The following is a 51,389-nucleotide window of genomic DNA, read 5'->3' on the forward strand; positions in this document are numbered from 1 at the left end:
TATTCAAAAGCAAAGACATTACTTTGCCAACAAAGGAGGCTATGGTTTTTCCAGTGGTCATGTATGGATGTGAGAGTTGGACTGTGAAGAAGGCTGAGCACTGAAGAATTGATGCTTTTGAACTGTGGTGTTGGAGAAGGCTCTTGAGAGTCCCTTGGACTGCAAGGAGATCCAACCAGTCCATTCTGAAGGAGATCAACCCTGGGATTTCTTTGGAAGGAATGATGCTGAAGCTGAAACTCCAGTACTTTAGCCACCTCATGTGAAGAGTTGACTCATTGGAAAAGACTCTGATGCTGGGAGGGATTGGGGGCAGGAGGAGAAGGGGACGACAGAGGATGAGATGGCTGGATGGCATCACTGACTCAATGGACGTGAGTCTGAGTGAACTCTGGGAGTTGGTTATGTACAGGGAGGCCTGGCATGCTGCGATTCATGGGGTCGCAAAGAGTCAGACACGACTGAGTGACTGATCTGATCTGATCTGAACAGGAGGGAAAGGGGCAGGGCACAACTTCTGAAAGAATGACACACCCCAAGGACACAACATAAACTGATTAAAATCAAATGGGACCAAGATGGCAAACAGGACTAGACCTTGATCCTGAATCAGCAAGTGAAATGACTGTTAAAAGACCAAGGAGTGGGTGATGGTCCAAATCCAGGAAATCTCCACCGCCCTTCCCCAAAATAGTTGGAATAGTCCTCCAACTCATTAGCATATGAAATTACCCAGCCTATCAAAACTAACCATGCCACATTTCATGGCCACCTTTGCCTTCTGTGATGGCCCACACTCTGTGGAGTCTGCTTCTCTCTGTATCTGAATAAATCCAATTCTTACCTATCACTTTGTCTCTCATTGAATTCATCCCATGATGAGACATCAAGAACCAGAGCTTCATGAGGTCCTGAAACCATGTACTGTGGGTTTTGGCTGGGTTTGAGTCTCAGCCATGTGGGTTCAAGTCCCAGTCTGAGGTAAACAATTTCAGTCACCAGATTCTACAGACTGTGAAGGTGATGTTCGCCTACACTGGCAGTAGCTGCCCTTTTCTGCTCCTCTTTGGACACAGCGTTTCCCTCATGGCTCAGACAGTAAGAGTCTGCCTGCAACACAGGAGATCAGTTTGACCTCTGGGCAAAGATCCTCTGCAGAAGGGAATGGCTACCCACTCCAGTATTCTTGCCTGGAGAATTCCAAGACAGAGGAGCCTAGAGGGCCACAGTACATTTGGTTGCAGTCAGATGCTACTGAGCGACTAACACTCTCACTTGGGGACAGGCGGGTGACAGCTGACCACCTGTTCTAATAAACACCACAGGGCAGCACTCAGATGCAGAAATGCATCGGCCACAACTTTCTCACACAAGAAAGCAAGGCCAGAGTGAAATACAGACGCAGGAGCTCTCATAAGAGGACTAATCCTGAACATTCACAAACATGGGCTCCTTGACATTGATCAGGAACCAATATGGACACAACCAGATTCCAGACACAGGAATAATTTTAATGATTCCATAAATACACCACAGCCAGAATTCTCCAAAAGTCAACTCGGGTCACGTTACTGTCGGCACCAACACCGTTGAATGTGCCCCCCGTTCAGTCACTTGGGGTACACACACTCAGTTCACACACTCAGTTGTGTCCTACTCTTTGAGACCCCATGGACTGCAGCACACCAGGCCTCCCTGTCCATCACTGACTCCCAGAGTTTACTCAAACTCATGTGCATTTGTCAATGACGCCATCCAACCATTTCATCCTCTGTAGTCCCCTTCTCCTCCCGCCTTCAATCTTTCCCAGCATCAAGTCTTTTCAAATGAGTCAGTTCTCTGCATCAGGTGGCCGAAGTATTAAAGCTCCAGCTTCAGCATCAGTCCTTCCAATGAATATTCAGGACTGATTTCCTTTAGGATGGACTGGTTGGATCTCCTTGCAGTCCAAGGGACTCTCCAGAGTCTTCTCCAACACCACAGTTCAAAAGCATCAATTCTTGGCCGCTCAGCTTTTTTTATGGTCCGACTCTCACATCCCTACATGGTTACGGAGAAAACCACAGCTTTGACTAGGAGGACCTTTGAGCAAACGTTATATTCCTCAGCTCAGAACTCTCCACCAGAACCACGCGCCAAGAAACTCAAAACAAGAGAAGCGATGGGTCCGCCATTTTCCCTCTCCCTTCCGGTCCCCAGCGCCCCGCCCCGTGACGCAAAAGGGCCGCACCAGGCCATTGCGTCATCGCCGCGCGCCGCTTGAGCCCGGGAGCCTAGGGTTGGTCATGGCTGAGGTTGGTAGGGTTGCGGTGAGCGACCCGGGTTCGCGGCTGCTCCCGGGCGGCTTTTGGGCGGCGGTGGCCGTGTGGGTGGAGAGGCCGCAGGTGGCCAACAAGCGGCTGTGTGGCGTCCGCCTGGAGGCCCGGCGGAGCGTCTCCTTGCCCCAGATCGGGCACACCCACCCAGGGCCCAGTGCAGGCCCCGAGCCCGAGAGGCTTGCGGAGGCGGGGGGATGTGGGCCCGACGCGGGGCCGGGACCCGTCTGGCGTTCCCTCGACGCGGGCCCGGGGCCTGGACCGACAGCGAGCCCCGATCAGGGCCGCCAGGAGGCCCAGGGCCGGCGCCAGCCAGAGGAGGAGCCCGGGGAAGCCGCCGCCGCCGCCGCGACTCAGCTCTCAGGGACCCCCGGGCAACCCGGCAAGGCTGCAGCCCGGGAGGGCGACCTCCCCGCCGCCGACCTGGGTGCTCTCTGGGACGTCTTCGCTCAGAGCCTCGCCGGCGACAATCGAGAGGTGCTAGCCTTCCTCACCCGCTCCGGGGCAGAATCGCCGCCAGAGGGTCGGCGCGAGCTCGACTTGGTGCTCAGAACCGTCATCCCCAAAACGAACCTGCATTGCCCGCTTCGTGGTCCGAGAAGAGAAATGGTCCTGCAAGGTACAAAGAGTGTGTTTCCGATAGTGGCAATTTGTCAAGAGATTCCCCACAGAGGCAGGCACAAGTTACGGTGGCAGGGATGGGTTTTAATTGGTGATAGGATGTCAGGCGCTGGAGTGGGAAATGGCAACGTCCTCTCCAGGATCCTTGCCTGGGAATCCCCGTGGACAGAGGAGACTGGCGGGCTATACAGTCCATGGGGGTCTCAAAGAGTCAGACACCGATTGAGCAACTGAGAAGGCGCAGGCTTGTCATGGTAGGGAGGAGAGTCCAGCGTGAACCTAACTCCACTCTGCTTAGTGCAAGAAGTGATGGGGCGTTTTACAGGGAGAGTGAAAGAAGAGAATGGGGCAGTGTTGTGAGGGAGGTTAAAGATTAACCAAAAGCAGGAAAGGTGGGGGATAGGTCATGCAGAGCCAACCGGGGGTTTGCTAACTGGTGCCTTCTGAAGTTAGGTCCTCCCCTCCCACAGAAGCTGGGGTCATAGCAACCCCATCTTCAGGTATGGGCTGGAACAGTCTGTTCTTCTGTCAGCCTTGCGTTTTCCCAAGTGGGCACTTCAGGGGGCCCAGCATCACGCTCGGGATGTGGCCTTGAGTTCTTGGGAGCAGTGACCGTGTTTGTTCCCGCCTTCATGGGCCATGGCTGAACCCTAGAGACAGAGGAGCATGCCTAGAGTTTGGTCCAGGAGAGCATCTTTGGCAGGGGATGTGACTGGGTTAAAAAGCAGTCAGTAAGTGAAAAGGACTAAAGGCACCTATTCTGCTTGTTTCCTCATGACGGCCTTGTTGTCCTTCAGTTACTAAGCCTTGTCCGACTCTTTGCCACCCCATGGACTGCGGCATGCCAGTCTCCTCTGACCTCCACTGTCTCCCGGAGTTTGCTCAAATTCATATGCCCTAGGGAGGCTGTAGATTGTTTATGGAGGGGGCACGTAGAAATGTGGATCCTTAACACAGAGGATGGGGTTGTTGACTGGAGTGTTGTCTGGAAGGCTTGGGGGAGAAGGTGAAGGAGGGCGGGACGATGAGCGGTCAGGAGGCATCCAGTAGTGAAAGGGATGAGGAAAACGGCCTCCCTGCGCGCCAGAGCCGGCGGCCGCGCTGGATTCTTCTCGGGCTTCGAGCCTCGGTGGCCTCTCTTGCTGCTGCATCGCCTCTGCCTCTAGTTGGACACACTTCTCAGCTTTCTGGCACCCCGCGCAATCCAGGGTGCCCTCTTTCTCTCCGCAGGCCCACACTGTAACCCTGGCCCGTGTGTGGGTCCCTTCCGCTGCGTAACACTGTGTGGCCACAGGCTCTGGGGTTAGGGTGTGGGCTGCTCTGGACGCGGCTGTGTCCAGAAGCCGTGATGCTGAGCCGCTGGTGGGTGCATACCTCTACCCCCGCCCCCCAGTACTGCTGGCCTCTTCCCAGGTGTCCCCTCATCCTGGAGACCCTCTCTAATCCTGATGATCACACTTTGTTTAGGAGCCCTCGGCTTTCAGCACCTTTTACAGTTCTGCTTTTGAACTGTGGTATTGGAGAAGACTCTTGAGAGTCCCTTGGACTGCAAGGAGATCCAACCAGTCCATCCTAAAGGAAATCAGTCCTGAGTATTCATTGGAAGGACTGATGCTGAAGCTGAAACTCCAAGACTTTGGCCACCTGATGCGAAGAACTGACTCATTGGAAAAGAACCTGATGCTGGGAGAGATTGAAGGCAGGAGGAGAAGGGGACAACAGAGGATGAGATGGTTGGATGGCATCACCAATTCAATGAACATGAGTTTGAACAAGCTCCGGGAGTTGGTGATGAACAGGGAGGCCTGGTGTGCTACAGTCCATGGGGTCACAAAGAGTCGGACCCGACTGACAGACTGAGCTGAACTCTCCCGGCCTGTGGTATGAGCACATCCATGCTCACAAGGCCTTCAGACGTGGATGTCTGCATGCTCACGTGGGTCTCAGTGAAGAGCGGGGCAGGCTAGGTGTGGAGATACAGCCATGACCAGGATAGTCACTGTGGTCGTCAAGTGGGGAAAAGCCCTGGGGGTTGAAGGCACAGTGATGGGGTGGATTCAGCGCTGTGCTTTTAAGGCCACTTCCAGTGAGCCCCTGAGCTGAGCAGTTGGAACTGATCGTGCCTATCTTCTTTCTCCCCAGATGTCCTCAGTGGAGCTGTAACGTTTTTACCTTTGGAAGAGGACGATGAAGGGAATTTAAAGGTTAAGATGAGCAACGTGTATCAAATTCAGCTCAGTCATAGCGAAGGAGAATGGTAAATACTGGATAACTGATTCCTCTTTCTCAATGATCTCTGGTTTCAGACAGTGATTTCTTTGGGCAGCTGAAAGATTCTAGGTCCCCAAGAAGCTACAGGGACTCGCCCTCAGGCAGATCGGGTTTGTGGGCTCTGCTTTCTGGTCGATGTTTCACCCTGATACATCCTGGTGGGCCCAGCCTGGCTGGAGTCTTTGGCCCCTACTTTCCGGGTAGCCTTGATGCTTCACAGCACCTGGTTCTAGTACCGAATTCAAATAAACACAATCCTTCTGTTATTTTGTTATGTCTCACACCTTGGTAACGGGGGTAGGCGGAAGCATCCTTTTGTGTTTCCTGCTGAGGCTCACGTGGTCTTAGACGTAGTGAGCATTCAGTGATGTTTTATTCTAAACACAGCCGTTTAATCTGTTCCCTTAAATCCACATGGTGTTTGGCCCTGTCCGGAAAGTATGAAATTTGGTTTACTTCCACTTGGTACTTTTTAAATGGAAAAGTCAGAAGAGAGGGAGATCACGTGTTGCTCTTCTGCTCTTTTCCTGGAGATCTGCATGGGTCCCTTTTTCCCCGACAGCCCTTGGAGCGTGGTTTCACGAAGAGCCCAGAGCACAGTGGGAGAGCTGGGGTTGGGCGTCTTATAGACGTGGGCCCTCCCAGCAGTGCGACCTTGGGAGTGTCGTGGCTGACCCTGACCCTTCTCACCTCTGAAACAGGTCTAATACTTTGTGAGTCCCTGGGGAGGGGGCTGGGCTGGGCCTCCCAGGGACCTGGTGGAGGTCAGACACTGGGTGGGATGCCCAGGTTCTGCCCCGGCGGGGAGCCTCCTGACGGGTGTTAAATGTTCCCTGAGGGCCCCTTCCTCTCCGCTGGAGAGTGTGGGCAGACCCGCGGGGAGAGCCGTGTGTGTCCCTGGGGGTTGCCTGGAGAGTGCTCATGCAGGCGCCGGGGGGTGAGCCCTGGAGCCCACTGTCCACCGGCCCCGGTGGGGAAGCCGGCCTGGGGCCTGGCTGCGGCAGGCGCCCAGTGCGGCTGACGTGGTGAAATCCGTCCCCGTCCCCCATGAGCTCTGAGTGCTCGGCTGGCCACCCCACGCCGTTACCGGCTGGTGCTTCCCGTTGCTGCCCCGCTGGGAACGGGTCACGGTGGGGCTGGATGTGCCCTTCTCAGTGGAGCGTGGATGGACTTTGGTGGCCGCCTTCATGGGGCCGGCACTCCTGGTCAGTGCCTCGTTTCAGCAGAATTTGTGGTCTCCCCACCATGTGGTCGCACTGGGCCCCAGGGGTCAGCAAGGCCCAGAGACAGGTGGATGCACTAAGGCCAGTGCTGCCAATCGCAGAGGTAGAGAAGTCCCCTCGTTGACCAGGGCAGGGCTGTGCCCATTGTACCGGCGTGGGCAGGGGATGACCCCGAGGCCTGAGCAGGTGAGGGGTAGTGTGGCCCCGGGGTCACATGGGAGAGAGCACGAGGCCCAGGAAGAGCAGGGGAAGGGCCCGAGTGAGTCCAGAAGGATCGCTTCCGAAGGGCAGGGAGGAGAAGCGAGCAGCCAGGCCTGCTCCGCCCCTCCCCGCCTGGTGACGCGCACCTGCTTGCGACTCTCAGTGGAGACGCGGCTCCTGGTTCTTATGAGAGTGAGCTGTGTCCTCTGACGTGCCTGGTGGCAAAAGCCTGACAGGACAGACCACCAGGCGGGCTGCATGACAGCGCAGCTCTCTCCAGCCGGGGACCCCTTGCCGGGCCTCCCCTCCCACCGGCCTACCCTGCGCCCGCCCACCCAGCTGCCTGTGCGTCTGCTCCTTCTTGGGGGCCCCCACTGAACACCACCTCCTTTACCGTAGCCCGACAATCCTGACACTTGTCCCCTGCATGGCGCTGCCCGGATCACAGCCCCAGAGGGTATGTTGTCCTGACGCGCGTCCTCGGGAGTGAGCACCTGCCCTGGCCAGGTGCTACTGGGGCCGGGTCACGCGGCGAGCTGGACAGACCGGGCCGAGCCGCCCTGCACGCTGCTGGCGGAGGATGCACAGGGGTCCGCATGCACTGGGGAGCCCCAGCGACTGCCTGCATGTCCTCAGTTTGGTGACTGAGCATCACCTTTCTGGCCAGGAAATACTTGGTGAACCAGATCTGTGTATCTGGGTTGCCCGTGTGAAATGTATAAAACCTAGAAAAATTAAACCGCGGGCACGCGAAAATCTGGCTGGTTAGCATGTGAGTGGGATGTGAGAGGAGCCTTGTCGTTCAGCCCTCCTTCCAGCAGGCTTTGTTAAGATATGTAAACGCACATTTAACAACATTTGCAAAAGAGGAGGAATTCTTTTTGCTTTTTAAATGTGTTTTTCTGTAGAGGATGAAAATTCTGTAGCTAGTTGGAGATTGTTTTGTGTTTTGGGTACAATATTTGGTAATGATAGATAGCTACCTTAACTTCTGTCTTCTTTTGGTAAATAAATGTAGAGTTTAAAAACAAGACCTGAAACCAGCTCTGCTTATTCATATTTCTCTTATTTTCAAAGGTTCATATCTGTTTTAATTTTCTGTCCAGAACGATGGCATTCAGACGGCACTGTGTATCCCAAACCCACCTGGCTTGGAGAAGAGCTGCTGGCCAGGTTGGCCAGGTGGTGTGTGGAGAGCAGGCAGAGTGGGTTCAAAAGCACCCTGTCCCTCATCTCCGTCATGAAGTACAGCGCGGCTTACCAGGCGCTTAAAGAGAAGTACAAGGACATGGTCAAGGTGATTCTGGGGAAAGGCGTCTGGGCCCCACCCCCATTTAAAAGAGGGGACGCACCAGACGACTCCAGCTAACGTCGCTTTTCCTGTGTGCCTTCCAGTTTCACAGAGACACAGATGTTAAGTCAAAATATACCCACCTGTGGCTCCCCGTTACAGCCTGTACTTTGACATACTAAACCATAAACACATTGGCAATTATGTTATGGAAAAGAATTTTTTTTTTTGGCATGTTATTTTTTTTTTCAAGAGAACAAAAGGGAAGTCTTTTTAGTTAAAAATAATTGAATATTAAATTAATTACTGTTGCTGCTGCTGCTGCTAAGTCGCTTCAGTCGTGTCCGACTCTGTGCGACCCCATAGATGGCAGCCCACCAGGCTCTGCCGTCCCTGGGATTCTCCAGGCAAGGACACTGGAGTGGGTTGCCATTTCCTTCTCCAATGCAGGAAAGTGAAAAGTGAAAGTGAAGTTGCTCAGTCATGTCCGACTTTTAGCGACCCCATGGACTGCAGCCTACCAGGCTCCTCCGTCCATGGGATTTTCCAGGCAGAAGTACTGGAGTGGGGTGCCATTGAGTATAAAGAAAAAGACATTTGGAGAAAATATGTGAAAAAGTACAAAAGCACATACTTCCAAAAAGGAGATCAATTTTATAAAATGTTAAAACTTTATATCTAAAATGTGTGTGGGGGGAGATAACAACAAACCTCCGTGTATTCACACCCCGCTTCAGAAAGAGAGCACTGCAAGCGTGTCTCGGGCACGCGCTCTGCAGGCACTGCGTTTTGCAGACTGAAGCTCCGTGGCGGCCCTGTGTGCAGTCGGTCTGCAGGCACTGCTTTCCAGCTGTACTTGCTCAGTTCGTATGTCTGGGTCTGTTTTTGGTAATTTGCCCAATATTTCTAACTCGTTCACTATTAATATATTTGTTATGATGACCTGTGATCATGGTGACCTTTGAAGTTAGTACTACAGCTCATTGAAGACTTAGATGAGGGTTGGCATTTTTTAGGAGTAAAATTTTTTTTTGGCTGCACCATGCCGCTTGTGGGGTCTTAGTTCCCTGACCAGGGATTGAACCTGTACCCTCGGCAGTGAAAGCATGGAGTCCCAACCACTGGACTGCCAACAAGTCCCAACAGTAAAGTATTTTTTAATTAAAGAACCTACTTTTTTTTTTTTTTTTTTTTTTTTGCGTAATGATATTACACGCTTAATACACGACAGTATAGTTTAAAGGTAACTTTCATATGCACTTGGAAACCAAAGAATCTGTTTGGTTCACCTTACTTCCCCTGGAGTAGGAAATGGCACCCGACTCCAGTCTTCTTGCCTGGAGAATCCCATGGACAGAGGAGCCTGGCGGGCTGCAGTCCGTGGGGTCGCAAAGAGTCAGACACGACTGAGCGCGCACGAGCATGGCGCCTTGCTGCAGTACTCTGCTGTGGGGTCTGGAACCGGGGCGCCTGTGCCGACAGTTGAACCTCCTTTGTCCTCTTCCTGGTGTGTCTCCCTCCCTTCTAGAAGTAACCACGATGTATCACTGCAGCGTTTTGTTTGTTTGTTTTTAATATGCTGTTGCTGCTGCTGCTAAGTCACTTCAGTCGTGTCCGACTCTGTGCGACCCCATAGACAGCAGCCCACCAGGCTCCCCCGTCCCTGGGATTCTCCAGGCAAGAACACTGGAGTGGGTTGCCATTTCTTTCTCCAGTGCATGAAAGTGAAAAGTGAAAGTGAAGTCGATCAGTGACTTCGCGACCCCATGGACTGCAGCCTACCAGGCTCCTCTGTCCATGGCATTTTCCAGGCAAGAGCACTGGAGTGGGTGCCATCGCCTTCTCCTTAGTATGCTGTTGCTGCATAACAAAGCATCTCCAAGTCTCAGGCTTGAGCAGTACCCGCTCATTCCTGGGGGATCACCCTCTGGTCCCGGGCTGGCTGATCTCACTGTGCCCCCCTCTTCCCTCCCAGGTCCTGGCCTAGTAGTCCTTCATTATCCTGCTATTTAGAACCTTCATGGAGGCACTCCTTTCTTCTTCCAACTTTTTAAATTGTCCTTGGTGAGATGGTGCATGTGAGCTGTCTAATTCTCTAGACTGGAAACAGAAATCTGGACTTTTAACATTGGCCATTGGTTTCTTTCTCATCTGCAAGACACCTGTTCTGCACATTACTGGTATTACAGTGAGACCTCACACTTGCACAGCCAGCATTTTCCAGGTTCAAGGAACCTGACGGGCATCCTGCGTGGTCATTAGGTCATAATCTTTATCCCTGCTTTACAAATAGGGAGATGGGGACACTCCTGGCGAATGACAGCAAGACACCAACAGACCACAGGGTGGAGCTCTGACCCCTGTCCCCATGACTCCTGCCCCTTGGCTTCCTTGACACCCCCACCCCTCGATTCCTTGTTTATCAGACTCAGTCTTTGAGGGTGGGGGGTGCAGGTAGCGTAGCTGAGCCTTTTCTTTTGATGTCCAGTGGCCTCGTCTAAGTGTCTTTATTCTGAAATCTTGCTTTGGACTCCATTGCTCTCCATGTGTCCTGGTACACACAGATACGGTGAAAATTTACAGATGCTCTTGATAATTTTGTAGGTGTGGCCTGAAGTCACTGACCCTGAGAAGTTTGTATATGAAGATGTGGCTATTGCTGCCTACCTGCTGGTAAGACTGTGTGTGACCTGAGTGGGTGGAAGGGTGGAGGGTTGCCTGCGGCAGCTCAGGGTTTTTATAGTTCTGTTTGTCAAGGTTGGGCTTCCCTGATAGCTCGGTTGGTAAAGAATCTGCCTGCAATGCAGGAGACCCTGGTTCAATCCCTGGGTTGGGAAGATTTCCCTGGAGAAGAGAAAGGCCACCCACTCCAGTATTCTTGGGCTTCCCTTGTGGCTCAGCTGGTAAAAAATCCACTTGCAATGCGGGAGACCTGGGTTCAATCCCTGGGTTGGGAAGATCCCCTGGAGAAGGGAAAGGCTGACCACTCCAGTATTCATGGAGAATTTCATGGACTGTATAGTCCATGGGGTCACAAAGAGTTGGACACAACTGAGTGATTTTCACTTGTCAAGGTTGGATACACGTGTAATTTTTTTTTAAGTTTTACATGGCGCTTTTGTGTGAATGTAGAACAAGTTTGGATTGTGAACCAACAGGAATTCGACTTTTTCCAAATTACTAGTCAACACGGAGACGCCAGCTGGCGTTGGGGAGCCCTTGGGGGCCCATCTGATGAGCTCCTGCCTTCCACCCTCACAGCAGGTGACTCAGGTTTGCGGCCTTCCTGGCCAGCTCACTGACCACCTGGACTTGGGCACACCCTTTAGCTTGACAGTCTGGGTTTCCTTATCTATGAAATATCTAGAAATGTCTAGACTATCTCTGAATTCCTTTCAACTGTAATCTCTCAGTCTTAGAAGTAATAAGGCCTCTCAAAACGTACAAAACCAGAAGAACTTAAAGAAGTCTGGAAGGAACTAACAGTGATGTGTAAAACTTGCCCAGAGCTGACCGCGCACGCGTGGGCTCGGGGTGGGAGACGAGGAGGTCCGGTGCGCGCGCCACCTCGGGTGAGCGGTGGGCCATCCCCACCTCCTTCTGCTCACCTGGGCGACGCCTGTGTGGGGCCCCGGCCCCGGAGGCCTCTCCGCCTCTCCTGGGAGGGCACTGCAGTCTCACGTGGCCTTGTGTGTGAATTACTCCGGGGCAGAGCGCACCACAGACTGACCTTGTTTTTCCTGTTGACTTTAGATCCTCTGGGAGGAAGAGAGAGCCGAACGGGGAGAGACCGCCCGGCAGTCCTTCGTGGACCTCGGCTGCGGGAACGGCCTCCTGGTCCACATCTTGAGCAGCGAGGGGGTAAAGCACGCTGGGGGCTGTCTTTAGACCTTTCTAGGTGTCTTCACATCCAGCACGAGGCCTTGCTCTACCAGCGCAACCTGGGTTTGGAGGCGGCTGGGCTGTCAGAGATGCAGTGGCTGTTGGTGACGCCGTCGAGGAGGTAGCCTGTCCGCGGGAGTGTGAGGCAGCCGCCTCGCTGGATGAGAAGAGGGTCCTCGGGGACAGGCGGCCTGCGGATGACAGCCTTTCAGCAGCAGGGCTGTTCTTTTTGGTGCTTTCTTTGTAAAACCCAGCATTTCAAGGTGTGGGGAGGGGTAAGGGGCGAGGGCAGCTCTGCTCTCGAGGAGCCTGGGGTCTAGCTCAGAGGACGGGCCAGCGCCCGTGGACTGAACACACGTGTGAAACTGTGATGCTCAGTTCTGCAGCCATTCTCTTGGTTGTGAAGCAGAGGCCGTGAGAACCGGGAGCTGCCCTGGCCCCAGGAGAGGTTCCGGGCACACAGGGGGCAGTGCCCACTGCCCCCTGCCCCCAGGGCCATACCGTCTTCCCTTGTGGATGAACACGCGTGTCCTCGCCTGCGGGACTTTGGGGTGAGGTTGTTAGGGCCACCTTCTGAGATACTTGATAGAAAGAGTCTGGGGGCCCTGGGACAGCCTGTCTGTGGTGTTAGCACATCGCACGGTGACTGGGAGCCGGGGGTGGGGCCTGGGGAGAGCTGGGGGTGGTTGGGGTGCGCTGGGTGCTCGGGACCCCGGAGCAGGGCTTGTCTGGGCTGGACGAGCAGGTGGGCCCGGAGCTGAGGTTGGCTGAGCGCAGAGGCGGCGGCTCCCTTTAAGGGAGGCGTGTCCCCCGGGGCTGCGAGTGAGCCTGGTGGTGTCTCCAGGCCTTGCCTCACGAAGGCGCCGTAGCCGGGGTTGTGTCTGGGCCCCGGGCCGAAAGCGTCTGTTTCTCAGCAGCTCAGGGTCCTGCGCCTCTCAGGGAGTGGTCCCTGCAGCGTTTGATTTGTTCTCGCTCGTTTCTAATGACGTTCCCTCCTTAACCTTTGGTTCCTGAAATTCATCGTTTCAGCATCCGGGCCGAGGGATAGACGTCCGAAGAAGAAAAATCTGGGACATGTACGGACCCCAGACCCGCCTAGAGGTACTGGCTCTGTCCCTTCGCTTGACTTCAGCAGCCGCTCCCCGGTGCGGTTGTTTCCAGGAGAGAGTCTGTGTGGGAGGCCAGTCAGAGGTGCCAGTAACACAGCAGTCCACACTCGGCTTGCTGCTCGGAGGCTTGAACGGAGGACACGCCCTTAGACTTCCCTGCCTCCGGTTATACTGAAGGGAGGACGCCCCCTTAGACTTCCCTGCCTCCGATTATAATGAAGAGAGGACGTCCCCTGAGACTTCCCTGCCTCCGGTTATATTGAAAGAGGGACACTGACTTTAGACCTTCCCTGCCTCCGGTTATACTGAAGAGAGGACGTCCCCTTAGACTCCCCCGCCTCCGGTTATACTGAAGGGAGGGTGCTGGCCTCCGGAGTGAAGGTGCTGTCTTGGCCCCAGGTCTTCTGTGGCTGCTTTGGGGGCATCCATTCTGGAGCCTGCCGCAGGCTGCAGCTGAAACATTCCTTTGGCAGTGGGTGCCCTCCCTGCGGGGACTGGGTCAGGGCTGGGGGCAGCATGGGTACCCCTGTTCTGAGCAGGGTGGCCAAGAGAGGCCTCTAGGTAGGGACAAGTTGTCAGGGAGTCAGGGGAAGGGAGCACAGAGGTGCAGGCAGGGCTGGGCTGCGGATGTGCGAATGTCTCGTGGAGACAGCATGATGGCTTCCAGCTGTCTGGCGGCCAGGTCTCAGCTGTGGCCGCAGAGCTGCAGTCAGCCACACTGAGGTCCGGAGCAGGTCCAAGCTGTCAGACAGGGAGGTCACTCGGGGGCAGGCAGGTGGGAATCTCCCCCACAGCACCCGCCCGGCAGGTCTGGGCTCCAGCGTTTCCCAGCCTTGGCCTCTCATCCAGACCTCCAGGTCAGCAAGGGAGTGCCTGGCCCTGGGGCTCCGTCCTTGGCTCTGGAGTGCCGTGGAGGCTTCTGCTGCCCAGATGCCCACATCGCCTCCAGGCCCTCGTCCCCGAGCTGATAAGATGCGTGGCATGAGGACAGGATGCTGACTGACAAGTGGGAGAAGCGTTTACTTTTCAGTGTGGAGGATGTCAGGAACCTGTAAAAGTGGAGAGAAGCCTGTAGTAAATCCCGGAAACTCAGGGGCCAGCTCAGCAGTGGTTCTTCTGCCTCATCCCCTCCCCCATAACCCCAGCATTAGCCTCACTGTGTTTGAAACAAATCTCCCAATATATTATTTCACCTGTGAATAGAAAACAAAGTTTTCAAGGCTATATTTTCTCTTCGCCTTTCTTTTAAAGTTGAGAGTAGTGTTGCCAAAAATCAAAAAGGTTGGAGGAAGTGACATAGATTGCAGCTGCCCGACATCTCTTTACTTGCTCAGGTTTCATTATATATTTACACTCTGCTTTATGATACGAGGGTTTGCACTTGCTCATACAGTCAAACAGGGCTTCCCTGATGGCTCAGTGGGCAAAGAATCTCCCTGCTCTGCAAGAGACGAAGGTTTGACCCCAAGGTCAAGATCCCCTGGAGGAGGGCATGGCAACCCACTCCAGGATTCTTGCCTGAAGAATCCCATGGGCAGAGGAGCCTGGGAGGCTACAGTCCATGGGGTCGCAAAGAATCAGACGTGACTTAGCAACAGGGATATGTTCATGCATTACAACATGAGAACATCTAGAAAGCCTCAGGTTTGAAGAACTCCGGTAAAGCGGGGACGGACTCCTGCTGGGGTGGCTCTGCAGATACATCACGGACCACGTATTCTTACACAGGCCATGAAGTTGGGCTCTGAATTCAATACGAGGCTGATGATCAAAGCTAAGGGAGTAACATGGTTGATTTCACAATCCCATGTGTCTCAGGTGAGGAAGCAAGATAACTTCTTCACGTGGGAAGTTCAGATAGCAGTTGAATAGGCTCTCTGTTCAAGTCCTGTCTCTATGGGAGCTGGCTGGCATGCTGTGCCCCTTGCAGGACAGGTAGAGGATTCTACTTCTTTTTTTACTTTGGGGGCCTCTTTTTTCAAGTTGAAGTATGAAAGTGTTAGTTGCTCAGTCATGTCCGACTCTTTGCAACCCGTGGGCTGTAGCCCACCAGGCTCCTCTGTCCATGGGATTCTCCAGGCAAGAATACTGGAGTGGGTAGCTACTGCCTTCTCCAGGGGATCTTCCCAAGCCAGGGATCGAACCCGAGTCTCCTGCATTTCAGGCAGATTCTTTACTGTCTGAGTCTCCAGGGAAGTGGTAATGTTGGGTTAGTTTCTTTTGTACAGCAAAGGGATTTGGTTATTCCTGGTATGTTTTCCACGTCCTGTTCCGTTATGGCTTACTGCAGGGTGCTGCGTGTTGGTGCCGCAGGGCCGTGTTGCTTCTCTGCTGTGTGCACAGTGGTCTGTACATGCTAATCCCAAACCATAACTTACTGCTCCCCCCACCCCGTTCCCCTTTGGTAACCATAAGTTTGCTTGCTGTGTCCGTGAGTCTCTCAGTTTTGGAAATAAGTTCATTTATGTTGTATTTTAGGTACTACATGTAAGTGGTCCCACCTGATGTTTGTTTTTATCTGACTTGCTGCACTGACTATGATAATTTCAAGTTCCATTCATGTTGCCGTAAATGGCATTATTTCAGTCTTTTTATTATTATTAGCTATTAGCTAATGCCCCATTGTGTGTGTGTGTGTGTGCGTGCGTGTGCGTGTGCGTCCATACACAAGTGCTCAGCGCTTGTCTGTTTCCTAGTGAACAAGTGATCTCCATGAACAGGTGCAGTCTGGACATTCAGAGGCCAAGTCTGCGATACAGCTCTTTTTTTTCTGATGCCTCATTTGATTGTAAGCTAGAGATGGTTAAGGAAAAAACATGTGCTTTTGATAACAGCAGTGTGATGATCACAAAATGTCTTAATTTTGTTTGTAAAACTCTGTTTCAAAAGAATTATTGCAGTTTTCTATATTCAAATTTTCAGTTAAAGCTTTTTGCTGAAACAGGTGGGGCTTTGCTTGCTTGCCTTGGGGGCTGCGTTCTTCAGTTTTAAAATTAGGAGGATTTTGAGTGGCTGTATAGACTCTTTTGTCTCTCCAGTTCTTACTGACAGATTAATTGTTGAGACTGTTGACTTTAGTAATTAATGAAGTAATTAATGAAGGCCTGCTAATTAACTAGCAGAAGGGATAGATGTTCACTGAAAGTTCTTCAGTCATAAAAACAAGCTGTTCCCAGCTTAAGCACAGAAATCGTCCCAGTGGTGACCATGCTTGTTGCATGGGTGAAAAAGCTTGCTGTCCGAGTGTTCACACAAGATCGTATTTTAGTAGCAAAGGCTGGTGTACACTGTGTCTATAAATTTTTCCTGTGCTTTCTCTTTTCATTGATGCGCTTCAGACTGTGGGTTGACTGACTGTCGAGGTTGTGTAAATGCATCAGGCTATGCGTCACGTCAGCCTCAGACCTCCCTGCTTTCCGCTCACTCTGCAGGCCATTTCTTGCTCCCGTGTGTGCACTCCTGCTAAGTCGCTTCAGTCGTGTCCGACTCTTGCAACCCTGTGGACTGCAGCCCTCCAGACTGCTCTGTCCTGGGGATCGTCCAAGCAAGAATGCTGGAGCGGGGTGGCGTTTCCTCCTCTGGAGCTCTTCCCGACCCAGGGGTCAAGCCCACGTGTTGTCCATCTCTTGCATTGGCAGGCAGGTTCTTTACAGTTAGCGCCACCTGGGAAGCCTTCCCTGCTCCCATCTTCTGCCAAAAGTAAAGCAGTTCTCATGTCCCCCATCTCCTTCATGTAAAAAGGGTGTTTTTAATTATGAGCAGCTGATGCGCACTCAGAAGGGTGGTGTTCGCTCCTCGGGTAATGATGCTCAAAGTTGCCATTTCCCATGCCCTCAGGCGGGTCTGGGCTGGGCACACGCCTTCCTCACTCCTGGCCCAGCTTTTTACCTTCTGCAGGTGAAGACCCACAGCCCCAAGGGGCTGAGACCTGCTCCGGGCAGCTGTGGTTCTGCAGGGGGCTGCAGCCTTTGTCTTCTCCCATGCTCTGCTTTCATGGACTAGACGTTCAGTCTTGTTCTGCGTCTTTCTTTTAGGAAAGTGCAATCACACCAAACGATAAGAGCCTTTTCCCTGACGTCGACTGGCTCATCGGTAACCATTCTGATGAGCTGACGCCATGGATACCAGTCATCGCAGCCAGGTGAGCTGGTGGGCCTGTTGGCACCATGGTGGCTGGGGATGTCCCGTTGCCTCAGTCTCGCTGTCTAGACCCATAGCTTCTGGCTGCTCGTGGCTGTTGAGCACTTAAATGTGGCTAGTTCACCTTGTCGAGATGATGGCATACTGCTGCTGCTGCTGCTAAGTCGCTTCAGTCATGTCCGACTCTGTGCGACCCCACAGACGGCAGCCCACCAGGCTCCCCCGTCCCTGGGATTCTCCAGGCAAGAACACTGGAGCGGGTTGCCATGTTGGCTGTATTTAAATTTAAAAACATAAAGTAACGTGAGTGGCTCACACGTTCACGTTGTATTTTTGTTGTGATTCGTTCTATCGTGTTTGTACCCAGTGTTGCGATGTTTTTTCCTGGGACGTTTTCTCATGCAGGAGGGGTGCCTGTCGGTATGAAGACGCTCTTCGGGGTCAGCTGACGTACAGTGTTGGTTTCAGGTGTACAGTGTGGCGATTGAAAACTCACTGGTTGAACTCTGTAGTTATCATAAAATATATGATAGAAAATATATAAATATAGAATGCTGCTGCTAAGTCGCTGCAGTCGTGTCCGACTCTGTGCGACCCCATAGACGGCAGCCCACCAGGCTCCCCCGTCCCTGGGATTCTCCAGGCAAGAACACCGGAGCGGGTTGCCATTTCCTTCTCCATAAATATAGATGATTTTATATCATAAACTATCATGAAATGCTGTGCTGCCCAGCGTATCCTGTGTCTCGTTTAGCTTACAGAGTCGTCTGGATCTCTTTTCTCCCCCACCCCTGCCTTGCTCCCCCCGCCAACCCCCGCTTTCCCCATGGTGAACACTGCTTCATTCTGTACATCTGTCGGTCTGCTTCTTTGTTATTTTCTGCTTCTTTGTTACCGGTTTTTTTTGATTCAGCATACAAGTGATAGCACACAGTATTTGTCTGTCCGACTTTATTTCACGAAGCGTAATACGGACTTTTTAAGAATAGCATAGGCCCAGCAGCAAATCGTGACCTTGTGGTGCCTGCCTCTGAGATCCGTGTCCACAGCCGCAGTCTCCAAGTGCATCAGGAAGTGTCAGGTTCCAGCTGATGATCACAACTGCAATAGAGAAAATATTTTTTATAAAAGTAATTACACTCATATTTTATTGAAAAGGTACTGTGCTACGTTGTTTCTAGCATTTAACCTGAGGAAAGCTGGGATTCCTTTTTTCATATAAAAAGCACCGTTAGCCAGGAGCACACCATCCGCATTTTGCCCCACACACCACCGCCGTGCGGCTCTCCACGGCATTTTCCTCACCGAGCCTGTTCGGGACTTTGAGCGTCCGTGTCGCCGGTTGTCTCTGAAGGTCTTCCTACGACTGCCGCTTCTTCGTCCTGCCCTGCTGCTTCTTTGACTTCATCGGGAAGTTCCAGCGGACGCAGAGCAGCAAGACGCAGTACCGAGGGTACCTGGACTTCATCACCGAGGTGGGCTCGGCCTGCGGCTTCCACGTGGAGGAAGACTGTCTTCGGATCCCTTCCACCAAGCGGGTGTGTGCCGGCCACCAGGGCTGTCCTCTGCGGGCATGTGTGGCATTTAGATGGAAAGCGTGGGGCCATCCTTGTCACAGACCTGTAGACGAGTCGGTGATGCCCAGAGGTGTGGGTTCTGACCGGCGGCCCCCAGCATGGCGCTGGCGGCTTCCGGGGCTCACTGCCTGCCTGTGGTCCCTCCCGCACAGGCATTCTGGACCGCCGTCTCCAGGCCAGTGGCCCCCGCAGGAGCCCTCGCCTGGTCCCCATCTCCTCCCCAGAGGCGGCGACTGGCCCTTGGGCACCTCCCAGAGTCAAGTCAGCTTAGCTTTGGTTTGTGGGCTTGGTGCTGCCGGAGGTTGAACGCTTTAAGTTCTGACTTCAGTTCAGTTCAGTTGCTCAGTTGTGTCCGACTCTTTGCAACACCATGGACTTAGCCTCCCAAATAATGGGCTGAAATTGCTTCCAAACTTCAGAATGATTTCAACTTTTCTCTTTAAAAGCCTCATTAATTCAGATTTACTTGAAATGAATTTGTCCAGGGAGATATTGACCCTTGCACTGCCTGTCACCCTGCCAGATGGTCGGGGCTGACCTGCTCACCACTCAGGGGGCTTGAACCTCTGGGAGTCAGGGCAAGTGTTGACATCGGATTTATGTTAACCTCTGATCACTTTCTTCCATGAGACTCTAGGTTGTCAGTGCTTTTAAAAAAATACGCACACACAAAAGCCCGTCACCCAGATCTCAGCTTCACAGCCTGACAGCGGTGAAAGGTGGAGATGGAGCTTAACTCGGGCCCTGCCACTTGCTGTAAGCGCACTCAGGGCCGGCACAGGCACTGCCAGCCCGGGAGGAGCGGCAGCCCCCAGGCGGTGCTGGGCTCCTCAGTCGGCTTCAGGCACACCACTGCTGTCGCTGCTCAGAATCATTTTGGAAACGTCCTTTAGCACTCACCTTAGAGCCTTCGTGTCATCCTGTCAAATGCCCTCTATCTTGGCAAGTCACAGCCTTCTGAGGTTGGAACTGAATTTGGCTAGCGTTTGGGCTTCCCAGTTGGCGCCAGAGGTAAAAGAACCCTCCTGGCAATGCAGAAGACATGAGAGACCCAGGTTCGATCCCTGGGTCGGAAAGATCCCCTGGAGAAGGAAACGGCCACCCACTGCAGTGTTCTTGCCTGGAGAATTCCACGGATAGAACCTGGCGGGCTACAGTCCGTGGGGTCGCAAAAGAGTCGGGCACAACTGAAGCGACTTAGCACGCAAGCACACGGAGCTTGGGTCATGTGTGCAGGGATCCTACAGTTTGCATTTGCCGTTACTGGGAGCTGGAGACTACAGGCCCTTGGCTCAGCCTCTCCGAGCCTCAGTTTTCATATAGATTGTCTGGTTCGGGGGTTGGATGCAAGCATCGGTGTCCACAGGCAGCAGCCGTTAATCAAGGACTGAACACGGGTCCGGTGCTCTCACTCCATGCACACGGAGGTCGTCCCCTGCCCGGGGTGGCACAGTCAGCGGGTGGCGCGGCTGCAGAGCTGTGATGGGCTCCGATGTGACCGGAGGCACTTCCGTCAGGTTCAGGCCCTCGGAGGACTTCCAGAGACACCGTCCCCGCGGCGGCATCTGCAGACCGGGCCTCTCGCTCCAGGGCAGCCCACGTCTGGCCGCACAGGGGGGACGTGCCGTGTGAACAGGGCATCCATGCAGTGCCCGGCACTCTGCTGGGGGCACACATGGTCCCCCCACCAGCGAGGCTGCCCCTCGAGGCTCTGGGGGTTCCCGTCAGGGTCTGTGTGTGGGGCGGGGGGTGCGCAGCGAGGGCTGACACAAGCAACGTGTTCAAGATGGGGCGAGACCGGTTGGCTCAGTAAAGGCGACCTTGGCCTGTATGTTTGTTAGGAGCCGTGGGAGTCTGAGTAGTGAGGTTTTCTGTGGGCTTTTGCTGTTAGTTGCTTATTTTGAGGTCACTGATGCTGGTATTCGTTTGTAAAATAAGGATTCCTGTCAACATAGGTCCCTAAGCCTTGAGGAGTTTGTTCTCCAGGATGAGAGAATTACGTGGGGAAATAGCGCTGGGACCTCTTAAAGCCCTTCTCTGCTCTCCCTGTGCAGGTCTGTCTCATCGGGAAGTCCAGGACATATCCGCCCACCAGGGAGGCTTCCGTGGACGAGGAGAGGACCCGCTACATTAACAGCAGGCGGGGCTGCCCCGGGAGCCCCTGCAGCGGGGGTCCTGCCCTTCCGCCCCCTGGGGCGGCTCCCAGCAGCGCCCCTGGCCCCAAGGGGCATGGAGCCCTGGACGCCCGGCCCGCGCACACAGCGGAGGCTGGAGCCGGCCAGCAAGGGGCCAGAGCCCCGGCAGAAGGACTCTGGATGTCCGGATTTCAGCCCCGGGAGAAAGCTGAGCGCCTGAGGAACTGCGCCGCCCTTCCTCGAGAGTTTGTGGACCGAGTGGTTTTGCAAGTGGCGCACTTGTTACTGGGAAGAAGTCCTGCAGGCGGGAGTGCGCAGGCCTGGAATCGAGGAGGTAACCGCCAGCCTGGGCTTCCCCCGGGTGCTGGGCAGGAGCTCCTTCCCTTGTTCTCTTCTTCAGACCGAGCTTGAAACTATATGTACATGTGTACATCTACTTAGTCGCTCAGTCATGTCTGACTCTTTGCGACTCCGTGGACTGGCCCGCCAGGCTCCTCTGTCCATGGGACTCTCCAGGCAAGGATACCGGAGGGGGTTGCCATTCTCTTCTCCAAGGGGTCTTCCTGACCCAGGGATCGAGCCCACGTGTCCTGCATTGCAGGCAGATTCTTTATCATCTGAGCCACCTTGAAACCGTATGGTCTTTTTAAATTAAGTGTGTTTTAAGGAAGCAGTGAGACTTCTCACAAGCTCGTTAGAAAACCCTCTTCCTTGTGGCTCTATTAACACACAGAACTTCGGTGCCTCAGAGGAGGGAGCTGAGGCCACGGGGAAGTCTCAGGGTCCAGGGCTCCTTGTTGTCTATTTATTGAAATGATCCAAACAGAAAGCCAGGTTGCTGGCTGCCAGAGGTGAAAGGGAGATGTTTGTATCTGATTGCTCTCATAGGGTGAGTAGCGTGCTGGAATCTGTGGCTCTCGAAAGAGCCAGGGGGCTCCCTTTGTAGCTCAGTCGGTAAAGAATCTCCCTGCAGTGCAGGAGACCTGGGTTCAGTCGCAAAGAGTCAGGCACGACTGAGCGAGTAACACTGACTTCCTCACTTAAACAGCCAGGGATCAAGTTATCAGGAGTGTTCAGACGGGCTGATGGAAGGCGCCTGTCGCCACTGGAGGGTTCTGTGAGGCTGCCCGGGAGCGGGGTGCTCACCCTTCGGGGAGGAGGCCGAGGCCCCGCCGTCAGTCGGGGCTGCTGCCCGCTGGCCCCGTGGTTGGGCCAGACCAGTGGTGGTGAACAGCGGGTCTCCCCCGGCCCCCGGCGTGGAGGGCGTAGCCCCGAGTTTCTTCCTTCGCCGCCACACCCCTCCCATCCCCCGTGTCTGTGCAGTGTGGCAGCACCATCGAGCCTGTCCCCTCCAGGGATCCCCGATCCTGTGGCTGTCTGGCCGGGAGAGCCTCTTGGGGGCCAGTTTAGGTGGCTGATTGCCAGGTAATTACGGACGAGGCCCGGGGCCTCTGAGGAGTTCTAGGGGTCAGCACCCCCTTCCTCGGGGCACCCTGCAGAGGCAGGCCAGGCTGGGCAAGGAGGAAGCAGGGGACGGGCTCCACGTGGGGCCTCGAAGGGCCCAGAGCCTCCAGGCCGTGCTCCATGGAGGGGCCGACTGGCCGTGTGCTGCAGAGGAGCTGCGGGCTCAATTACGGCTCTCATGTTTGGGGGCAACCCCATCTCGCACAGGGAGCCTGTCCTTGGCGGAGGTGGCCGGGGAGCTGGACCGGGAGACGCTGCAGAGGCTGAAGCGGGAGTGTGGGGGCCTGCAGACGCTGCTGAGGAACAGCCCGCAGGTGTTCCAAGGTGAGGCGCGGCTGTGCACCCCAGTGCCGGCCCTGGGGGCCCCGTCCCCTTCCCGAGGAATGACTCTGTCTGCCCTGCGCCCCCAGCTCCGGCACTGGGGGGCCCCGTCCCCTTTCTGAGGAAGTGATTCCATCTTAGAGGAGTCTGGAGCCAGAGCGTGGCTCCCTCATGTACATCTCACGCGGGGATGGTGCGTGGGTCACACCGCTGTCTCTCTGATGCCCCCCAGGCTCAGCCCCACCCCGTCCAGGGTGCACCCCTTCACCCTCGGAGGGACGAGCCTGCTGGTGGGGCCTCCTGTCTTGGAGCATTTCCAGTGGCGCTCGGGTACCTGCTTTGCTTTGGCCTCTGGCTAGCTGTAGACTGGAAGCACCCCGAGCTCCCAGCCGGCCCTGCCCTGCCGCCCCCGGTTCTAGGCGAGCAGCAGGAGGGCCTGGGCCCGCAGTCTCCTCCACGCCGGCTGCGGGCTCTGCAGGGTGGGGAGCAGTCCCCGCCCTCCCTGTGGCCTGCTGGGGGTGTGTCACAGACGTGTACACGGCACTGGGGCTCAGAGGAGGCCTGTTTACCTTCAGCCGCATGAGGGGCTTCTGCGGACCCCTCCGCCAGGGGGTCCGTGGTTGGTTGTGTGCACTTTCTTTTTTCTGGAAGCATCTTACAGCACACCGCAGCTGGCGTGCTCTTCACTCCTAAACACGTCGTGTGTGGCGTTAAAGTCAGTGGCGTCTCCTTCGTTGCCCTGTGTCGGGGGTGACGTCCCCGCCCAGGGAGGCCTGTCAGGGACGCTTGCGCTCAGGACGCAGCGTCTGTGCTGGTCGTGGCAAGCGGGACAAGGAGAAGCACGTCGGGCAGAGGGAGCAGCGTGTGGGAAGGGGCAGGGGGTGGGCGTGGTTGGGGCTGGCGGGCTGTGGCCCCGGGCCTCTGACCGGCGGGGCGAGGTGACTCCCCTGTGACCCTGTGGAGGAGGGCCCGGCTTCCCGAGACCTCTGCACACAGGGTCCTGAGCTGAGGGGGCAGGGCCCACGGATCCCAAGTGGGAACACAGGCAGCCATCCGAGCCCCAGGGGTGGGCGAGTGCCCCTCCCAGCCCACCTTTGTGGTCCTCCCATGGGGCCGGCGGAGAAGGCAATGGCACCCCACTCCAGTACTCTAGCCTGGAAAATCCCATGGACGGAGGAGCTTGGTGGGCTGCCGTCCATGGGGTCACGAAGAGTCGGACACGACTGAGCGACTTCACTTTCACTTTTCACTTTCATGCATTGGAGAAGGAAATGGCAACCCACTCCAGTGTTCTTGCCTGGAGAATCCCAGGGACGGCAGAGCCTGGTGGGCTGCTGTCTATGGGGTCGCACAGAGTCGGACACGACTGAAGTGACTTAGCAGCAGCATGGGGCTGGGGTGGGTGGGGGGAGGCGCAGGGCTGGAGCACAACCTCCAGCCCCTCCTGCAGCCCGTAAGCACCCCCAAGAGGAGCGCGCGGGTGGTCACGCCCGCGGTGCCTCTGGGTGGCCTGGCTGGCCTTCCGGGGCTGTTTTCATCTCCACTTGGACTAAGCGCTCCAGCTGCAAGCGGGGGTGGGGGGGGTGGGGGGGGTGGGCTGCAGAGGAGCTGTGGCTCCAGGGGGCTTGTGTCAGGCAGCCCACTGCTGAGCGGAGATGTGGGGGGCGTCCCTGCTGGCCGGGCTCTGCTGTACAGAGCTTCAGCGGCTTAAAAATCACTGTGCCGGGCGCTACTCTGCCCTCTGCTGTTCGTGGCGCATTTTTGGTTTGAGTTCATGAAATCATGTTTTTTTCCCCCATCATAAATACACGTGTGCGTGATTGCTTTCTGTGTGGTTGGCACTGAGGGGCATATTCATTTATTTTTGGAAACACTTTTGAGTCAGAGGCCTGGGCGTTGAGTGCCAGTAAACACGCTGCTCCCAGTCACGCAACAAATATGCCTGAGCTCAGGCTTTTCTCTGTAGATTTGTTTTTTAACTAACATGGCTGGTTTTCTAGTCACGGTTACACAAGTGAGGAGGTGAAGGCAGTTTCAGACCTTTCAGTTCCGCCTGCGCTGAGCCTCTCGTGGGCCGGGCTGGAGTCCTCATCCAGCCTTGAGGATGCGGACCCAGCTGGGGAGGGCAGTCCCCAGCCCAGGGTGTCCGACGAGTTGGGGGCGGGGCTGGTCACCTGGCCGAGACAGACCCCAGAGCCGGTGCTGCCGCACGCACCCCAGCACTCAGTAAATTTACCTCTGCAGAGAGTTTCTGGGGCTTTCCTGGTAGCCTAGCTGGTAAAGAATCTGCCTGCCATGCAGGAGACCCTCGTTCGATTCCTGGGTCGGGAAGATTCCACTGGAGGAGGAATAGGCTACCCACTCCAGTGTTCTTGCCTGGAGAATGCCATGGACAGAGAAGCTTGGCGGGCTACAGTCCATGGGGTCGCAAAGCATCGGACACGACTGAGCGACTAAACCACCGCAGAGAGTTTCTGGGAGACCCTCCTGCCGCTTCCTCAGGACACTTTGGTCCAGGCGACATCTGTGGTCAGAAATGGCGGAGGGGCAGAGCCGTGGGTTCGTGAGTCCGCGGGGCTCGCACTCGTGGTAGGTGATGGGCTCGGGTGGGCAGAGAGTGACCTGGCACGGCGCGTTTCCTGCCTGTGACGCCCTGAAAATCAGGGCATGTTTCCACCCGGGGAGAGGCTGCTTCTGGCCCGAGAGCTGGCTAGAGGGGCGCACACGCAGGGCACAGGCCTGCCCAGGCAGGGGGTGGGGGGCACAGAGGCGGCCGTGTCCTGGGGAATGGAGGGGCTGTCAGCCATCCCGGCCCCAGGGCGCCCTGGCCTCTGGCCTCTGCCCTCTCGGGGGCCGCCCCTCGTCCTGAGCGCCCACTCTCCCGGCCTTACGAGTCCTGGCTGGACCCCTTCTCCCGACCCTGCAGGGATGGCTCCGGAAACGCGGTCAGTGGAGGGCCGCTGCAAGCCTGCCGGCCTGAGGGGCGGGGACCAGCCCCCTGCTGGGCTCCAGGGTCTGTCCCTGCCTTTGGTCCCAGCAAACCCCTCACCGTCTTCCCCCAGATTTCTCTCGAGCCTGTCCAGGGATGGGGGCGGGAGGCTGCCTTTCGGATGCACACTGCTGGAGTTCGGGGGCGCCTCACCCCAGGGCTCCCCCTGCGTGCGTGGAGCCAGGGGCGCCCCGGGCACCCTCCTCTGGCCGGCCGTGTCATTCCCGGCTGCGCCAGGAGGGGCTGCTGTGGGCACACCATGAAGGCCGTGGCTTCCTGCCCGGCTCTGAGGCCAGGGAGCCAAGCTGTCTGTTCCGCCCCGCCGAGAGCAGGGCCTGCCTGGCCCTTCGTAGGTGCTTGTCGGCCGCGCCGAGGCTGAATCCCTCATTGTGTCCTCCACACACACAGGCGCCTCTGCGCTTCCTTCCTCTGGCTTCGAGGGTCAGTTTTAGTAAATCATCAGTCTCCAGAGACAGGCAGTCCCATTATTGCCATAACAGGAGGCAATCTGCAGGGGAAATGCAAGCTTTCATTCCCACTTTGAAGTTTTCCCTAGAAGTTGGGTAGCCAGATTTGTTCAGTGAGCAGCCTTTATTTCTCCCAGAGCCGTTGTGTCTCCACGTGGTTTTAGCTCTTCCAGGGGAAACCACCAGGGCTTGGCTACTTCAGCCCATTTCCGTGGGGATGTTGACTTCTTGGGACAGGGTGACGGCCATTGGAAGCCCTTGGAGCAGCTTCTGCGAGTCGGGGCACCAGCTCAGGAGGCTGCTAGGCAGTGGTCAGCTGACGGGTGCACCCCTCCCCGGGGCCTTTGAGCCGCCCAGCTCTGCGGTCACTCCGCCACCCAGCACCCGCCCCGCCACCCAGCGCCCGCCACCGGGGCTGCCTTGAGCCCCCACTTTTCTCTGGTTGTAAACCTCACCCCTGGTCTTCACCAGCCAGAAAGGACCCCACCCCGTCTCACTCCACCTCCTGTTTGTGATGCGGCCGCGAGTCCTCGGGGCCAGGGCTGCCTCGCAGATGTCCCGATGTCCTTCCCGTATCAGGACCACGCTCGTGGTCGCCCGATCCTTAGCCCCGTCCCTCGAGCTGGTGCCTGTGCTGCCCAGCCCTCTGTGGTCACTCTGGTCTTGTCATCACCAGGGCCTCAGGCACAGGCTCCTCGCCTCTCCCCAGTCTCCCCAGGGTGTCTGGCAGCTCCTCCTGACCACCCCCAGCTCCGCGCTTCCACCCTGCCCTCCTTCCCCCTCACCCCTGCCTCCAGCTCCATTTTAGGGGGGACTGCAGGCCTCGAGCGGGTAAGGAGCTCGATCTGCCTCCACTGCCATACCTCCTGGGGGCTGTGCCCCCAGCCTGGGATACCTGCACTCACAGAGCCCTCCCCACCCGCCCCCACTCCCCCACCCCGGGAGCCCACGGCCCGCAGCTAACTGCCCCGTCTCTTCTCTTTGTTCCAACCCCAGTTGTGCATGGTCGCGTGCGCATCCGTGACTGGAGGGAGGAGAGGCCGCGGAAGAAGGAGGAACCGGAGGCGAAGCGGAGGCCGTCCTCCGACACCTTCAAAACCCGCATCTGCTGGTTCTTCGCTCATCACCCGGATGGCTGCGTCCTGCCTGCAGACTGCTGCCCGTTCGCCCACGGGCCCGGGGAGCTGCGGCCGGCGCCCCGCACCAAGAAGAAAAAGCCGGCTCTGTGAGGGGCCGAGCCTGAGGGCCGAGCAGGGGCTTGCGTCCTGGCCGCGGTCGAGGTCATGGGCCCCGCCTTCCTCCAGGTTCTGCCGACCACGCCCTGCAGACCCTGCGATCCTCCCCCGCCCTCCGCCCCAGTGCTGGCTTCGCTCCTGCTCTGCGTCTTTACAGCAGGCAGAGCCATGGCCTCCGGAGAAGGCAATGGCACCCCACTCCAGTACTCTTGCCTGGAAAATCCCATGGACGGAGGAGCCTGGTGGGCTGCAGTCCATGGGGTCGAGAAGAGTCAGACACGACTGAGTGACTTAGCAGCAGCAGAGCCATGGCCTCAGGTGCAGGAAGGACTTTGAGCCGGCCCTTCTCGACTCCCGCGCCCCCACCACTAGCCGCCTGGGGGCTGGCTTCCTCCTGCTCTGGGTCTTCGCCCCTCAGATACTGTTGACTCTTGATTCCAGGAGAAAAAAAAATCCTGATGATGTGCTTCTGTTGTAAATTGTTGACAGTTTTACACAGAAGGCCGTGTCAGTGACGCTGTTGCGCCCCCTGATTTTCAGGACTGTGTCCACCGGCCTTTCCCTGTGGAGGGTTCCTCCTGCGGGCGCCCTGGGTTCATTCATGGGTGATGAGAAAGAGCCCATTCCTTTCTGCTCAGGGCAGCCTGAGGGAGCTGCCGAGAGGTGTGAGGCCCCGCTCTAAGGAAGACCCCCAGGAGGCCAGGGCCCTGCCCCCCACTTCCCACATCGTGGTTGTGGTAGTCGGGTCAAGGACAGGCCAGCCAGCAGGTGCCCGGCCAGGCTCCAGGAATGGGCGGAGTTGGCTTGTTGGGAGCCCAGGTCCTCGGAGTCTCTGAGCCCCGCTCAGCCTCTGAGCTGTTGTTCCCAGAGATGAGGGGTGTCCATCCTTGAAGCCACAGAGCTGCAGTTCCTGGCACATCTGGGCAGCTTTACCCGGGTGAGGGCTGCTGGGCATTTGCCCCAGATGTGGGGCCTTTCTGCTTCTTTCCCTACACCTAGGCATCGTTGGCCAGATATACCGTCCACCAGAGAGGCAGAGGGCACAGGCTCAGGGCACAAAAAGGCAGCCAGCTCAGTGTTGAGAAAACAAAACGCCCAAGCAGACCTTTGTCTGAATGTGGGCCCCCTCCTCTGAGGTCTGTGCCTTGGGCAGGCTGGGAGTCTCAGTTCTCTTGTCTGTGAGATGGGCATGTGAACACCAGCCTTGCGAAGGTGGGAGGCTCGCGTGGTCCACCCGGTGCGGGCCCAGCCTCCATCCACCTGAGACGCGGTACTCCACTCCTGCTGGCGGTAAGCCTGGTGTTGTCCACTCGTGTCCACCTCTTGGCGACCCCATGGGCTGCAGCACACCAGGCCTCCCTGCCCCTCACTGTCTCCCGGACTTCACCCAAGTTCATGTTCATTGCATCGGTGATGCCGTCCAGCCATCTCATCCTCTGAGCCCCTCTTCTCCTTCTGCCCTCTCTCTTTCCCAGCATCAGGGACTTTTCCAATGAGTCGTTCATATCAGATGACCAAAATATTGGGGCTTCCGCATCAGTCCTTCCAGGGAGTATTCAGGGTTGATCCACCTTAAGATTGGCTGGATTGGTCTCCTTGCTGTCCAGGGGCCTTTCAGGAGTCTTCTCCTGCACCACAGGAAGAAGGCATGAGTTCTCCGGCGCTCTGCCTTCTTTACAGGCCGGCTCTCACAACCGTACGTGACCGTCGTCCAGACCGTAGTCTTGACTGTACAGACCTTTATTGGCAGCGTAACGTCTCTGCTTCTCAGCACACTGTCTAGGTGTGTCATAGTGTTCCTGCCAAGAAGCAGTCTTCTGATTTCATGGCTGCAGTCACCATCTGCAGTGATTTTGGAGCCCAAGAAGAGGAAATCTGTTACTGTGTCCACCTTTCCCCCTTCTATTTGCCATGCGGTAAGGGGGCTAGGTGCCATGATCCTAGTTGTTTTCTTTTTTTAGTATTTAGTCTTAAGCCAGCTCTTTCACTGTCCTCCTTCACCCTCATCAAGAGGCGCTTTGGTTCCCCTTTGCTTTCTGCCATTCGAGTGGTGTCAGCCGCATATCTGAGGTGGTTGTTTCTCTGGCTCATCTTGGTCTCCCGCACTGCAGTCAGATTCCTGCCTGTCTGAGCCACCAGGAAAGTGCACCTGATACAGTTCTCCCTTGAAGTCCCAACCTCACACCTGCCCGGCCCGCAGCCCATGGGACCAGGCCTGAGGGTCTGACACTGGGGAACCAGCCTGAAGCAACAGACTCACCGGTGGGACTCTGAGCAAGGGATGTGGGGGGTGGGGGTCCCTGGGCAGAAAGGCTGGCAGCGTCCTGTGCCCACTGCCGAGGGGCAGGGCACGTCTCTGCTGCCCAGGAAGACGGGTCGCGGGTGCTTGCCCTGAGTGGGGGTAGCGGCAGTGCTGCAGGCTCGGCTTGTCAGGCGTGGGGGGTGGAGACCCCCCAGGGCTCCTCTGTGGCCCTGGAGAGGCAGCAGTGTGGCGGGGCATGGTCACGGGGTGAGATGGAGCTGGCGCAGAGGAGGAGCAGGGATCTGGCCTAGCCGGGTTCTCATCCTCCCAGGGCTGTCCTTGTCATCACTCTATATGTTGACAAGACGTCAGAGACAGAGAGGGTGAGACACTTGCCAAAGGCCACACAGGAAATAGCCGCACCGAGGCTGGCTGGCTGGAGTGCGCACAGGTCATGAAAAGAGAGGGCTCCCTGCCCTCACAGGCACTTCACAAGGAGAGGGGCGCCCAGAGGGACGTCCAGGAGCCATGGGGGGAGTGGGTCACAGAGCCAGACAGCCCATCCCTGACTCTTCAACAGCAGGGGTTGGAAGGAACTTCTGTATCCTTAGTGCCCCAGATTTTTACCCAAATTCCCCGTTTCTTAAAACAGTCTGTTTAAACCACGGGGACTCGACGCCACTAAAAACAAAGCGGAGCCCAGCTCTCAGCCTGCCCGGCGGCTGCCTAAGAGCGGGAAGGACCGCCAGCCATCCTTGGCCAGCGCCCCAGGGCGCTCAGCACTCCCTTAGCCTGGTTTAACCTCAGGTCCCTCCCCCTGCTGGGGTCCCTGTGAGCGTGCCCAGGGAAGCGGGCCAGGCGCTTCCTCTCTGAGCCTGCCCGCCTCCCCGTGCTCCCCAGGCGCCAGCAGGGGCCCAGCTAGGGGTGTTGGGAGCCCTTCCCTGGCACAAGTGAAAACCCCAACTCAAGGGCTCACTGAGGGCCTGGCTGCAGCCTGGGGGTGGGGGTGAGAGGGGTGGGCGGGCCTTGGTGCCGGCGGCTTCCCCTTACAGCAGCCGGTGGAGCTGCCTTCAGAGCCCACCCGGCGCCCAGTCAAGGGGTCAGCCCGGCAGGACTGGAGCTGTGACCACACCGGTTCCCCCAGCCCAGCCTGGGGACAGCACACCCCTAACACCGCCCACCTGCCTCCAGCACCAAATGCCTGCAGTGGAGCCGCACGGGGCTGGGAGAGGCAGGAAGGTGACGTCCTGGTAACTCAGGCTGCTGCTGACCCACGTCCGGGGGCTGAGGGGACGGGGGGTGCTGCAGGCTCTGCCTGTGGCCTTGGGTTGGCACTGGGCGGGTGAAGGCGGCAGGAGCCCCAGAGCCCCCTCGCCAGTCGGGGGTGAGGCCTCCGACATATCTGAAGGTGGCTCCGGTCACTGGCATGCAGGCGGACACTCGGGCCCCAGGCGCACTGGGTGGAGGGGAGGGCTGTTTGCACCCCGCCAGTCCCGAGCGAGGTCGAGGTCACACAGTTTCAGTAGATGGACAGCCACTGTGATGTGACTCCCAGCAAGGTGCCCACAACACAGGCTTCCCGGGGCCCTGAGACTCCGGTCCGCCGGGTCTGGGGCAAGTGTCCCTTCCCCTCTCCGAGCCTCAGTTTGCTCACCTGTAAAGTGGAGGGAAGAGCCCCTCTCCAGGCCAGTCACTTCTAGGGCCTTGGGTTGCCCAGGTCCCCCGGGGCTCTTGCCCCTTCCCAGCCTAGGCGCTGGCCTGCCAGCCTCGCAACCCATCCTGCAATGCCCTCAAGGGCTGGCAGCCGGCCGGCTCAGAGGGAGCCCAGACAGCTACTTCTCTCCCCAGCACATGACCCAGAGCCTTTGGAGTTTCCACAGAAACCAGAAGGCAGATAAGCCTGAGGTTTTTGTGATCACACCTCTCCTGGCGTTAACCAAAGGAGCACAAAGCAATCATAGATGAACTCTAGCCTTAGCAGCGGGGTTTCTGCATCGTCCTGAGTACCAGCACCTCCCATGAAGGGGGCCCAAGGAGGTGAGGAGGGAGGGGCGCCTGCGGCTTGAGCCTGTACTTCTCAGTAGATTTTGCCCCCCATCCCTGCGTGTCCCAGTGGGCAGGACAGCTGAGGGCCGCAGCCGCTGACCTCTGGGCCACCCAGTGCAAGGGGCACATGGTTAACACCAGACAGGCCCTGGTGACCTCTACACTCAGCCTGGGCTTAGCAGGGGTCTGGGTCCCTGAGACACGGAGCGTGAGGCGGGATCCTGGTGATGTCAGGACTGGGCAGGGCCAGGGATCAGGCAAGAGAGGGGTCTCGGGTGGGCTCACATGGGAGTCCCAATCCCTCGGGAGCTGTGGGAGCAGTGCCAGCCAGCCAGCCAGCCCAGCTGGCAGCAAGGGCCCCCTTTGTACCCCTGGTGCCCTGGGCTGGACAGGGGAATGGACTCCCCAGGGGAGGCCCTGAAAAAGGGCAATTCCCTCTGAAAGAGGCAGAACGGGGCCTGCCCTGCCCTGCCCTGCCGTGAGCAGGGGGCCACGGCGCCCTGAGCCCTGTGCAGGCTTTGCAGTCGCCAATAGTCAGACACAGCTTAGACTGAACAACAACTCAGTGGAATGCCTGCTCCGGGCGGGGTCCTCTTCTAGGCTCGGAACCAGGAACCCGTGAGCCAAAGATGGAGATGTTCACAGAACTTACGTGGGACCAAAAAAAATCTGCATCTAGAATAGAGAACAACCACGAATCATGAAGGCAGAAAGCAGATAAAGCAGACACACAAGACACCTGAGCAAAGAGGATATTCAATTGGTGAGCCTGAGCAGGCGCTCAGCTTGTTCATCCTCGGGGAAGTACAGATCGAACCACGCCGAGGGTCAGTAACCGTCCCCCCGGAAGGAAGACCTGAGATGTGCAGACAGGTCACCGCTGGGGGAAGCTGGTTCTGGTGCTCTGAGCCAAAGTTTGGTCGCCCCGTCTGGCAGCATCTGCTGGGCTGTGACTCGGCACGCCCATGCCCAGGTGGACACCCAGCGCTGGGCTCTGACTTGGCACGCCCGTGCCCGGGTGGACACCCAGCGGAAACACACAGGAGCCACCCACTGGAAGCCCCTTGAGTGGCTCCCAACGGCGAGCAGCCGACACACCTGCGACAGGACCGTGGAGGAGTTTAACGTGGCACCCCGAATGGCGCGGGTGGGTCCTGGGCACAGGGCCACGTGGGCAGCCGGACGGAGGCTCGTGTCGCGTGCTGCCTTCGCGAAGGTCCCGCCCAGGCAAGGCCGTCTGCGGCAGGAAGGACACACTTACTGCTGGGGAGCCATGGTACTACCGTGGGAGGCGGGCGGAGGCCTCAGAGCTCCGGTCTGCGACTTCCGATCTGGGTGGTGGCTTCAGGTGTGTGGCCTCTTCATGAGACCTCATCCAGCTGTTCAGTCAGGAAGGGTAGGTCCACAAAGGTCCATCTAGTCGAGGCTATGGTTTTTCCAGTAGTCATGTATCAATGTGAGAGTTGGACTATAAAGAAAGCTGAGCGCCAAAGAATTGATGCTTTTGAACTGTGGTGTTGGAGAAGATTCTTGAGAGTCCCTTGGACTGCAAGATCAGTCCTGAGTGTTCATTGGAAGGTCTGATGTTGAAGCTGAAACTCCAGTACTTTGGCCACCTGATGCGAAGAGCTGACTCATTTGAAAAGACCCTGATGCTGGGAAAGATTGAAGGCAGGAGGAGAAGGGGGACAAAAGAGGATGAGATGGTTGGATAGCATCACCGACTCAATGGACATGAGTTTGGGTGGGCTCTGGGAGTTGGTCCAGAGTGGGCTCCGGGGTGGGCTCCCTGTTGGACAGGGAGGCCTGGCGTACTGCAGCTCATGGGGTCGCAGAGTCGGACACGACTGAGCGACTGAACTGAACCGAACTGAAGAAATGTACCAACCACACCCCCTAGCTCAGCCTGCACGGTTACCAGACCCTCCAGCACACAGGTGTGTCAGGAGGACCGCGTGAGATGCCTGTCCACGCGCACCAGGACTCCAAGTTCATTTCTTCAACAAATGCAGAACTCCTGAATATTCACGGGAAGGACTGATGCTGAAGCTGAAGCTCCAGTACTTGGGCCACCTGATGCGAAGAGCCAACTCATTGGAAAAGACTCTGATGCTGGGAAAGATTGAGGACAGGAGGAGATGGTTGGATGGCATCATAAACTCTGGGAGATGGTGAAGGACGGGGAAGCCTGATGTGCTGCAGTCCCTGGGGTCACACAGAATCAGACACGACTTAGCAACCAAACAACAACAACTCAGAACACCTACCCTGGCTGGGTCCTATTCTAGGCTCAGAGGAAGCCATCTTGAAGAATCCGAGCTGAACCCTGCCAAGCTGACCATTAGGAGCTCACCAACCAGTGAGGGGTGCCTGGTGGCTGGCAGCTCCAGGCTCGGAAACAGTACTGCAGACGAACCCCTGTCCCCAAGCTGCTCCCAGGCTGGTGGGGACTCAGAGACAAAGTAACAAGAGAACACAGAGCTGTGGGAGCCGGAGGAGCGCCTGACCCAGGCGGAGGAGGGATGAATCAGGGAAGGCTTCCAGGAGGAGGTGACCGTGGAATGAGCCTCAAGGAGGCTGGGGCTGGGCTGGGAGTTGGTGCTGCCGCATTCCTTTCCCCAAAGTACTCAAGCTGCTCACTCTCTGCTCCCCTCAGCCTTGGCTCAAATATCCCCTCCCTGGGTGGGATGGTCTGAGCTGGTTCACTTTTGGTTCTGGAAGCAGGACGGTACCCCAGGGGTCCAGCCCAGGGCCTGGTATGTCCTGGCGGCTCAAGAAATATTTGTCCAGCTGACGCTTGATAGACTGGCTGGCGTCGCAGCCAGGACCCCCACGCTCTGGGCCGGCTTTACTGTGCTTGTGAGATGGGCCTTTTGGCTAAAAACACGAAGATTTTGCCACCAGCACTGCAAGTCCCAGTCTCAGCACTAAGGCTTGTTTAGTGCTCTGTGATTTGGATAAAAACACATCTCTTTCCTGAGCCTCGGGTTCCCCGGTGTCTCCAGGGCGCTACACAAGCTCCCCCACCCTGATCAGAGCCCGGCACGCGGCAGGGGCTCGGAGGGTGCAGGAGACACTGTGGCTTTGTTGTTGTTGCTCAGTCGCTGAATCGTGTCCGACTCTTTGCAACCCCACGGACTGCAGCCACCCCATGGACTGCAGCCACCCCACAGACTGCAGCACACCAGGCTTGTTTTGCACGAGACCATTTATTGACAGGATCGGGCTGTCTTGACTCTCAGAGACGAGCAGGCAGGACTGTGGCCACCGCCTGCAGGGGACCAGTGCGCCCCTGGGGGCTGACACGCTGACCCGCACAGACGCTTGTGTGGCCTCGGGTCTCGTGACCAGGAATACAGCGCAGGCCACCCGTGTCTCCCCACCCCCACTCCACTCGGCCGCCATCTGCACCAACATTATCTTCTGTTTGTAAACAGCCTGCTTTTCTTCTACTGAAGTCGAGTGAGTGGTGGAGACGCTGGCTCCTCCCCTGCAGACAGATGGGCAGACCCTGCCCCCGCCTCTGCTGCTGACGCCTGGCCTCCACGCCCTTCTGACTTGACTGGGCGAGGGGGCGGTCTCTTGCACGGTCATCATGAAGGTTTGCTGGGGCTTCTGAGGTCACAGGGAGCAGCTGTTAAGGAGGACTCTTGATATAAGCTGGGTTTTATTTCCAGTAAGTCCTGGAGCTGGGAAGTTTGGGAATGGGGGAGGGGTGGGCCGACAGGAAGGAACCTGGCTCTGTTTGAGAATGAGAGACCCTGAGTCCCCATGTGGTGGCTGGAGGAAAATAGACCCTCAGGAAGACCCTCAGGAAAATAGATCCTCTTTCCCCTATACGTTCAGATCAGTTCAGTTCAGTTCAGTTGTTCAGTCGTGTTCAGCTCTTTGCAACCCCATGAACCACAGCACGCCAGGCCTCCCTGTCCATCACCAACTCCCGGAGTCCACCCAAACCCATGTCCCTTGAGTCAGTGATGCCATCCAACCATCTCACCTTCTATCATCCCCTTCTCCTCCTGCCCTCAATCTTCCCCAGCATCAGGGTCTTTTCAAATGAGTCAGCTCTTCACATCAGGTGGCCAAAGTATTGGAGTTTCAGCTTCCACATCAGTCCTTCCAATGAACACCCAGGACTGATCTCCTTTAGGATGGACTGGTTGGATCTTCTTGCAGTCCAAGGGACTCTCAAGAGTCTTTTCCAACATCACAGTTAATCAATTCTTCGGCACTCAGGTTTCTTTATAGCCCAACTCTCACATCCATACATGACCACTGGAAAAACCATAGCCTTGACTAGATGGACCTTTGTTGGCAAAGTAATGTCTCTGCTTTTCAATATGCTGTCTAGGTTGGTCATAACTTTCCTTCCAAGGAGTAAGCATCTTTTAATTTCATGGCTGCAATCACCATCTGCAGTGATTTTGGAGCCCAGAAAAATAAAGTCTGACACTGTTTCCCCATCTATTTGCCATGAAGTGATGGGACCAGATGCTATGATCTTAGTTTTCTGAATGTTGAGCTTTAAGCCAACGTTTTCACTCTCCTCTTTCACTTTCATCAAGAGGCTTTTTGAGTTCCTCTTCACTTTCTGCCATAAGGGTGGTGTCATCTGCATATCTGAGGTTATTGAGATTTCTCCTGGCAATCTTGATTCCAGGTTGTGCTTCTTCCAGCCCAGCATTTCTCATGATGTACTCTGCATATAAGTTAAATAAGCAGGGTAGCGGGGTGACAATATACAGCCTTGACGTACTCCTTTCCCTATTTGGAACCAGTCTGTTGTTCCATGTCCAGTTCTAACTGTTGCTTCCTGACCTGCATACAGATTTCTCAAGAGGCAGGTCAGGTGGTCTGGTATTCCCATCTCTTTCAGAATTTTCCACAGTTTATTGTGATCCACACAGTCAAAGGCATTGGCATAGTCAATAAAGCAGAAATAGATGTTTTTCTGGAACTCTTGCTTTTTCGATGATCCATCGGATGTTGGCAATTTGATCTCTGGTTCCTCTGCCTCTTCTAAAACAAGCTTGTGTCCCCACGCGGTGGCCGGGAGGAAAATAGATCCTCTTTCCCTTATACGTTCAGATCAGCCCTTCTCAAATGATCTGTAGGGAAGAACCATTTTAAAAAATTCCCAATCTGTCAGACCGATACTTTAAAATATAATAAACTGTTAGAAAATGAAATGAAAAGAGAATCATTCAAAAGGCAGGCCCATTTAAAGATCATTATTTAAAAAAAAATTAGCAACAGGGCTTCCCTGGTGGCTCTGGAGTAAGGAGTCCACCTTCTCGTGTAGTGGGGGGTGGGGGTCATAGGTTCCATCCCTGACTCGGGAAGGTTCCACATGCCACGGAGCTACTAAGCCCGCGCACGACAGCTACTGAGCCTGCGCGCCAGAGCCGGAGCCGCGACTGCCGAAGCCCACATGCCCGGGGTGCCCTGCTCCACAACAAGAGAAGCCAGCTCGATGAGAGGCCCTCGAACCCCGAGTCGAGAGCAGCCCTTGCTTGCCGCAATGAAAGGCTCTTGGAGTGACGAAGACCCAGCAGTTAAAAGTGGATAAAATTATTTAAAGGTAAAATTTAACAACAGACATAAAATCGCTTTGTCAAACTGTCACAAACGTTTCTATCGACTCTCGATCTCTGCGTCTTTTTTCCCGACCAGCAGCAATGGTCTGCAGATGGCTCTGAGCCAGGGCCAACTCAGAGTCACGCTGGCCCAGTGGGGTCAGCCTCAGGAAGATGGCTCGTCCCTGGCAGAGGACGGCGAGTGGTCCGGAGTTGAGAGGCCTGAGCGTCCCGGAGGCTGGGGCTCCTGCGAAGCTGCAGGCCTAGTACAGCTAAGGTCACTGAGCGCCCGGGAGCGGGCTGGGGCCGTGTCCAGAGTGACCCTGAGAGATGGGGGAACGCGGGCAGAGGTTTGCAGGTGGAGAGGCTGCCTCCGAAGATAAAAGAGTGGGAAAGAGGGCTTAGCTTTGGGAGGCGGCTCCCCTTGGACCACGTGATATCTGGCTGATCGGACACGTTTCAATTCTCTCCCTTTGGCCCTGTCCTGTCTTTCGGTTTCTGAATCTTCCTTTTAGTTTCTGAGCCTTCTGAGGGCGTTTCATGACTCTTTACACCTTGGGCAGGAGGGCCAACGCGAGAAATGATGGGTGGGGAGAAAGGGGGAGCAGGGTTTGCTTCTCGCCCCTCCAATAGCCCAGGGCAGCCCAGCAGCATGAAGACAGCAAATTGCAAGCGATTGGGTGGTTGCTGGGGTGGGGGATGGGACGGGAAGGGGGGCCTGGGGGCGGGGGGTTCATGACAGCCCTGCAAATGGGGACAGTTAGTTCTATGGGCTTCTCTGATAGCTCAGCTGTGAATCCCCCTTCAATGCAAGAGACCCCAGTTCGATTCCTGGGTTGGGAAAATCCACTGGAGAAGGGATAGGCTACCCACTCCAGTATTCTTGGGCTTCCCTGGTGGTTCAGCTGGTAAAGAATCCACCTGCAATGTGGGAGACCCGCGTTCGACCCCTGGGTTGAGAAGATCCCCTGGAGAAGGGAAAGGCTACCCACTCCAGTATTCTGGCCTGGAGAATTCCAAGGACTGTATGGTCCATGGGGTCACAAAGAGTCAGACACGACTGAGTGACTTTCACTTTCACTTCCACGATATAGGTGAAGAAACTGAGACCAAGAGAAATGAACTGACCTGTGCGTGCTATACAGTAGGTAAGCATCAAAGCGTTGATTTAACCTGATCATCAAAGCGTTGATTTAACCCAGTCAGACTCCAGAGCACTGGCTCCTTCTAGCATACCACGCTGCCTTTTGTTACAACTGATGATGGATGAGTGGGTGGACGCATGGGTAGATGGCTAAACAGGCAGATGAGTGGATGGGTGGACGGATGGACGTTGGATGGCTGGAAAGATGGATGACTGTGTGGATAGATTTGTTCATGACACAAGTGTTGATGTATTCAGTCAAGGTTGGATGTCACTGGCTTATGTAAATGGGAAACTGCCTTCTACATTTCTTCTGTGGAAATGGAGCCTGACTTCTTATTCCCCTTTTGGCTCCAGGCTGTGAATTCCAGAAACATAGACACAGTGTCTGTCTTTCCTGATTATCCCTGCATCCGCAGCGTTTGGAATGGATTTGGTACTTAATAGGTATTCAGTAAATGTTTGTATTAATGGAATGAGTGACTGAATGAACAAATGCACACGTTGTGGGAACACAAGATCTATCCACACAGTTATCCATCTTCCCAGCCATCCAACATCCATCCATCCACCCATTCATCCATCTACCTACCCACCCATCCATTCATCTGCCTGTTTAGCCATCCACCCACGCGTCCACCCACCCATCCACCCACCCACCCATCCACCCACCCACTCATCCACCCACCCACACATCCACCCACCCACCCGCTCATCCATCCATCCTTTTATCCACCCATCAGCCATCCGTCCACCCATTCACTCTCCCTCCCTCCCCTCTCCCTTCCTCCCCTCTCCCTCCCTCCCCTCTTTCTTTCCTTCCCTCCTCTTTACCACCCTCCCTGCTTTCTTCCTTCAGTTCAACAAGAGAGAGAGAGAGTGGGACAGAGAAAGTAGCAAGGACACATGCATGACACATGCACGTCAGCACATACACCAGGCGCAAGCTGGACAGCTGGTGGGAGTTGCTGTGTAGGGCAGGGAGTCCAGACGGATGCTCTGTGATGACCCAGAGGGATGGGGTGGGGGAGGGGAGGGAGGCGAGGAAGGGAGGGGCGTAGGTATAATTATGGGCGGCTCGCATTGTTGTATGGCAGAAACCCACACAATGTTGTAAAATTGTTTTTGTAATATTTAAATAAATAAAATTTTTTAAAAAGATTTTGAACCAGGAACATCTCACGTACTGTGCACTGTGTTATTCTTTGTGGGGTCCCTAGTGACATTTGCGATAATGTAACCTCGCAACTTCTCAAGAAAGTGCTCAGTCGTGCTGGTTACTGAGGTTGAGATGGTTGGGTGGCGTCACCGATTCAATGGACGTGAACTTGGGCAAACTCCTGCAGACGGTGAGGGACAGGGAAGCCTGGCGTGCTGCGGTCCGTGGGGTCGCGAAGAGTCCAGCACCGCTTGGTGACTGACCGATAACAAACCTTGCAACAGTGTAACCAGCACACCGAGCGATTCCTTGAGAAGCTCTGCCTCCCTCTCCTAGCAGATTTTAAGCACTGCACAAGGGGGTTGGCGTGAGAGTGGAGCCTCTTCTTGACGGCAAGGCCCCGTCACCCTGGTTCGTTACCGTCTGGGAAGAGAACGGACTTGAACAGCAACTGCAGAAGGTGCTGAGTCCTGGGGGCTCAGCCATCATTACCAGGAGCCTTCTGCGCGGCTCTACAGGTTGGGTGGCCCTAGCGCTGTAGCCGCACAGCGTTTTTTCCAAATGGACCATTAGCAGAGAGTTCTTTCCAGGATTTTATAAGGGAGACAGCAGGACAGAGCCTTCAGCAGACATGGGCAGTTTTCGAGGTTTCCTGGTGCAATGATTCATCCAGAAATGTATTTTGAAATTCATTTCTCTCCAGTAGTGATCAGGGCCAGGCCCTGGAGAAGTTCTCTCCCTTCCCCCGGCGTCAGGAAGGGAGCAGAGGGAGGGGCCAGCCAAGTGCAGGGTCTCCTGGGTTGGAAGTCAGTCAATGGCAGGCAAGCCCCAGCCCTGCCACCAACCTGCTGTGAGAGGCAGGGTCCCCCAGCTTCTCTGGGCCTCTGAGTCCTCCCCTGAGGACCATGCAAGCCAGGGGACTCTCTGGTTCTTCTAGCTCAGGTATCCTCTGATGTGGACACTCTCCTGGATTCCTGCTCCTTCAGAGGCTGTTTTCAGCCCCCAAGTGTCCATGGCTGGAGAGGAAGCAAGCCCGGGGATCAGACACCTGGCCTTGCCATGCACTCTGAGCAACCTGGGTCAGACCCTCTGCCCACACCTGCACAGGTGGGTGCCAGGGCAGCCTGCCCCATCGGCAGGGAGGAGGTGGGGGTAGGCAGGCCTGCTGGGGGTGGGCGCTGGGGTGGAAGTCTCTGCAGGGTCTGTGCACCCCTGGAGCCAGACAACAGAGGGGAGCCCCAGCTGCCACTGAGGGGGTCTGCCCTGCTCCATCTCCAGCTTCCCCAGCCCAGAAAACCCTCAAAGACATGCCCGCTGGAGGCTGGGCCAGGGCAATTTAGCTTCCCCCTGCATGGGCTCTCTCGCCCTCCTGGCGGTGGCCAGGCTCGGGGGCCACGTCAACAGCAGGCCCATGTTGGGAGGCGGCTCCATGGCTCAGGGCTTACATGAGGCACAGGCGTTTGGCAGGACATGAAGAGGGCGGGTGCCTGGGGAGAGGGAAGGAAAAAGTGACTTCCAAGAACTGAGCTGCATTCAGGAATCTCTTCGCCTTGACAGCGCCCTTTTCCTGCGCTGGCCTCTCTGGCCTGACTCTGTCCATCCAGGCTACAGCTGGGTGTTAGGGCAGAAGGGGAGCAAGAAGCCTGTCAAGGTCCTCCTGACCCAGGGGGCGGCGAGGGGCGCTCAGGCGGAGAGTGAGGGTTCTGGGCGGGACAGCGGAGCTCAGGGTCTGAAGTGCCTTCTAGAACTTGTACAAGTTCTCATCTGCAGAGTGAGGAAGGGCCTTCCCCAGGTGGGGAGGCCTGGAGACGACCAGGGGTGCAAAGTAGTCCTTGGTGTGGACGCCTCTCTGCTCACAGAGAGGCCTGTGGCCACCTCAGCATGGACAAGGTGTTTCTGGGACGCTCAGTCTCCTTGCCTGTGAGCAGGGGGCTGGGGGTGGTGGCAGAAGGCGGAGGGGCCACTGGAGGGTCATCCAGGACTTCCTCCAGGTCTTTCCTGCCCGGCGGCCCGAGGGTAGGAAGGGATGGGCCCATGCTATGGGTCGTTTGTCCCGGTGTGCCCTCAGCCCAGGAGATGAGCAAGATCAAGGGTCAGCAGCTCCCACCCTCCGCTGTGTTGGGGACTAAATCACTGTCCCTTTGCTGAATCCCCATGCTCGGCACCATGTCTGGCCTGTGCTAGGGGAGTGGTTGAGAGAACCCCCGTGGGCAGCAGGACCCAGGCGCGCCTGGCATCCTCCTTGAGATGACTCATCCAGTCGTTTACTGGGTGGCCCTGGACCCTGTAACCAGTCTCTTGGAATGTCATCTTGAGAGAGCCAGGTGGATGGAGGCAGCTAGAGCTCTGGGTGGGAATAGCTGCTGGGGAGGTCACCCTGCTGGGGCACCAACTTTGGGAGACCCTGGGTGAGCCTCTTTTCTTGGGGCCTGTAGAGTGATGGGGAGTGAGGATAATCCTCTGAGCTTCTGGTGGGAAGGAGATGGGGTGCAGAAGTCTGGGGTGGAGTTGAGCTGAGGAATGAGTGGGCTTGGTTGGGACCCCAGCAGACAGGCTGAAGGGAGAAGCAGGTCACACTGGAGCTGCAGGTGTGGCCATGAAGTAGAGTGGAGCTACCCAAGTAGAACTTTAGGAATGTTCTAAAGGGGACAGACAGCAGGTGCTCACCCCTTAACCTCTGCTTTTCCCTTCTTCTTGGCTGGAATGCAGATGTGCTAGTTGGAGCTGCAGCAGCCAGACTGTGACTTTGAAGACAGATACCACACACTGAGTATGTTGAAGCAGAAAGAGAGCAGGCTCTGGGATCTCTGCTGATCTCATGCCTCCTGACATCTTCTACCTGAGAAAGTAAACTGCTGATTTGTTTAAGCCATTTAATTTCATCTTTTGGTTAGTATGGATGTGAGAGTTGGACTATAATGAAAGTTGAGCACGGAAGAATTGATGCTTTTGGACTGTGGTGTTGGAGAAGACTCTTGAGAGTCCCTTGGACTGCAAAGAGATCCAACCAGTCCATCCTAAAGGAAATCATTCTTGAATATTCATTGGAAGGACTGATGCTGAAGCTGAAGCTCCAGTACTTTGGCCACCTGATGCGAAGAGCTGACTCATTGGAAAAGACCCTGAGGCTGGGAAGGACTGAAGGCAGGAGAAGGGGATGACAGAAGATGAGCTGGCTGGATGGCATCACCGGCTCAATGGACATGAGTTTGAGTAAACTCTGGGGGCTGGTGATGGCTGGTGATGCAGGCCTGGTGTGCTGTAGCCCATCGGGTCCCAAAGAGTTGGACACGACTGAGCGACTGAACTGACTGAACTTTGTTGAACGCAGCCACACCCGGTCCTCCCTTGCTCAGCCATCCTAGGGGCCCAACTGGGTGAAGGACCAGATGGTACAAGCAGAAGGGAAGGATGGGAGATGTTAGGGGTTCCAGAGAGAATGTGAAGTAGCTACTGGAGAAGTCGGTTCAGCATGTCTTTACTATTTTGTAGGAGATAGTGTTTGGGCAAAGCCTGTCAGTACTACCAACATCAGGAATGAGAGTCGAGACACCACTACAGACTCCACAGATACTAAAAGGAAAACAGGAAATGGTATGGATAACGTCATGTCAATAATCTCAACAACCTGGCTACAAAGGACAGATTCCTTGAAAGACATGAAATACCAAAGCTCAAGATGAAAAAGACTCTCTTTTCTGAGTAATGTCCTCTATCTAAGAGAGAAACTGAATTGAAACCTCTTCAAACGGAAAATTCAGGCCCCGGTGGCTTCACTGGAAAATTCTACCAAAAATCTAAGGAAGGAATAATACGGATTATACCCAGACTTTTCTGGAAAATAGAAGAGGAAGGAATATTTTTCACTTCACTCTAGCCAGCATTATCCTGATACCAAAACCAGACACAGACATCACAGAGAGGAAGTACAGATTAACCTCTCTTATGAATAGGTGAAAAGGCTTTAAACAAGAATTTAGCAAATTGCATCCAATAATATGTACCTAGAATCACATATTATGACCAAGGCAAACTTATCCCAGGAATGCAAAGTTGGTTTAACGTTTTAAAAGCAATTGATGTAATTTATCACGTTAATAAACTAAAAATGAAAAGTCACACGATCATGTCAATAGAGACCAAAAAAGCTTTGATAAAACCCACCATGTATTTTTATTCAGTTCAGTTCAGTCGCTCAGCGTATCCAACTCTTTGCGACCCCATGAACTGCAGCACGCCAGACCTCCCTGTCCATCACCAACTCTCAGGGCTTACTCAAACTCATGTCCATTGAGTCGGTGATGTCATCCAACCATCTCATCCTCTGTCGTCCCCTTCTCCTTCCGCCTTCAATGTTTCCCAGCATCAGGGTCTTTTCCAATGAGTCGGCTCTTCAAATCAGGTGGCCCAAGTATTGGAGTTTCAGCTTCAGCATCAGTCCTTCCAATGAATATTCAGGACTGATTTCTTTTAGGATGGACTGGTTGGTTCTCCTTGCAGTCCAAGGGACTCTCAAGAGTCTTCTCCAACACCACAGTTCAAAAGCATCAATTCTTCGGTGCTCAGCCTTCTTTATAGCCCAACTCTCACATCCATACATGACTATTGGAAAAACCATAGCTTTGACTAGACAGACCTTTGTTGGCAAAGTAATGTCTCTGCTTTTTACTATGAAGTGATAAAGCTGATGCTTTATTCCCAGCCCCATCTGCCAGATTTCTTTGTCCCCCGTTGGCTCCGGTCGTGGGCAGAGCAGACAAGCGCAACTGTGAAGACCTCCTTTCTCCTGGAGGCAGTCCACACGCCATCCTGTGGGGCAGGCACGATCACTGTCCTCACGTTTCAGAATTGGAAGCGCAGAGAGATGGATGAATGAAGGAACGAATGAATGAACAGATGGAGGAATGGATGAAGGACACTTGGCCGCCACACCTGGGCTCTGCTGGAACTGTCCTTTGACATGAAGAGCTGGGTTTGGTTGAAGGCAGGTGGGTAACTCGGTGTGGACATGCTGAGTGGAGAAGACAGACCCTCTGGGGCTGGACAGCGGCAGCCCTGTGCCGTGTTGCTCTGAGTGTCTGGGTCTGGCCCCCTCCTCTCTCAGCAACGGAGTCTTGGCCCAGGACGCGGGTGGGCTCTGCCGCATGGAGGGCGGGGGCCAGTCTCCATCCTCTCTCGCCCCTCTCCTATCCCAGGCTGGACGCAGAGAGGACAGGGAGGTCTTGTTGAAAGGACCAGTGGGTTTGAAACTTTTCAGCTTTCCCGCTTTGCCCTTCAGTGCAGGAGAGGAAGTCAGCGTCCTGGGTCCCCATGCTGACCCCGTGTCCCCAGTGGGCCGACGGGCATGGTGGGGGTGGGGGGCGGGGAACAAGCGGGCAGGGGGCAGCCCACCCTCTGCTCCGGGCTCAGGGCAGCCGCCGTGGGTGGAGAGCGGTCTTGGCAGGAATGTAGAGGCAGTGCCTGGGGGCCATCTGGAGAAGCGTCTCCAGGGCCCTCCAGGGCCGTGCCTCCAGCGGGGAGGGCGCCAGGGCGAGTTTCCACTGTGAAGAGACTCTCTGGAAGGAGTCAGGTGGCCACGTGGACGGAGCCCCATTCCCAGCCAAGCCCAGGCCGCTCTTCCTTTTAACCATCTCCTCCCCACCAGGATGGCCGAGGCCGCGTCCCATCATTTGTCCCAGGATGCCAGGCTGTGTTCTGTTCAGCAAACGCAAACCACACCCTTTATGGGGCAGATCCAGTTCCTACCCCCAGGAAGCGCTCTGTCTACTAGGGGAGACAGACAAGGAAAGAGGTGGGTATAGCATCCACAGTCAGCACCGCAGCCATAAAGATCATTTATGCGGCTTTTCTAGTTCCTGGAAGCTTATAGAGATGACCTTATTTAAGACTTGGGACAAACCTGAAGGCATGTATTATTACCCTCGTTTTAAGGACTTCCCTGGGGGCTCGATGGTGAAGAATCTGCCTGCAGTGCAGGATGCAATGCAGGAGACCCGAGTTCGATCCCTGGGTTGGGAAGATCCCCTGCAAAAGGGAATGGCAACCCTCTCCAGTATTCTTGCCTGGAGACTCCCACGGACAGAGGAGCCTGGTGGGCTAGGGTCCATGGGATTGCAAAGAGTTGGACACGACTGAGTGACTTTCACTCACTCACTCACTATAGACAAAGAAACTGAGGTAAGAGAGGTTAAGGAACTTGTCCAAGGTCACACAGCTGAATGAGGAGCAGGAATTCAACCTTTTATAACCAATCCCAGGTGGTCAGACTGCATTTCCCAGTGTTTTCTGCCATGGCAGACGGAAGCAGAGAGGTTGCGGGAGCCTGGAAAGAGGCACCAAAGCTAAGGTGGCATCAGAAAAGTCTGCCTGGGAGCAGTGGGCACAAGGCTGGGTATTGAGGGATGAATAAGAGTTGGTCGGGGGAAGGGGGTGAGGGAGGGCACTCTAGACCCCAAGTCAGACAGCTGGTTTTGGCTTCCCTTTGTCATTCAGGTGTGGAAAGGGCAGGCACTTTGACAGACGGGGCCCAAATGATCACTTATCTGTGTGAGCAGGAAAGACTGTAAAGCCCTATTTTACAGCAGGCACAGAAGCAAATTCTGGATGCATTCAAGGTCGGCATGGGAAAAGCCAAACTCCACGACACTGAGAACATCCAGGAGATCTTGGATTAGGGGAGGATTTCTTCACCAGGACGCGGAAGCCAGACCGAGAGGGAGCACAGCGATGCACAGTGCAGCGTGGCAGGGCGCAGACACACGGGGAGGGGCGTCCACACTGCACGTGACCCGGAAGCGCAACGCCCAGCGCTCCCGGCGCCCTTCCGGAAGCCGAGAGCCTCCCTCCTCCCGGCACTGGCTCCTTCTCCTGCCTCTCGGCTCACGTGCACTCATGCGTGCTTTTTTTTTTTTTCTTTTGCGTATCTATTTTTTAAATTTTTTAATTGAAGGAAATTGCTTTACACAATTTTGCTGTTTTCTGTCAAACCTCAACATGAATCAGCCATAGATATACATATAGCCCCTCCCTTCTGAACCTCCCTGCCATCTCCCTCACCATCAATGCGGGTCGTGGCGCCCACGCTCCCTGGGGTGTCTCACGCTGGGATCAGGACACAGCAGAGCTGGGAGTCCCCAAGGGGCGATTCTGCACAATTCACATTAGGGGCTGTGAATGCTTGTCCCGTGTCCTTGGCAAGTATTGGGAGACTTTGCCCAGCAGCACGTGCTCATCGAATGGCATCCTGATGCAGACACGTCAGTTGCCCTGGCAGAGCCCAGAGGCGTGGCTCCATGCACACGCACAGTAGGACCTGTAGGGTCCACCTTGGGATGGGGTGGTTCTTCCTCACAGACAGCTTGCCTGGGTGCTTCCCCCAGGGGCTGGAGTGCTGGTCAGGATGGCTTCCTGGGGGAGGTGTTTCCCGAAGGGACACAAGGTTCAGGCTCCGTCTCCATGGAGGCTCGTGGGACCCACGGAGGTTGAAAACTCACAGCCTCTCAAATCAGGCCCTTCCAGGGAACCCCGCTCAAAAGGACGCAGGCCTTCCCGTGAACCAGAGAAGTTTCTGGGCCACAGCAGAGAAAGCAGGACAGACGGAAAATGCATTTCAAAAGAGGCTCAAGAATTTGCTCCTCAGGAAATAATTTCTGGAAAAGTTCAATGGGGCATTGTGTGGAATCTCAAATATTCCCAGTTTAAGAGGAAGGAAGGATTGTGTTCCCGGAGTGTGAGGGCTGGGGAGGCCTTCGGAGCTGGCTGGGGAGGGACTCGAGGAGGGCAGGGCGGGTGTCTGGGGAGGGCAGGGGATCAGGCTGGAGTTGAGCTCAGAGTGGGACCCTCACTCACCCTGCTTGTGTGGAACTGCAGGGTCCATGGCCCTGGGCCGGGACTTTGGTCTTCAGTGAACCCCTACCCCCCGCTGGCTTACTGGGGGACACCCAGCAGGCTCGCTGCCCGTGTCAGCCTCAGGAGTAAACCACCAGCACATCCCACTGAGACTGAGACACGACCACTGTGGGATGCTTCCCCTTTTCCCTGCTGCTAAGAGAGAAAGATGGAGAAGGTAATGGCAACCCACTCCAGTACTCTTGCCTTGAAAATCCCATGGACGGGGGAGTCTGGTGGGCTGCCATCTAAGGGGTCGCACAGAGTCGGACATGACTGAAGCAACTTAGCAGCAGCAGCAGCTAAGAGAGCAAGAACACTGCCCAGGAAACCAGACACAGCACTTTCATCTCAGTGCCAGACATCTCCTTTTTGAAGACACGTTTAATGACCATGAGCTGAGGGGTCCGGGTGGCTGCCTGGCTGAGCTCGAGGGGAGGGGGTGCAGGTGGACACGGTGAAGTGGGGACAGGCAGTGAGAGTGATGGTCTCGTTCCCCAGGCACCGGAGTCTTGGCACCTCCTGCTTCTGTATCTTCCTGTGGCTCCTTGGGGAGCTGGTGCTGGCCTCTCCATGTGTCCCCCAGCTCCTTCCTTGATCCATGCGGTGCCCACACGTCAGAGGTTAACTTTCAGCACTCTCCCCTCCTGGGAGCTGGGACTGCCTCTCCTCCGCCCTGTGGTCCGGTCAGCCACTCCAGAGCTGCCTGTGGTCCCCCCAGTCCTGAGCTTTGGCAACCAGTGATCTGCTCTCCATCACCACCTCACGTCTTTTCCTGAATGTCTTATAAAATGGAATAAGACCCTGGGATTATCTGACAAAGGCCTCCAAGCAGCAACTTGGAAAGAAAGGGGACAGGGAGACCTGGAGGGTTTCCTTCCTCAGCGCCACGCCTTGGGGGCCAGACAAGGAGGTGCCTGTGTCGGAGAGAGGTCCCTTCGCGTGCCAGGTGGTGCTCCCTCTTGCAGATGCAGCCTCGCTCTTCATCTCTTTACCCCCGGAGGACCTTTGGGTTGTCTCAAGCTTGTGTCTTTTGCCACATTTGGGGAGTTTTCAGCAATTATTTCTTGAGATTTTTTTCCGCACTCCCCCCTTCCTCCTCTCCTCTTAGGACTCTGACAACACAAGCATTTCACCTTACTTTATTTCCTCATAGGTCTGTGAAACTTTGTGCATTCCCCCCCCTTTTTTAAATTGAATTTTTTAATTGAGATACAATTCACATAACACAAAAGCCACCGTGTTAGCCGTTTTCAAGTGCACGGTTAGGTGGTTTTGGGTATGTTCACAATGTTATGCAGTCAGCACTGTGATCTCATTCCAGAGCGTTTCTGTGATCCCCAAAGGAAAACCCCACACCTGCCAATGGTCGAGCCCCCTCTTCCTCATCCCCCAGCACCCTAATCCTCTGTCTCTCTCTATGGATTTCCCCTTACAGAGATTTATCAGTGAAATCACACAGTGTGAGGCTTTTGCGTCAGACTTCTTTCTCTTTGCTGTTGCTGCTCTTCAGTCGCTAAGTTGTGTCCAACTCCTCGCAGCCCCATGGGCTGCAGGTATCTGTTGGCTATTTCTGTGTCTCTTTGGGTCAGTGTCTATTCAGAGCCTTTGCTCATGTTAAAGTTGGGTCATTTGGGTTTATTGTTATAGACTGGACACCAGGCAGTCAGCAGACACATCACCCCATTCTGTGTGCTGCCTTTTAGCTTTCATGAGAATGTCCTTGGCATCAAAATTTTTAATTTTGATGGAGTCCAGTATATATTTTTTCCTTTGATTGATTATGCTTTTGGTTTCTTATCTAAGAAACGATTGCTAAATCTGAGGTCAGCAAGTCTTATATCTTTAGTTCCTTCTAAGAGTTTTGTAATTTTACTAATAGCTCTTACATTGAGGTCTTTGCATTAATTTTGAGGCTGCTGCTGCTGCTGCTAAGTTGCTTCAGTCGTGTACAACTCTGTGTGACCCCAGAGACGATAGCCCACCAGGCTCCCCCATCCCTGGGATTCTCCAGGCAAGAACACTGGAGTGGGTTGCCATTTCCTTCTCCAATATAGAGTGTGAGGTAGGGCTCTAAATTACCTTTTGCATGTCAGTTCAGTCGCTCAATCGTGTCAGACTCTTTGTGACCCCATGAACCGTAGCACACCAGGCCTCCCTGTCCATCACCAACTCCCGGAGTCCACCCAAACCCATGTCCATTAGGTCAGTGATGCCATCCAACCATCTCATCCTCTGTCATCCCCTTCTCCTCCTGCCCTTAATCTTTCCCAGCATCAGGGTCTTTTCAAATGAGTCAGCTCTTCGCATGAGGTGGCCAAAGTATTGGAGTTTCAGCTTGAACATCAGTCCTTCCAATGAATATTCAGGACTGGTTTCTTTTAGGATGGACTGGTTGCATCTCCTTGCAGTCCAAGGGACTCTCAAGAGTCTTCTCCAACACCACAGTTCAAAAGCATCAATTCTTTGGCACTCAGCTTTCTTCACAGTCCAAATCTCACATCCATACAGGACCACACGAAAAACCATAGCCTTGACTAGACAGACCTTTGTTGGCAAAGTAATGTCTCTGCTTTTTAATATGTTGTCTAGGTTGGTCATAACTTTCCTTCCAAGGAGTAAGCGTCTTTTAATTTCACGGCTGCAATCACCATCTGCAGTGATTTTGGAGCCCCCCAGAATAAAGTCTGACACTGTTTCCACTGTTTCCCCATCTATTTGCCATGAAGTGGTGGGACCGGATGCCATGATCTTCGTTTTCTGAATGTTGAGCTTTAAGCCAACTTTTTCACTCTCCTCTTTCACTTTCATCAAGAGGCTTTTGAGTTCCTCTTCACTTTCTGCCATAAGGGTGGTGTCATCTGCATATCTTAGGTTATTGATATTTCTCCTGGCAATCTTGATTCCAGCTTGTGCTTCTTCCAGCCCAGTGTTTATCATGATGTGCTCTGCATATAAGTTAAACAAGCAGGGTGACAATATACAGCCTTGACATACTCCTTTTCCTATTTGGAACCAGTCTGTTGTTCCATGTCCAGTTCTAACTGTTGCTTCCTGACCTGCATATAGGTTTCTCAAGAGGCAGATCAGGTGGTCTGGTATTCCCATCTCATTCAGAATTTTCCACAGTTTATTGTGTTCCACACAGTCAGAGGCTTTGGCATAGTCAATAAAACAGAAATAGATGTTTTTTTGGAACTCCCTTGCTTTTTCAACGATCCAAAGGATGTTGGCAATTTGATCTCTGGTTCCTCTGTCTTTTCTAAAACCAGCTTGAACATCTGGAAGTTCACAGTTCATGTATTGCTAAAGCCTGGCTTGGAGAATTTTGAGCATTACTTTACTAGCGTGTGAGATGAGTGCATTTGTGCGGTAGTTTGAGCATTCTTTGGCATTGCCTTCCTTTGGGATTGGAATGAAAACTGACCTTTTCCAGTCCTGTGGCCACTGCTGAGTTTTCCAAATTTGCTGACATATTGAGTGCAGCACTTTCACAGCATCATCTTTCAGGATTTGAAATAGCTCAACTGGAATTCTATCACCTCCACTAGCTTTGTTCGTAGTGATGCTTTCTAAGGCCCACTTGACTTCACATTCCAGGATGTCTGGCTCTAGGTGAGCGATCACACCATCATGGTTGTCTTAGTCGTGAAGATCTTTTTTGTACAGTTCTTCTGTGTATTCTTGCCGCCTCTTCTTAATATCTTCTGCTTCTGTTAGGACCCTACCATTTCTGTCCTTTATTGAGCCCATCTTTGCATAAAATATTCCCTTGGTGTCTCTAATTTTCTTGAAGAGATCTCTAGTCTTTCCCATTCTATTGTTTTCCTCTATTTCTTTGCATTGATCTCTGAGGAAGGCTTTCTTATCTCTCCTTGCTATTGTTTGGAACTCTGCATTCAAATGTGGCTATACAATTATTCCTCCACTATCTGTTAAAAAAGACTGGTCTTTCTTCCCACTGAATGGTCTCAGTGTCCTTGTAGAAAATCAATTGGCTGTAACTTTACAGATTATTTCTGGTCTATCAATTTTATTCCAGTGATCCGTATCTTTACCTTCATGCCAATACCACACTGTCTCAATGGCACTAG

At 55.1% G+C, this 51,389-nt stretch overlaps 1 protein-coding gene across 2 annotated transcripts; it reads left to right on the forward strand.

Moving 5' to 3' along the window:
- The first annotated feature begins 2,267 nt into the window (after positions 1–2,267).
- TRMT44 (tRNA methyltransferase 44 homolog) lies at positions 2,268–27,708 on the forward strand. 2 transcript variants are annotated; one of them, XM_059887835.1, is made up of 12 exons: positions 2,268–2,934; positions 5,079–5,193; positions 7,709–7,928; positions 10,527–10,595; positions 11,676–11,783; positions 12,834–12,905; positions 16,948–17,054; positions 18,408–18,591; positions 20,685–21,099; positions 22,437–22,553; positions 24,852–25,139; positions 27,003–27,094. In XM_059887835.1, the coding sequence occupies exons 1-11, from the start codon at positions 2,286–2,288 to the stop codon at positions 25,115–25,117; spliced, it is 2,322 nt and encodes a 773-aa protein (XP_059743818.1). In that variant the 5' UTR covers positions 2,268–2,285; the 3' UTR covers positions 25,118–25,139; positions 27,003–27,094. The 2 variants fall into 2 exon arrangements, with proteins under 2 accessions (XP_059743818.1, XP_002688469.2); XM_002688423.5 differs by lacking the exon at positions 24,852–25,139 and having other exon boundaries at positions 27,003–27,708.
- The last annotated feature ends 23,681 nt before the right edge of the window (positions 27,709–51,389 follow it).

Source organism: Bos taurus, chromosome 6, assembly GCF_002263795.3.
Source record: "Bos taurus isolate L1 Dominette 01449 registration number 42190680 breed Hereford chromosome 6, ARS-UCD2.0, whole genome shotgun sequence".
Taxonomy (NCBI): domain Eukaryota; kingdom Metazoa; phylum Chordata; class Mammalia; order Artiodactyla; family Bovidae; genus Bos; species Bos taurus.

Excerpts from the sequence above, each read along its gene's own strand:
- TRMT44 (XM_059887835.1), top strand. The coding sequence starts at position 2,286 with ATGGCTGAGGTTGGTAGGGTTGCGGTGAGCGACCCGGGTTCGCGGCTG. Across the intron at positions 2,935-5,078 it reads AAGAGAAATGGTCCTGCAAG|ATGTCCTCAGTGGAGCTGTA; the intron begins GTACAAAGAGTG and ends CTTTCTCCCCAG. Across the intron at positions 21,100-22,436 it reads GCAGGCCTGGAATCGAGGAG|GGAGCCTGTCCTTGGCGGAG; the intron begins GTAACCGCCAGC and ends CATCTCGCACAG.